At 44.6% G+C, this 70,783-nt stretch overlaps 3 protein-coding genes across 6 annotated transcripts in view; 2 read left to right on the top strand and 1 right to left on the bottom strand.

The window, feature by feature from the left end:
• Window positions 1–16,484: 16,484 nt before the first annotated feature.
• Window positions 16,485–64,153, top strand: DET1 (DET1 partner of COP1 E3 ubiquitin ligase). Of its 4 annotated transcripts, none has more exons than XM_081964831.1 (5): window positions 16,485–16,643; window positions 18,996–20,189; window positions 23,857–24,047; window positions 26,450–26,641; window positions 64,099–64,153. In XM_081964831.1, the coding sequence occupies exons 2-5, from the start codon at window positions 19,107–19,109 to the stop codon at window positions 64,136–64,138; spliced, it is 1,506 nt and encodes a 501-aa protein (XP_081820957.1). In that variant the 5' UTR covers window positions 16,485–16,643; window positions 18,996–19,106; the 3' UTR covers window positions 64,139–64,153. The 4 variants fall into 4 exon arrangements, with proteins under 4 accessions (XP_081820957.1, XP_081820958.1, XP_081820959.1 ...); XM_081964832.1 differs by lacking the exon at window positions 64,099–64,153 and adding an exon at window positions 43,353–43,474; XM_081964833.1 differs by lacking the exon at window positions 64,099–64,153 and adding an exon at window positions 35,296–36,725.
• MRPS11 (mitochondrial ribosomal protein S11) lies at window positions 52,752–65,443 on the bottom strand. The gene is made up of 6 exons (XM_081964845.1): window positions 65,294–65,443; window positions 64,144–64,251; window positions 61,777–61,875; window positions 59,489–59,618; window positions 55,545–55,610; window positions 52,752–53,089 (listed from the first exon to the last, which is right to left on the bottom strand). The coding sequence occupies exons 1-6, from the start codon at window positions 65,344–65,346 to the stop codon at window positions 52,982–52,984; spliced, it is 564 nt and encodes a 187-aa protein (XP_081820971.1). The 5' UTR covers window positions 65,347–65,443; the 3' UTR covers window positions 52,752–52,981.
• A 1,779-nt stretch (window positions 65,444–67,222) lies between these two features.
• MRPL46 (mitochondrial ribosomal protein L46) overlaps window positions 67,223–70,783 on the top strand; it is a 5,835-nt gene continuing 2,274 nt past the window's right edge. The window contains exons 1-2 of the mRNA XM_081965171.1: window positions 67,223–67,498; window positions 70,059–70,239. Coding sequence (XP_081821297.1) covers window positions 67,304–67,498; window positions 70,059–70,239 — 376 coding nt within the window. The 5' untranslated portion in view covers window positions 67,223–67,303. The remainder of the gene's footprint in view (window positions 67,499–70,058; window positions 70,240–70,783) is intronic.

Below are 70,783 nucleotides of genomic sequence, written 5' to 3'. Positions count from 1 at the left end.
TATACATTTTTATTTATTGCTCAGTTGTTTATGATTTGTGAGCCACCCAAATCTCACGACTGCAGGGGGCTTATATCTAAAAAGATATTTATACCTGCCTTTTCTTCAAGAGATCCAGATAGCTTCTATGGGGCTTTTCCGACATCTTAAGAATTAGGATGGACTGCAAGGGGATGACCGACAACAAGGTCATTCCAGTGAGTTTGCATATGAAAGTTGGACTTGGTTTTGAGACTTTAATTTCTACACCATGTTGGCTTTCAGTTCTTCTCCTCTACCGTCATCTACTGTCATAGTCCTTATTGCTTCACTCCACTTCTATTTTAGGCCTTCTGTTCTGTTTTGTGTTGTTACATGGAAGAGTTCTTTTGATGTGGGGCAATTTCTTATTTCCTAGAAGTTACAGAAAGAAACCAAGAGAGCAAAGCTCACCATTTCTGGTCCCAAGTGGAGACCATTCTGGACTGTTCCTCAACCCAATTGTTGTCAGAAAGAGTCAGATTAACAGAGTTGAAAGGAACCTTGTAGGTCCAACCCCCTTCCACTCAAGCAGGAGACCTGACACCATTTCTGACAGATGGCAGGCCAGTCTCTTCTTGAAAGCTTCCAGTGATGAAGTTCCCAATACTTCTGAAGGCAACTTCTGTTCCATGGGTTAATTGTTCTCACTGTCAGAAAATTTCCTCTTATTTCCAGGTTGAATCTCTCCTTGTTCAGTTTCCATCCATTATTCCTTGTCTAGCCTTATCTGGGGGGCTTTGGAAAATAGCTTGACTCCCTCCTCTCTATGACAGCTCCTCAAATATTGGAACCACGCCATCATGTCTCCCCTGGTCCTTCTCCATTTATGCCACCATTTGCCTCACCCCTTCCTCTCAGTTCCTCTGAGGCATCAGCAGAGGAAGTGGCTGCTTGAGCTTTATTTAATGGCGCCAAGCCTCACCGAATCCCAAGCCAAGCCAGAGAAGCAGAAAAGCCGCCCCTTCCTCACCAGGCAGAAAAGTTCAAAGGTGGGGCTAACAGATGTCCTCTATCAGCTCTGGAGCACCTGAGGCAGGAACGGTGCTGTTTGTTTAACAAGCGTCATCAGTAACTGATTATTGGCACGAGCAGAGAACATCTGTTCCATTTACAGAAATGGCTACGCAAACCCCTTTCTCTCACCTGACATCTTCCCTGGGTTTTATTGAATCTTTGGGCCCACACAATTACCTCTAATTTCATTGCTGGCCTTGTGTGAAGAAAAGCGCTTTCCCCCCGGAGCCTCAGCAAAGGCACAGAGGTTGATGGCCTCTTCTCTCTATCGCCATCGTCGTCCTTTTATTGGCTGCATAATGCCAACAAATGTATCTGTAACGACTCGATGCCATCCGTCTTCATGGCTGCCTTGGTTTGCCTTTGGGCACCTGGCTGACTAATCTGGAAGGAACCTGGAGATTTTCTGCTTCGAAAATTGTCGCTGTCTCGTTTTCCACAGATAGAGATACGCCGTCATGGCAAACAGGAACAACAAGTTAGAAAGGTCACAATCAGAATGGCCTGCTCTCCCTTTCTGACTGGTTGAATGGGGTTGCCTTATTTATTGGTTGCTGCAAATGCTACCCTAATGTTGCAATGAAATCTCCTTTGTTGGTTTTCTACTTGATTCTCAAGGGATTCGAGAATTTCTTCCAAACTTCTAGTGGCGATGTTCATAAGCTTCCTTTAGTGGCGAAGGGCATAGCCACCGTTACTGTTGACATTGTTACACATTTTTAGGTAAAGGTTCCCCTTGCACATATGTGCTAGTTGTTCCTGACTCCAGGGGGCGGTGATCATCTCCATTTCAAGGCCAAAGAGCCAGCGCTGTCTGAAGACATCTCCGTGGTTATGTGGCCAGCATGACTAAATGCCGAAGGCGCACGGAACGCTGTTACCTTCCCACCAAAGGTGGTTCCTATTTTTCTACTTGTATTTTTAGTTGCTTTCGAACTGCTACATTGGCAGAAGCTGGGACAAGTAATGGGAGCTCACTCTGTTAAGCGGCGCTAGGGATTCAAACTGCCATACTGCTGACTTTTTGACCGACAAGCTCAGTCTTAGCCACTGAGCCACCACGTCCCTACACATCTTTAAATCACCATAAAACCCGTATTAAAAAATAATGTGAGAACACCCCTCTTGATTCTTGCCGTTGGAAGGTATATAGAAGCCCCTGGAGAAAGGACTGTGTAATGAAAGGAGAGTTTAATCAAACACAACCTTTTTCACCTTTATAGTCTAAGTGCAAAGTCCCACACTTTACCCATTAAAAATCCTCTTCTCTCTTGCCTATGCTCTTTCAAATGAAATAATAGAGAAATTTCATTTGAATTGAAATGTTGCGCACACTTTCTCTTTCATCGAATTAAAGAGAATGAAAACAGATTAAATTCTTTTCAGAGAAATTGTAGACTTATCTGCCTTTCCCACTTGTACAGTGCAAATGAGATCATTTGGGAAAATAAATCTGAGAGCATATTGGTGCAATAGGTTAGGGACTGGACTAGAAACTGGGAGACCATGAATTCTAGCCCTCTCTCAGAGACAAAAGCTAGTTAGGTGACCTTGGGGCAGCAGTCTCTCCTCTCCTCTCTCTCCTCTCCTCATCGCCCCCTCCTCCTCCTCTCCTTCTCTCTCCTCTTCTCTCCTCTTCTCTCCTCCCCTGCTCCCCTCCTTCTTCTCTCTTTCTTTTCTCTCTCCTCTCCTCTCTTCTCTCTCCTCTCCTCCTCCCCTCTTCCTCCACCTCCCTCTCTTCTCCTCTCCTCTCCTCTCTTCTCTCCTCCTCCTCCCCTCCTCCTCCTTCTCTCTTTCTTTTCTCTCTTCTCTCTCCACTCCTCCCCTTCTCCCCTCCTCCTCCTTTCTCTCTCTCTCCCCCTGCTTCTCTCCCTCCCTTTCTCTCTCACACACATACAAACACACATCAAAAAATCTGCTGCTTTCAGGATTATCTGTTGCTGTGGCATAGAAATAAAATAAATAGAGACTGAAGCACTTTTACATTTTGGCCTACAACTGGCATTTCCTCACTGTATTTTAGAAACTTAATTTTGTTGCTGCCTCTTATTAGAATTTTCAATCTTTAGAATTCAGCAGATGATTTGAGTGGCTTGTGTCTGCGTGTCCACGCATGTGTGCAGGGAGTTGCATTCATCTATGTTTGCATTCATCCACCCACTCTCTGAAAATTGTAAGGAGTTTGCTTGTTTTCTTCTTCTTCTCCAATATTGGACGGATGGCTTGTTTTTAGTAAACAGAAAACAAAGTAGAATCAGCTAATGAGCGAGCAGGAAGGGAAAATAACATTTATATTCTCAATGTGCTTACATTTATTTGTTTGCTTATTCTGCTAATTATGGTAAGTATTTAAGGAATTTGTGAACACAACTCATTTGTCTTTGCTTTTTAAAAATGTCCCAGCTCCTTTCTTCCCATTTAAATAACCCAAAATACATATTTTAAGCCCATCAGGGATGCAATATACGTAGGTTATTTCTTCTACTTCTCTCTCCCACCCCCCACCCCCTGAAAAAAATACAGCTCACATTCGGTTGTTTTCCACTAAATCAGGAGGTGCTTTGAGAAAGAACCTGTGAGTCCAAATATAGTGTTTGAGGGTTGAGGTCTCCTATGCCTCTGTGTATGATAATTATAAAAGGAGGCCAAAGGAGGCCTCTCACATCTACAGAATTAAAGATAAAAATAATCATCTGAAGAACGCTAATGGATTTCTCCCCCCCTCCCGTCAAAGTCAATGCAATAACCATATGGGGGGGATAAACGATAGGAGCTGCAGTCCAGCCAAACTGAAAGGCACTAGGCATCACGCTAGAAAGCAAAAAACCATGAGTTCAAGTCCTGCCTTTGCCATGAAAGCCAATTGGGTGACTTTGGGCTAACCACCAGGAAGATGATGAGTTGTAGTCAGTGGTGGGATTCAAATAATTTAACAACTGGTTCTCTGTCCTAATGACCAGCTGGGTAGGCAGGGCTCGGTGGTCATGTGACTGAATGGGCATGGCCAACTCAACGTCACTCACGCCGATGGGCGCTTCGCCCTAGCTGTTACAACGTAAAAAGGGTTAAGCGGAGAGGCAGTTTCTGCAAGCAGGGCAATCAAGATGAGGCTAGAAACAGCACCAGAATGTTTCTTTCCTTCCTGCCTTCTTTACAGGATTAGCCCTGTAAAGTGGGAAAAAACAAAATGAGATTTCTTCCAACAACCGGTTCTCTGAACTGCTTAGAAAGTTAACAACCGGTTATCCCGAATAGGTGCGAACTGGCTGAATCCAACTTCTAGTCCTACCTTGGACATGAAAGACGGCTGGGTGACTTTGGGTCAGTCCTTCTCTCACAACGGGTGGTTGTTGTGTGGAAAATAGGAGGAGGAAAGGTGTGTTGCCTACATGTCCGCCAGCTTGAGCTATTTGTACAAATAATAAAAAATAAATAAAAAAAATGAATTTGGTTTCCCACTGTGGCCCACACGATGCCTTCAGAAAGCTCCCTCCCACACACACAAATGGTGACAGGGAAATGAAATCTCATCCTTGCTGTTTCCCTTGCTTAGCAACTGATTTTTCCGAAGTCTGCTTCTTATGGATATGATTCCATTAATACGGATAGGCAGAACCTCGGATCGAAATGGCTACTATTTTCTTTCCGAACTAGGGACCGGCGCTACGTGATGTGTTTTTCTTGCTAAATGGAGCAGACTGTCCAGTTCTACTCTAGTAGTCAATTAAAAGGGGCGGGGGTGGGAGTGGGGGGGAAATCAAATCCTAGTATTGTTCAGCAGCCATCTACCTCTCCGTCTTCCTTCCATCCACCTCCGTGTCTCTTGCGTGTCCTCCACTTCTGAAGTAGCTTCAAGTGCCTATGTATCTTGTGCTGGGAATGCATAACAAGGCACTCAGCTTTAGGGGGAAAGGGAACCGGCCAGTAGCCAACAAATGGATCTGAAGAGACGTCTAATATTTATCTTTTCAAAGGAGGGAAGCGGGGTTTGGAGACGAGGAACTGAAGTGAAAGATGGACAGTCTTTTTGCTCCAGAGCTCTTGACTCCTGTCTCCTTTTCTCTCAACCCCTCTATTACTGCCATCCCTTTCCGAACATAAGGCAAAGGGGGAGAAGATGGGTAGGGGGAGAGCTAAAAGCTCTGGTGCGTAATACTTGGATAAGCCATAGCCTGGGAAGTCCAGAGCTGCAGGCTAGAGTTGAAAAACAAATTACTAAGAAAACTCCATGGATATTGCAGGATCCAATGTTGGTCGGTCACCAAGATCTCAGGTTTTCTCTTCCAAGCTTTTGGACTCGTGCTGGTGCCCCTCTTCAGGGAACTGCTCTCTAGCGAAGGGATTGGATCCTGCAACCAGTGGTGGGATTCAAATAATTTAACAACTAGTGCTCTGCCCTAGTCACCAGCCCGGTAGGCATGGCTGGGTGGTCATGTGACTGGCGGGCATGGCCAACTCAACATCACTCACGTCGAGGGGCGCTTCTCCTCGCCTGGCCTCTTGTGACGTGGGGATCCTGCAATGGTCGTAAGTGTGAAAAACAGTCATGTCACTTTTTTTCAGTGCCATTGTAACTTTGAATGGTCACTAACGGAACTCTTGTAAGTCGAGGATTACCTGGACAAAAGTACAAAAAAGCTTCTTTGCTTGCAAAAAGCTGCCCTAAATACCAATCATTAGATTAGAAATACCTGCAACCCAGAGTTACAAATCAGGCAGGGCACCTCAAGGAATTAAAATGCAATCATTTCTTCCAACAACCGGTTCTCTGAACTGCTTAGAAAGTTAACAAATAGCGAATAGGTGTGAAGCGGTTGAATCCCACCACTGCCTGCAACCTTATGCTGGGACACGTATATTTGCCTTCATCCATCATGGATGTGTCCAAGCACTCCCCAGGAACAAAGCTTGATTCAAAGATCACGTTACTTTTGTCCCACTTTCAAACAACATCTCAAGTGTACAAACACATTTGGACATCGTTTTCTAAATTATGCTTCTCCAAGCACCTCTAAGTCAACTGCCATTCCACAAGAGCGATAGAGCAGTGGTGGGATTCAAATCATTTAACAACCAGTTCTCTGCTCTAATGACCAGCTTGGTAGGCGGGGCTCAGTGTTCATGTGACTGAGTGGGCGTGGCCAACTCAACCTCACTCAGGTCGATGGGCGCTTGACCTTAGCTGTTGCAATGGAAGAAGGGTTAACCGGAGAGGCAGTTTCTGTAAGCAGGGCAATCAAGATGAGGCTAGAAACAACACCAGAATGTTTCCTTCCTGCCTTCCTTACAGGATTAGCCCTGTAAAGTGGAAAAAACAAAACAAAAGGAGATTTCTTCCAACAACCGGTTCTCTCGAATAGGTGCGAACTGGCTGAATCCCACAACTGCAATAGAGGTCCTAAGCTGGAACTATGGAGAGCTGATTTCCTGTAGGGTTAGGGAAAAGATCTCTAGATGGAGGGTTCTAGAACTGAAAAGGCCTCACTCTCCAGAAATTATAACGAAAGCTTCCACCAATTAATATTCCTTGAATGTGCCATGCATCATTGAAAGGACATTGATGAATAATGTGACACCATGGAAAGTATTGAGTGGATCCCATCGTCTGAATGTCATATTCAAAAGATTGTTCCTTGATTGGGACCTAGAATGGAAGAAAATGGAGAAAGGGCCCATCAAAAAGTGTTCTGGCGGAACAAGGAATTGGCAATGTTCATTATGGATAGTGGTGAGGAGTAAGTGCTTTATCTGTACGTTACCGAACCGTGGGAAAACATCTACTGAGGTCATCCTTTGGAGCTATTCCTGAAGTAACTTCTCTCCCATTCTCTACTGCTTTTCTTATAGTGCTTGGGGACACCATAATTGATCTGCTTGTTTTATGATGAATATCCTATGAATTGGTACCCATCGTAACTTAATCCTGCTGGCTATGATAAGACAAGACTAACCTCTGCCTCTGGCTTAATATGTTCTGGTATGAATATTGGCAGCTTCGCTTCCCCTTCTCCTTCCTGGCCCTCTCCCCTCCCCTCTCCCTTCTCCTTCCCCTTCTCCTTCCTGTCCTGCTCCTCTCTCCTCTCCACTCCCTTCCCCTTCCTTTTCCCCTTCTGTTCCCCTTCCCTTCTCCTTCCTGGCCCCCTCCCCTCCCCTCACCCTTCTCCTTCCCCTTCTCCTTCCTGTCCCGCTCCTCTCTCCTCTCCACTCCCTTCCCCTTCCTTTTCCCCTTCCCTTCTCCTTCCCCTTCTCTTTCCTGTCCCTCTCCTCTCTCCTCTCCCCTCCCCTCCCTTCCCTTCCCTTGCTTCCCTGCCCCTCTTTCTTTTAGTATCATGCCTTTTTCAGCAGCATCCCTACAAGCAGGGACTTGGTCTTATTGATGTCTGTGGATCGCTGAGAATGAGAAATCAACAGATAACAAAATTGTGACTAAGTGTACCAGTGTGATTATTCCAAGCAATTTTTTCTACCAATGTTGTTTAATGGCATAGGGAGTTAAAATGGTTTCGCTGCAAGGGGGAGGGAACCAGATGTATCAAAGCAGAGAAGTTATCCTCAAGATTTCTCCAGACCGGATTTGCCCAGCCCTCATCCTGCAGGTGCATTGCACCACAATCCTCCCTGATTCCCACTGGGGAAATATTAGTTGTTGACAATGGGGATTGGAAGGCACATTGCTTTTTCTGAAAGAAGGACCAGAGATCAAGAAATACAATCTTCATTTTAAACACAAACAACAATGAACTGAAACCAGTTCTTGGAACTGTTCTTGGAAACAATTGAAGTCGGCTTCAACAATAGAAGCACAGCCCCCGAATTCGGCTCACCTGGGAACAATGCAAACAACCTGTGGGCTCGCCATGCAGGGTAGATATAACTGAGAGAGGAAATCTGCAAGGAAAGCAATGGATCGGGGGAGTTGCATTATCTGGTTGCCATGGGGGTTGGCACCGATACTCTTCTGTGGCACATTTATCCCCTGTGTTGCCCCGCAGCTCATTTGTTCCTTGCACCTGTTCTAACAGCAGCACTTATCTCTTTCTAATTCCCACACCGATGCTATTGACTTGAGGGATATTTGCCAACAGAAATGGACTAGCCAAACACAATTTAGGGGACTTGAGATTGTATGAATTGGAAGCCATTCAATTGCCAGTGTCCCACAAGGCTCAAATGCTGATGTTTGTTACTGAACCCACTGACACAAAGGCGTCTGTGCCAGGAAAATTGTACAGGGAACTTTTAGTAGATAGGTAAGTAGAATTGCGCAGCCTGTACATTGCGGTGTTTGAAATTGCTTGGACTTTTAAACTACCATTTAATCTATGCAGTACTTAGGCGCAAATGCAATTTAATATAGTGCATTTAGTTTTGGTTGCCACGATGTAAAAAAGATTGCAGAGAAGAACAACAAAGATGATTAGAGGACTGGAGGCTAAAACATACGATGAACGGTTGCAGGAACTGGGTATGTCTAGTTTAATGAAAAGAAGGACTAGGGGAGACATGATAGCAGTGTTCCAATATCTCAGGGGTTGCCACAAAGAAGAGGGAGTCAAACTATTCTCCAAAGCACCTGAGGGCAGGACAAGAAGCAATGGGAGAAAACTGGTCAAGGAGAAAAGCAACTTTGAACTAAGAAGAAATTTCCTGACAGTTAGAACAATTAATCAGTGGAACAACTTGCCTCCAGAAGTTGTAAATGCTCCAATACTGGAAGAAGAGATTGGAGATTTCCTAACAGAACAATCAATCATTGAAACAGCTTGCCTCCGGAAGTTGTGAATGCTCCAACACTGCAGGTTTTTAAGAAGATGTTGGATAACCATTTGTCTGAAGTGGTGTAGGGTTCCTGCCTAAGCAGAGGGTTGGACTAGAAGACATCCAAGGTCCCCTTCCAACTCTATTCTATTCTAATATCAGTCCGTAAAGTGAAGATAGTCATTGTGAATTTTTGCCCTGTGTGCGTGTGTGTGTGTGTGGAGGATTTAACCTCAGAGCTTCTGCTCTAGTGTGTTAGAGGCTGGGGGCAGAGGGGGCACCCCCCCTTTTAAAATACAATACAATACAATACAATACAATGCAATGCAATGCAATACAATACAATACAATACAATACAATACAATACAATACAATACAATACAATAGTAGAGTTGGAAGGGACCTTGGAGGTCTTCTAGTCCAACCCCCTGCCTAGGCAGGAAACCCTATACCGTTTCAGACAGATGGCTATCCAACATCTTCTTAAAGACTTCCATTGTTGGGGCATTCACAACTTCTGGAGGCAACTTCTGTTCCACTGATTAATTGTTCTAACTGTCAGGAAATTTCTCCTCAGTTCTAAATTGCTTCTCTCCTTGATTAGTTTCCACCCATTGCTTCTTGTCCTACCCTCAGGTGCCATGGAGAATAGTTTGACTCCCTCCTCTTTGTGGCAACCCCTGAGATATTGGAACACTGCTATCATGTCTCCCTTAGTCCTTCTTTCTCTTAAGCTAAACATACCCAGTTCCTGCAACTGTTCTCCATATGTTTTAGTCTCCAGTCCCCTAATCATCTTTGTTGCTCTCTGCACTCTTTCTAGAGTCTCCACATCTTTTGTACATCGTGGCGAAAGAGATCATCAAGCCCTACATCATGGGTGTTGAACACACTGCATTCATGTTGATGTCACATGACGTGTTGCGATGGTTTTTTGCCCTTTGCGGAGCTGGAGTGGGCGTGGCCTGTGCAGGTTGCATCTGGCCCATGTTTGATACCCTTGCCCTACGTAATTTAAGTTTGCTGCCAGCCTAGCTTTTTATTCCTTTCCGTTTACATTGAAAAAACACATTTCATCCGATTAATGGACATGGAACCGTAAACTAATGAAGCGGGCTAGAACTGTAAAATGTTCTACATGTAAAATACCTGAAAACAATACTGGCTATTAAGGAAGGCTAAGGGTGAACGCTAGCCAAATTGAATGCATTGCGCTTGCATTCATCAGAGAAAGCTTTACCTGCTCCGGTGAACGGCATTGTGCCATCATCACCACCAAGTCCCAGGCCATTTGACCAGGTGTTGTTTGACATGATGAGGTGGAATTAAGTTGGGTCTCCTATGCTTTAACTCTGTCCTTGAGTGGAGACCTTCTTTGCTTGCTGTGATTTAATAATAGAAAAATGGGAATGAAATGTGTCAACAGGCAGCTACGCTTTCTTGTATCCAAACAAAGAAGCCATTCGGCAAGCTATTGGGGGATGTTATTTCGTATATCGGTACCAGAAACTGTTCAAAGGGAAGTTTTCTAAACTAAGAAAGATCTAGGCTGACTCAGCGATGGGATTCAGCCGGTTCACACTGGTTTGGGTGAAGGAGTTGGAAGGACCCGCTGGCCTCGCCCACCCCATCCCCTCCCCTCCCAGGTGTCTCCACATGGCCCATTTTGGAGGCCAGATAACTGCAGGGGCTGTTCAGAGGGTCTGGGAGGGCAAAAATTGGGCCTGTTTCCGGCTTCCGGAGGGCCTCTGGAGCCCAAAGGAGGCCCTTCTCAAAGGCCCACTTTTCCCCATCCCCATGCCTCTGTGCGGGCCCTGCACTTACCTCGCATCCAAAATGGGCCACATGGTGACTCCTGGAAGAGGAGGGGAGGGATGGGAGGGGCCAGCCAGGAGTGGGATTTGGAGGTTCTCTGAACCAGTCATAATATGGTTATGTCCCGAACCCATAGCAGTCCACTTCTGGGTATCACCTTCCAAAACCTGCCTCCTGAAGCAATTGCTTTCATTTGGCCAATGAAAGGGTCGCTCTTGCATTTATATCTATTATCATCAATAGCTGATAGCCTCTGAATGATCTGATGGTTGCATCATTTTTGGTGTTTCTTCAAGGCCTGGATAAGATCCAGCTGGGATTTCTTTATTTATTTCCTCCTTTCTCTCTCCCCCCCCCCCTCCTATTCCTCTCTCTCCATATTTGCTGTTTGGCCTTTTTATTAAGGGGGTTAAGATCAGTTCAGATCTGATTGGATAAATTGATTCAATTCAGGTCAGCCATTGATTTGATTTGGAGTTCCAAACTGGATGGTTGAATTCAGCAGACCTTATTTGGATTTGATGGAGAACCTTTCTTCACACAAACAGAAGACATCAAACAGTCGGAGCCATCTGGATGCTACTAATTCGATCCAACAGTTTCATCGTCCAAATCGATCAATTCAGAAAGTCACGCGGGTTTGTAAATTATGTGGAATCAAAATCTTCACGTTGCCTTATTTTCTTCTGGCTGAGAAATCGTGTCTTAATCCAGTGGGATCTCTTTGCCTTCTTGATTCAAATGGCCATTTTTGTAGGATCCTGCATTGGCCTGGCTTATTGTGAGGGGGAATAATCAAATAAAAATCTCTCAAAAACCACGAGAATAACGATAAAAAGCATGCTGGGAGCTGCTTTGTCTTCCCTGCCCCCACCCCACTTGCTGAGAAAAAGAAAAGAAAGAGAAAATTTGCCCAGAATTTATGAGGATTGACCTTTTCCTCAATGCCCTCCACCCACCTAATCTGTTTAAATAAATATTCCATCCCCCACATCATAATGTGTTAGAGAGCTGTTTCTCTAATTTGTTAGAGTGTTTTTTCTCTGTGTCTCTGTCCCTCTCTGTCCCTCTCCCTATCTCTCTGTCTCCCGCTCTGTCTCTTTCTCTCTCTGTCTGTCTCTGTCTCACTCACTCTCTGTCTGTCTCTCTGTCTCTGTCTCTTTCTCTGTGTGTGTGCCTCTCTGTCTGTCTCTTTTTGTCTGTCTCTCTGTCTCCCACTCTCTCACTCTCTCTGTGTCTGTCTCTGTCTGTCTCTTTCTGTCTGTCTCTCTCTGTCTGTCTGTCTTTCTGTCTCTCTCTCTGTCTGTCTGTCTGTCTGTCTCTCTGTCTGTCTCTGTCTGTCTGTCTGTCTGTTTCCCTCTCTCTCACTCTCTCTGTGTCTGTCTCTGTCTCTTTCTGTCTGTCTGTCTCTCTCTCTCTTCTCCCTCCCCTCCACAACAAACTCTCTTGAAGAAGAAAAATGAGGGAGATGATATATTCAGGCTTTCCTATCTGGAAAAAAACAGGTGGAGACATGGATTTGCAGTTGGGCTATTTCCCCCCCACCCCCCAAATTGGACCCTTATGGTAGTTGGTTCTTTTTTTAAAAAAAAAATAATCTTCCACCCTCATCAACACATTCTGCCCTGGCAGAAGGTTGGAGGCCTGCTTTTAACCAAGGATCCTAATTCTGTAGTTTAGAGCAAGTTAGAATTAAACAAGTGAGGTCAACTGTGACTAGATGGGCTCATCTTGAAAAATTATTCCAATGTCCTTGGCTGAGCAGTACTTGAATAAAAGAGGAGAGAAAGGAATGAAGCAAAGCATCAGGCATCCATAAATAGTTCCTCATCTCCCTTCCTTCTACGGTACCCTGTTGCTACTCAACTATGTTGCTCTCCGTTCTTTTCTTTTCTTACACTGAGAAGTGTAAGTGTTTCTTTTCTTACACTGAGAGCACTGACACCACTGGATGACATCGCCAGGTCTCACTGCTTTAGCAGAGTAAGGAAGATACTCAGAGATGATTCACACTCTGGTCAGTGTCTCTTTGCACTTCTACCATCAGGCAGAAGACATCAAAGTATAGCCAGCCGAACAAACAGGTTTAAAAATAGTTGCTATCGTTGGGCTGTGAGACTTTTAAATACAACCACAATCACTCCATGCACACGCTAGTTTTTTTTCTTTTTCTTTCTTTCTTTTTTCATTTCTGTTATAATTCTGTTATAACCAGTGAGGTTAAAACCAATTTTGTTGTATTTAAGTACAATGACAATAAAGATTCTACTTATACTTATATGCACCAAAGACAAATTCCTTGTGTGTCTAATAACACTTGGCTGATAAAATAATTCTATTCTATTCTATTCTATTCTATTCTATTCTATTCTATTCTATTCTTTTATTTTCTCCCTCCTAGAACTTCATGGTGCATTAGATATTTCAATTAGCAATCCAGTTTGGTGTAGAAGCCATGACTTTGCACATGTGCAATTTTATGGCTTTTTCAGGTATAACAGAGACCCAGTTTAATGTAAGGGTGAAGGTGTCGGCCTAGAAATCAGGGGACTGTGAGTTCTAATCCCACTTTAGGCATGAAAGTCCAATCCACTTCAAAGATTATTGTTATGGGGGAAATAGGAGGAGGAGGGTATATTAGGTAAGTTTGCCACCTTGAGTTACTTATCAAGGAATAAAGGTGGGGTAAATAATTAATAAAAAGGAAAGAAAGAAGGAAAAAGGAAAGAAAGGAAAAAGGAAAGACAGAAAGAAAAAGAAAAAGAAAAAGAAAGGAAGGAAGGAAGGAAGGAAGGAAGAAAGAAAGAAAGAAAGAAAGAAAGAAAGAAAGAAAGAAAGAAAGAAAGAAAGAAAGAAGAAAATGTTCACTTCAGGATATTCCAAATCTAATTTCTTGACAAAGCTGCTTCCTTATTCGCCCTAGTTGATGGTAAGAGCACAATAAATCAATGACACATCAGAAACACACATCAGTAGCTCTCAAAAACTTTCTGATGAATGTTTTTGACCTGACAGTTTTATACACACATTTTCTATAAGGTTCTCAAAACTTTTATGTAGTTTTCATGTAATGTGTCCTTTTATGACAGATATATTTTGAACTATTTATATTCCTCAACACATGCCTACATCACAGGTATCACATCACAGCTTTTAGAAATGGGACTGAAGCAGTTGTTAAAAGCCCCCCACCCCACCCCAAAAAAGCATAGTCTAGATTATTTTAATTAGATGACAAGAAGGAACACCCAGCAGTAGAGGTAGAATTTTCTCTAATGTCCTATTTGCTTCCCTGGGCACAAAGAACCTATCTGTCAATGAACAGGTATTACACGTTCAAGATAAAAATTCAGAGAAACGAAAGGTGGCAATGGAACCAAAGAGCTATCAAACAATTGCAATCATATGTTTTTTATTGGGTATTAATTTCACCTTGCTTTTTTATTTTGGATAGAATCAGTGTTGCTCGAACTGTCAGAAGTATAAAATACTAAATTAAGATCAAACATATAACTCAAACAATACATAATTCCTAAAGTCTGGGAGAAGCGATTATGTTTTCTCTGCTACTACTCCTGAATTTTCTATGTCGGGGTGTCAAACTAGATTTCATTGAGGGCCGCATCAGGGTTTTGTTTAATCTCAGGGAGGCTGGGAGGGGGCATGGCCCGAGTAGATGTAGCTGGGGTTAGCGTGGCCAGGAGTGGCCAGCTCGATGTCACTCGTGTCCAGGGCACCTGTGGTGGCCATGTGCTAAGGCAAGATTTCCCTCAGAACCTCCCTCCCTCTCATTATAATCCTCTTTCCTTCCTTCCTTTTCTTCTTTTTTCTTCCCTCTTCATTCTCCTTTCTTCTTCCTTCCCCTCTTTCCTTATTTTTCTTCCTTGCTCGCTTGCCATCTTCACATTTCTTTTTTTTTGTCTTTCCTCTTTCCCTTTCTCCTTTCCTGACCCTTCTTGGATTCTCAAATGCAAAAGCGGAAACATTTCTCCTTTTGTTTTGTTTTTAGTTTGTTTTGCTAGCCCTCTGCCAGTGAAAACGGAGCTCAGGGTGGGAGAGAAATGATCTGCCCTCCCAAGTTCCATTTTTTTTTCTGGCAAAGACACTGCGGGCCAGTCCTTTGCTATTTCCAGGGTGGCCATGCAAGCCAGATCTAAGCACCCCGGGGCCTTGAATTTGACATCCCTGTTCTATATTGTTGGTGCCCATAGACAAGAAAGTTTTTTCTTTATGTGCTGTACTTCTGTCCACACTTATCTTCTTTAAAAACAGGCAGTTATGCACTTAATAATGAGCCATTTGTATGTTTGGATAAATATGGGTATAGAAAATCTTAAATCAAGTGTAAATAGGTCATCCATTGATCTTTTAAAACATTCATGCTTAGAGAATTAAATGACATGGATGAGCAGAATCTGAGAGAGCAAGCTGGATCTAAAAATTCCTAGTTTGGGCTACCTGTAATATAAACCCAGTTCAATTGTTTTGTTTCATAATATTTTAAAAAAATGGAAGATTTTGATTTAAGTCACTTGTGATCAATGTAAGAGAACCCTGGTGTTTTGCAATTGGATTCTAAGAGTCAATACCCAGCAGGGCTATTGATCCTGCTAACTTCACATGAAAACATATTATCCAAACACTGAGTCAAAACAAAATTTGATCTGTTTCATTGACAGATCAGAGAGCAAAGTGAGATTTAAAAAAAAAACGTTCGCCTTTCTTTTTCATGTATCTTCAAATACTTTGGGTGTTCAAGAGAATGGCTTCAACAAATCTGAATCATGACCCCAAAATTAATTTTGTGGACTTTGGGGTGGTGGTGGTGCCCAAAATAAATCATATGTTTTGAGATAAATCATATCTAGAAAAAAGAAGATATGAAAGCTAATAACATTGTGAGCAACACATGATAATCAGATGTATTGCTGTACTAAGTCTCATTCATCTTTAATACTTTCTTGGTGCATTAACTTGGGGTTTCCTAAAGAGGCTAATGTACTTTAGTGATAGTAGTTGAACTGCGTTCATAGTAATAAGGTCTTCAGTTTACATAAACAAAACATGAGACTAGAGTGTTAGACTGCACTGGTCACAACGGAAAAGGAGCCTGGATTACAAAAAGTAAAAAATATTTTCTGATCATTACACTGGGAGTCATATATCATAGTCTTCAAAAGCTTCAAAGTCCAAGTTGGCAATAGGCCTTGTGTAGTGTGGGTCCTATCTTTCCATCACAATCTGTTTACGTGTTGCCATTTTCAACCTTATGTCTCCACATTCAACATTTCTAGTCTGCATAGCAACTACTACTTGCTGCAGAGGTTGGCAGGTGTAACATGTAGAGGATACTAGGCTGCTGTGTATGTGTTCATGTATGTATGAGATGTGGTCGTGATGCATTAGGTTGTCATGGTATCCTGCTAGGTAGCAGCTGTGGTGGCAAGGCATCCAACTGATGAGAGTGGTTGGCATGGCAACCTCAAGGGGCCTGTCTTTATTCTGCCCATACTCAAAAGGTTGGAGTGGGGAAGGTCTTTCTTGGAGTGGTTATCCTAGGGACCACATCTGTTGGTTTGTCTATTGCCATAAAGCACATCATGAGGCCCATCTTCAGCCACTGAGCTGCCTTCTGGAGGAGAGGGCAGCTCCTTAGATACCAGGAGCGCTCTTCTAAGAACCGGGTTGCCATGGCGCCAATTTCAACGAAGATGCGGTTGCCATGACAGCGACGCAGAAGGCGAGATAGAGGGGACCCAAGGCGCGTCGCGCCCTCCAGACGCCAGAGGACGCTGCCCGGCGCATAAGCGTAGTAAGACATAACGCGCAGTAGTCACTCTAGTCTCCCCTCCTTTCCTCTATAGCCCTCGTGCGAATTTCGAGCTTCAGAGCGGGGCGGCCAGTCCAGCTGCGGCGGACTCGTTGGTGGGGTTAGCCCCGCCTCCTCTGGCGGAAAGATGGCGGCCGCCAGCGCCGTCGAGTGAGCTGTGGAGGTTCGCCCCATCAGGAGCGATTCGGAGCGGGAAGCATCGAGGTGGGGTCTCCCCTTGCCGCGTCCTCCCGGAGTACGCGTGGAAGCGCTGGCCCCGTGCGCGGGGAGGGGGAATCGCGCTCCTCCACGCCGTGGTTTTCTGTCGCCGAAGGGCTGCTGCTGCCGCCTCTTAGCCGTCCTTGGGAGGGAAAGGGGCTTCAGTCGCCTCCTTGGGCTCTCCCTTCAGAGCATAAACCGAGGGATGGGGAATGCCGATTGAAGCTGATCCCCCAAAGGCCAGCCTCTGGCGAGCCATACATTCCTTGCTTTCTTTATATATCAAAACTTCTTACAGGTGAAGGTTGTGCAATTTGATACTCTGGGAGGTGTGCAATTTAATCAAGATCATAAAACATTTAAAAAAAAACCCGAAAAATTTAGGATATTAAAAAAATTCAAAAATGTAAAACATAGAAATATGTGAGTAGAGTAGAATAGAAAAGAAATGCAGAATAGAATAGAATAAGGACTAGAATAGAATAGAATAGGATAAGGAATAGAATAGAATAAGAAAGAGAAAAGAATTCTTTATTGGCCAAGTGTGATTGGACACACAAGGAGTTTGTCTTTGGTGCATATGCTCTCGGTGTACATAAAAAGACAAGATACATTCGTCAAGAATCATAAGGTGCAACACTTAATGATAGTCATAGGATAGAAATAAGCAATCAGGAAACAATATCAATATAAATCGTATGGATACAAGCAACAAAATCACAGTCATACAGTCCTAAGTGAGAGGAGATGGGTGATAGGAATGATGAGAAGACTAACAGTAATAGTAATGCAGCCTTAGTTAATAGTTTGACAGATAATGGAAGGATGCCATGACCCCAAAGGACGTGTGGGAGGTATTTATATTTCTCTCAAGTGGGGGGAAATCCTCTTAATGGATTAGTTAGTTCCTTGTTAGTGGAACTGCCCACCTTGATAGGTAGCTACTTCTCTAAATGTCCTTCTTTCCACTTAGATGGGTTGATTACTTCTGCAGAAAAGAGGAGTGCTGGCTGATTATTATTCTGTTTCTATTATTAAATGTATTTGTTATTGGGATATCTGCCGCCTTCAGTTACTTGCAACAATAATAAAGGCAGGATACAAATTATAATGCATGCATTTATTTGCTGCCCATCCTGCAGTTCGTGATGACTCTGAGCAGCTTACAATGTGAAATAATGTTAGGAGAGGAATGTAGACCTTTGAATACAATAAATTCAAGAATGCCTTTAATTTATCAGACTTATATCCTGCCTTGCTTCCAGGAGGTTAAAGCATCATACGTAATGCTCCCTTCTCAGTTTTCCCTGCAACAATTGCCCTGTGAGTAAAGTTGTGCTAAGAAAGAATAACTGACCCAAAGTCACCCAATGACTTTTCTATGTCTGAGGGTGGACTTGAACTGCATTGTCTTGCTCATTGGCTTTATTACCTACTTGCCTAAGAAATTCCCTTAGGCCAGATCAGCTCCATATGGTCTGTCCTGACTTGAAACAGTTTCAGGCAGGGTTTTTTGTCCCCCTGTATCTAGATATTTGAAATGTTCCAAATATAAAATATGCATTCCACCACATTGTGATTGTTTCACGTGTGCTTAAGAAAGAAAGGGGGGAAAGAAATGAACAAGAAACAAAGTAATAATATTCAACTTAAAAATCATCTGATTTGTACTGCATTCTACCCCCAATTCGTTAATCCTAGAAAGAATGGCTGAACTTGGATTCCAATATGTATTCAGATTCTATTCAGTCCAATCTACCTCACTTAGTTGCAAAGAAAAAACAAATAGCATCCTTGAAGGAAAGATGGAGATTCATGCTATTGCAGAGGGATTGCTACTATCTAAAAACCCTCAAATTCTTATTTGTATCAGATTTGATCATATTTCATAAAAGATTGAGCTAGATGTTTGAGCTGCTCTTTCTAATATTCTGGCCTGCTTTGATTACATCATCAAGGGGAATGGAATAACCCCAAAAGAGGGATGGGCTTCCTCTCAGTTTTTAGTCATTAGCTCTTCTGAGCAGTTTCTAATTTACATTCAATATTAGCTGGTTTCATTTGGGAAACAAATTCCTAAATTGCATTCCTTTATTTATAAGTATGATATTTTAGCACAGTTCTTGTGATAGTAATCCTGGAGAACGATATAGAAATTTGGAGAATCTTGTGGCAGCTTAAAAAGTAGTAGTTTTTTTTTTGTATCTGTGCGTGTGTGTGGAGCAGAAACCAGACGCTGAATTCATACTGTCATCACAGATTTGAATTGCTCTCTTTTTTTATAAGTACACACATGTGTTTCATCTTAACTAGATGTGGGTTTAAGACTGATGTCTCTTTCTTTCCTTTTTTCTCCAGTTTTATTACCACTGGCACTAGATGTCCCATTATTTGACAACATGATTGGCCGCCCTGTGGCTCTCTCAGAGCCCAGTATTCCTGGGACGTTTTCTGTTTGAAGAAATTAGGATGGAACATGACAACCCAACCATCAAACCTCGTCGGATCCAGAACCAGAATGTAATCTATCGTTTAGAACGCCGAAGGATCACCTCTGGCAAAATCGGGACACACTGGCACCAAGTCCGCATATTTCATCAAAACATTTTCCCCAATTTTACCGTGGTCAACGTTGAGAAGCCGCCCTGCTTTTTACGGAAATTTTCCCCCGATGGAAGATACTTCATTGCTTTCTCCTCAGATCAGACTTCCTTGGAGATTTATGAATACCAGGGATGCCAAGCGGCAGAGGATCTACTCCAGGGTTATGACGGAGAGATCTTGGCTAACGGCAACGACCAGAGGTCCATCAACATCCGTGGGCGTCTCTTTGAACGTTTCTTCGTCCTTCTTCATATTACCAACGTGGCCTCCAACGGTGAGCACTTGAACCGCGAGTGTAGCTTGTTTACAGACGATTGTCGATATGTCATTGTTGGCTCTGCTGCCTATCTGCCTGAGGAGCCCCATCCTCCCTTTTTTGAGGTTTACCGCAACAGTGAATCGGTGACTCCTAATCCCAGGTCTCCTTTGGAAGATTATTCTTTGCACATTATAGACCTGCACACGGGTAGATTGTGTGACACCCGGACATTCAAATGTGACAAGGTCATTTTATCCCACAACCAAGGACTCTACCTATATAAGAATATCTTGGCTATTCTCTCTGTGCAGCAGCAAACTATTCATGTCTTTCAGGTCACTGCTGAAGGCACCTTCATTGACGTACGAACTATAGGGCGCTTTTGCTACGAGGATGACCTGCTCATGCTCTCTGCCGTCTATCCAGAGGTCCAGAGGGATTCACAGACTGGGATGGCCAACCCATACAAAGAGCCGTTCATCAATTCTCTGAAACACAGGCTGTTGGTCTATTTGTGGCGAAGGGCAGAGCAAGATGGAAGCGCTATGGCTAAAAGGAGATTCTTCCAATATTTTGACCAGCTGAGGCAGCTTCGCATGTGGAAGATGCAGCTGTTGGATGAGAATCACCTCTTCATTAAATACACAAGCGAGGATGTAGTCACTTTACGAGTGACGGATCCTTCACAGGTAGGAATATAAGTAATTTCATGGTATTGGGGTTTTGTATGGTTGTATTGTGAGGGTTAAGCTCAGTGGCTAAGACGCTGAGCTTGTCGATCAGAAAGGTCGGCAGTTCTGCAGTTCAAATCCCTAGCGCCGCGTAATGGAGTGAGCTCCCGTTACTCGTCCCAGCCTCTGCCAACCTAGCCATTTGAAAGCATGTAAAAATGCAAGTAGAAAAAATAGGAGCCACTTTTGGTGGGAAAGTAACAGCGTTCCGTGCACCTTCAGCGTTGAGTCATGCCGGCCACATGACCATGGAGATGTATTTGGACAGTGCTGGTTCTTCGGCTTTGAAATGGAGATGAGCACTGCCCCCTAGAGTCAGGAACGACTAGCACAGGGAACTTTTACCTTTACCTAAGAGAAAACAACAACAACAACCCTTGAGTCTAATGTAGTTTGGATTCCTGAAATTCTGCTTTGGTTATTTAGCTTCACTTTTTACACCTTTTAGATGGAGCAAGAGATGTAATTTTCCAGGAGATCTTCTTACCATTTCTATGTGTGCTCCTGGGACCAAAGCAAAGTGTGTTCCCTCTGAAGGACTTAATGCAATTGAGTCCTCTAAAGAAAGAAAACCTGGGCTGATTGATAGGACAGATTTCCTGAGGGCTCCATAAGATGATTGCAAAAATGTGCAGGAAAAAAAACTCTGAAAATCAAATGGAGGGTGGGGAGGGAGGGAAATGACTGGATAAATTAACCCCAGTTTTAAAGAAACAATGGAGGAACATAACCCGAGTAAATGCTGGTAAGGATGTAGGTTAATAGGAGAAAGGTATTTGTAGACCAAGAAAGGGTGGTCTTAAAAGGAAAAAAAGAAGCTTGAATAATCAGAGAAATGGGCTTACGTAGTATGACAGTATGTCTGATTGCCCTCTTCAGTGAAAAGCTGTTCAGTTTTTTGAGTAGTGTGTGTGTAGTACTGTAGTGTGTTTTCAGTAGTGTGTAGGAGAAGGAGTGGCAGGAGTGGCAGAACTTGGGGCGGTAGTGTGTAGGAGAAGGAGTGGCAGAACTTGGGGCGGAGTTAAAAGAGGGATCAGCCGAGAATCCCTACGTAGCCACAAGTGGTCTAACTCCCTTTGAATTTCCTTGATCTTTGTCTAACTCCAGATGCCAACTTTTACTTGAGAAGATTCCTGTGCATAGGCACGAGTAGCAATATATCACTTTAATTGGACCATCACGTGCCGACCCAATCTTTCACTCCTGATGGGTTGCTTCTTAGTTCTTCAGAATTCTCCTTCCTTTGGGGGTGTAAGATGGGCTCAAAAGACCGTGACTTGCAGCTGATACTTCTCAAAGCATTGGCCTTTTCTTGATGGAGGCTTTTAAAAAGTGTGAGGTTTCCCAGATGTTGTGTGTCTTAGGTGCAGTGTTGTTTTGGTTGCTCATGGCAGCTCAGTGGAAGGCCTAAGCCCGTGATGGAGAACCTCTTTGTTGTTGGGTGCCAAAAATGCGAGTGCGAGCATGCGATAGCGCATGCGCATGCCGGCACCCATAATGCAAAGCCTCCCCGGCCACCCGGAGGCACTCCGGAAGCAGGAAACGGATCATTTTTGAACTTCTGGTAGGCCCATTGGGCCCATTTTTTGCCTTCCCTAGGCTCCGGGGGCTTTCCTGAAGCTTGGGGATGGCAAAAATGGCCTATCTCGGCCCTCCAGAAGGCCGAAAATCAGCTAGCCAGCACGCGCGTGCACGGTTCATGTCCCGGCAGATATGGCTCCACATGCCACCTGTGGCACGCGTGCTATAGGTTCGCCATCACGGGCCTAAGCACACCTCTCGTGATTGGAAGCGGGTGGAACAGGGTTGCCCCCATATTTCAAGCAGCGATGATTGACAGAGATACACGACAGCATCCCTTCTGACTATTCTGACAGCCACATTAGACTTCTAGGGTTTCCCTGCTTTTCTTGGCCCCACGTCTATTTTTGGCCAAAAAAAAGAGATTTTAGCTGAGATGCATGGAGAGATTTAATACGGGTAGCTCTCGACATGCAACAGCTTGTTTAGTGACCATTTGAAGTCGTAAAGTGACTTTATGGCCCATTTTTCACGTTCCTGACCATTGCAGCATCCCCCTGGTCACAGGATCAAGATGCCGGCAACTGGTTCATATTGATGACAATTGCGGTACCCAGGCAGAGGTGGCATTCAGCCGGTTCTGACCGGTTCTGGCGAATCGATAGCGGAAATTTTAAGCAGTTTGGAGAACCGGCAAATACCACCTCTGGCTGGCCCCTCCCAGCTGATTGGTCTATTGCTGCCTGCCAGCTGATCGGCTGGGTCTTCTTTTCTTGCCCTGCACAGGAGAACGGAGCTGGAAAGCAGGTTAGTGGGATGGGGAGGGAATGGGGATTTTGCAGTATCCTTCCCCTGCCACACCCACCAAACCACACCCACAGAACCAATAGTAAAAAATTTTGAATCCCACCACTGATCCTGGGGGCCAGAATATCACCTTTTGTGACTTTCTGAGTAGCAAAGTCAATGGGGATTCCCTTAACGACCATGTTACTAACTTAACAGCTAGTGATTCACTTAACAACGGTGGCAAGAAAGGTCATAATGTGGGGCAAAATTCACTTCACAAATACCTCACTTAGCAACAGAAATTTTGTGCTCGTTTGGAGATAAGTCAAGGACTCTATACGACTTAACTCGTATAGAAATTCCTTCATTGCCAGGGATCAACTGAGCAGGCTTAATTTTTCTTGTGATTTGATAAGCAGGTGTCTAACGTTCACGATAATAAAAACAACTATAACTTGCTTTTTTTTTTTAAGGGAAAAAAAAAGATCCTCAAGATTCAGTGCTGTAAAAACTTAAATTACAACCCTCTGGAAAGATGCAAAATATGATCAAGTTTTTGGATTCACCTGCAATCTATTTCCTAAGGGGAAAATTCTTTACTGCTACTTAGGAGACTCGGTTAAAATCAAAACAGACTTTTTCAACGTTCTTAGATAAGAATACCAGTAATTCAAAATAAATAGTTAATGGCACTCATCTTTTCTTTTCTAAATCAGCAGGCGATCCTAAACTGTTTACAGGCAGCAACAGAGCACAATACCATCTAAAAGACTCGATCTCGGCATGTTAGAAATATTAAGACAGCCAAAGGAAATTACTGCCCCCCCCCCCCCAACGCCTTCCTAAATAAGTCCTACAACTCTCACCTTTCTGCATATACCGAAGGAATAATAAGCTGCCAGCTCACAACTGACTGGGGGGAAAAAAATAAAGGAAAAAAAAAAACCATTTCCCAGCAGGAACTAAAATTAAATCTGCTTCTCTGAGAAGAGAAGCAAAATCACCCTTGGCAGAGAAAGCAGAAGTGGAATGTTGTGTCCATTTCGAAATAAACAAAGCAAAAGAAGGCATTGGAGGAATTTCACCTAGCTTCGTAAACGATTTGACAGCGGTTAATAGCCCAGTCAAATCGGCTCTCCTTTCAGATGATGGAAAAGGCAAGGCATGCGTGACAATAGACAGGATCCTTCCACAAAACGAGCTGTTTCCTTTTTGGTTTGCTGTGCGGTCGGCGGGAGTTGGCTTGCTCACCTGAAGCCGCTGCCTCGTGTCTTACCCAACCGGCAATCAATTTCTCCCTTCTTCCTTCTTCCAGCCTTCCTTTTTCGTGGTGTACAACATGGTGACTACCGAGGTAATTGCCGTCTTTGAAAACACATCGGACGAGCTGCTGGAACTCTTTGAGAATTTCTGCGACCTCTTCCGCAACGCCACCCTCCACAGCGAGGCCGTTCAGTTCCCTTGCTCGGCCTCCAGCAACAATTTCGCCAGGCAGATCCAGCGCCGGTGAGCCTCATGCCTTCTGTTAAAACACACACACACACACACACACACACACACACACACACACACACACACACACATGGGGTCAGACAAAAGCAGGAAGGTCGAAAGGACTAAAGCTGAATGTCAGCGTTTCAAATATCATCCAAAATTAAATCAGAGTCCAAGGCAGAGCTTTCCTCAAAATTCCAATGTATTAAGAGAGACACGTTGGCACCTCTGTGGAAAACCCGAGTCTGAAAGCTTCCTAGGTTTTCCACCCAGTTGAAAGTTCATGATCTTGCCCCCACACCCACAAGTCCACCCCATGGTTCAATCTTCCACTGTCATGCTGGCAGCTTCCACCCATCCACTTCCGGTCAGGTGCAGAGGTGCAGACACAAAGAATGACCTTGGGCTTCTAGAAAGGAATGTTTTTATTTTGACAACAACACATTCAACTCCTTACTATTCCCCCTCCCAATTACCCCACTAATGAAACGGCATAGAAAAATAATAGAGAGTGTGACAGGCCAAAGATCCAGCAAGGAATATGGCTGCAGGCCTGACACTGAAAACGTCAGGTTCAGCTGCCCAAATGAATTGGAAATGTTCTCATGTCTTCCAGTAAATATGTGTGAAGGGTGGCGCAGGCTTTTGGGTTCTCTACACGGAGAACTACAATGGAGATAGATACACGAGGAGAGAGATGCACGAGAAGAGAAAGATGCACCCTCACATGGCCTCCCTTATATATACAGCTTCTTAAAGTGGCAGTAACCCTCCTGACTCATCCTCATGTCGTCATCTGGGTTTACAGCCTTACAGCAGCTGGTCAGCGATGAAATCCTCATTACGCTGACAAAGAGATTGAATGAACAATGACTTTTTAATAGCGCAAGGTGATTTGGTTGTCTCTAAATTATTAATTCATGTTTTCTCGAAGAAAAAGATATTTCGCACTTCAAACGAGTTATGTTTTTTTAACCCTTGGTTTTCTTTGGCTCAGCATCTGGTTTAGCGCTTTCTCATTATTTTTTCTGCTAGAGTTCCAACTGTCGGTACTTCTTGTTTTTATCCTTCCACATAATCATCCATTGAGTGAAGGCTGTTCTATAAAAATGGTTAAGGACCATAAGTTGTACTAAAGGAATTAATGGGAGTAATTTTTTGGATGGGGTGGGGTGTTTTTTTGGGAGGGGTCATCGCTGATTTTCTTACAGAGAAGCCCCTAATGAGCTTCTAAGGAATCTCTGTTAGATTTATTTTTTTTGTTGGAAAGGCAATCTAAAAATGATTATGCTGCTCAATGTCTCTTCGAGTGCAGGTGATTCACTACTTGAGAACCATTTCACTGGTGATCTGTCTTCATAGCAACGTAGCTGCTTCATTTGTGTCTTAATTGCTCTGGAGGAGCTTAACTACACGTTCTACATGTTCCCCTTTCTTACGTTTTAATCTCAAAACAAGCACATGAAATAGACAAGTTTGAATTTCCGTAGCTTCGTGGGATTTGAACCTGATCTCTGACTCTCTGAATGATGCCATCATTTCCTCTAACTCAGGGGTGTTAAACTCAAGGCCTGCAGGCCGATCCACGGGGTGCTTAGAACTGGCTCACGGGCCCGCCCTGGAAACAGCAAAGGCGGCTCTCCTGAGCACCATTTTCGCTGGCAGAGGGTTGCAGGAAACCGTCGGAGCCAAAAACGGAGCTCGGAAGCCCGTTTTCACTGGCAGAGTGCTCAGGCGCAACAACACAAGTGACATTGAGCTGGTCACGCCAGTGGTGGGATTCAAATTTTTTTACTACTGCTTCTGTGGCCCGCGGCGTGGCTTGGTGGGCCTGGCAAGGGAAGGATACTGTAAAACCTCCATTCCCTCTCCACTCCAGGGGAAGGATATTGCAAAATCCCCATTTCCTCCCCATCAGCTGGGACTCGGGAGGCAGAGAATAGATGGGGGCGAGGCCAGCCAGAGGTGGTATTTACCGGTTCTCCAAACTACTCAGAATTTCCACAACTGGCTCTCCAGAACTGGTCAGAACCTGCTGAATAACCAACCCTCACTACGCCTCCCCCCTCCTGCCCCCCCCCCCCCCCGAGGTCAAACACAACCTTGATGCGGTCCCCAATGAAACCGAGTTTGACACCCCTGCTCTTAACCTTATTCAGTGACTACAGCTTCAAGGTCTTAGGCAGAAGTTCTTCAAATTCCCTGCCCCCCTCCCCCAACATATTTTTCTCAAAAGAGATATCAAAGATTGGCCACAGCTGAACTCCAGTCCTTATGTGAACTCGGGATCCTTGTTTGTCTGATTTTTCCAAAGCTAACCTATAGTAGTGCCGAGTGGGTGGAAGGCAGGAGAGGTTTTTTTTTTTTTAATGTCATTTCTTTCAGCTTGATAGCCTTCACCTTCTCTGCTTCAGTTTCAAGGACACCATTGTCAACGCAAAGTACGGGGGACACACAGAGGCTGTGCGTCGGCTCCTGGGTCAACTTCCAATCAGCGCGCAATCATACAGTGGCAGCCCTTACCTTGACCTCTCCCTCTTCAGCTATGATGACAAGTGGGTTTCGGTCATGGAACGCCCCAAAACGTGTGGCGACCACCCAATCAGGTATGCACCACCGTGCCTTCATTTCCACGATTACATTAGAAAGGACAAGCCGTTGGATGTAGTTTGCTTCCCAGTTGGCCAGGAAACAGGTAATCATAAGGTTTATGTTATGTCTCATTCATTCTGGGCAATTAATAGGGTCCTTGGTTTGATCCACCACAGGCTAACAAGTAGTCCTCAACTTACCACCACTATGGGAGGGGTATGTTGTTAAATGAGAAAGGTGTTTAATAGCAATAGCGCTTAGGATTATATTCCGCTTCACAGTGCTTTTACAGCTTTCTCTTAAGCAGTTTACAGAGTCAATCTGTTGCCCCCAATAACCAACTTCAGAAAGATGGAAGGCTGAGTCAACCTTGAGCCAGTCAGGATCGAACTGCTGGCAATCAGCACAATTAGCCTGTAGTACTACCTTCTAACAGGAAGGAAGGAATGGCACTTAGAGTTATATACTGCTTCAAAGTGCTTTACAGCTTTCTCTAAGCAGTTTACAGAGTCAGCCTATTACCCTCAACAATCTGGGTCCTCATTTTACCCACCTCGGAAAGATGAAAGGCTGAGTCAACCTTGAGCCAGTCAGGATCAAACTGCTGGCAATCAGCACAATTAGCCTGCAGTACTACCTTCTAACAGGAAGGAAGGAATTGCACTTAGAGTTATATACCGCTTCACAGTGCTTTACAGCTTTTTCTAAGCAGTTTACAGAGTCAGCATATTTGCCCCCAATAACCTGGGTCCTCATTTTACCTACCTCACAAAGATGGAAGGCTGAGTCAACCTTGAGCCGGGTGAGATTCGAACTGCCAAATTGCAGGCAGGCAGCAGGCGTAGTCTGCAATGCTGCCCTCTAACCACTGCCCTCAAGTGAGTTTTGCCCCATTTTATGACTTTTCTTGCCGCATTGGTTAAGTGAACGACTGCAGTTGTTAAGTTAGCAACCCGGTTGTGAAGTGAACCTGGCTTCCTCCTCGACTTCGCCTTATCAGAAGGTTGCAAAAATTGATCCCGTCAGCCCCGCGGGCCGTCATAAATATGAACCAGTTGGCGAGCATCCGAATGTAAATCACGGAAGCATGGACATGATGCAGCAGTCCAAAGTGTGGAAAATGGTGATAGGTCATTCCCCCCTCCCACCCTCCAGTGCCATTGTAATTTCAAACAGTCACTAAACTAACTGTTGTAAGTCGAGGGCTACCTGTATTCTTACGTTTAATTTAGTGTGATTTTATTCAGCTCTTCGGCAAACCCCCCCCCCCCAAAAAAAAAGGCCACCAGACCTGTTTGAGAGTGTAAGATCTAAACATTGTCCCAGAATGAAAGCTGAATGAGGCCGGAAAAGGAAAACAGAAAGCAGAGAATGGGATTGAGATTGGTTCCTGGAGCCGGATGAGGTAACTGATAAGCTAGGTGATAGGGGAGACATGGATAGAAGCTCAAATTGCTTTTCCTTTTGCAAAGGATGCTTTTCCAGAAATCAATACTCCCCACCTGTAATAGTGATTTCCCCCCCCCCCCCGGAGACTAATGATGATGTAGTTATATAAAACTCATCCCATTCATCGTTATTTTGAGTTTAAAATTCTCCCTCTTTATGCGTTATACGTCCATGCCACCATTGCTTTCCCTTGTAGCAATAGCAGCAGCATTTAGACTTATATACCACTTTACAGTGCTTTTAACCGGCCCTCTCTAAGCCGTTTACAGAGTCAGCCTCTTGCCCCCAACAATCTGGCTCCTCATTTGACCCACCACGAAAGGCTGAGTCAACCTTGAGCCTGGTGAGATTCAAACTGCCAAATTGCAGGCAGCCGGCAGTCAGCAGAAGTAGCCTGCAGTACTGCACTCTAACCACTGCACCATCGTGGCTCATGTAGCTTTTGGTGAGCTCCTGAGTAATTGTTCATCCACGCTGCCTTCCAGCCACACTCTCGATAACCTATGAATGACCTCCCTTTTCAATTTCACATTGCTGCTTGTTTTCCTCATGGATGTCCTTGACGCTTTGGAAAGGTCCGAACCCCAAAAGCTTATAGGTGATTGTGTGGCTGACTAACAAGGAAAAAAAACCTAGCAGTTCTGTAGATGTTCTCAGCAACGGGCTTTGGCAGTTATGAAAGCTAATAGCCCAGGTGTGCTGCTACGGTTTGAAAAGGCTGGAGAGAAATCCGAGCTTGTGGAGGCTTTTGTTTCCAGTGTCTGCTTAGCAAGCAGACCAGTTCCAAGAACTGAGGGGGATGAGCCTGGGCTTGGTTTCTCAGGAGCATCTGGAGCAGGGGTGTCAAACTCAAGGCCCGGGGGCCAGATCTGGCCCACAGGGTGGTTAGATCTGGCCCGCGGAGCCACCCTGGAAGCAGCGAAAGGCCGACCCACGGTGCCTCTGCCGCTGGCGGTCCTCCGGGGCTCCGTTTTTGCTGGCAGAGGGTTGCAAGAAGCCATCACAGCCGAAAACGGAGCTCGGGAGCCCATTTTTGTTGGCAGAACCGTCGGGCCGCCGCAGGCGCCCCCGACACGAGTGACGTCAAGCTGGCCACGCCCCCCCACAGCCCCACCCGAGGTCAAATACAAGCCTGATGTGGCCCTCAATGAAATCGAGTTTGACACCCCCCCCCCTCCTGATCTCGAGCAGGGATCTCCAACCTTGGCAACTTTACGGCTTGTGGTCTTCAACTCCCAGCATTCCTCAGCCAGTATGGCTGAATGGGGAATGCTGGGAGTTGGAGTCCCCAAATGTGCCAAGGTTGAAAGACCCCTGATCTAGAAGGCAGAGAGCCTTCCCTTCTGACCTTCTTTTCAACAACCGCAGTTGTTGTTTTTCCTACCCGTTTGAAGTTTATTCCCCATCTTCCCAGTTCCCAGTTCTGTCTGCTGCTCAAAAACTACTCCAATGCCAGTTCCCGCCCTCATGCCTTGTAGCACCCAGCTGATGGGCTGTTTTGGAGGTCTCCTTTGAACGTTTCCTTATTGGCATGCCTGAGTTCCAGCATAGTCCTCCATCCCCGAGAATTATGGAGCCTCTGCCTTCACGCCATGCTCGGCTTACTTTTGAGTTCTTCTTCCCTTTTTACCACCATGCGCCAAGCTGCTAAAACAGCACATTTCATGTTGGGTTGGATAGAAGATGATGGGTCTTTTGCCACCTGCTCCCCACCCACTTTAGGGACGTGGTGGCTCAGTGACTAAAAAACTGAGCTTGTCGATCAGAAAGGTCAGCAGTTCAGAGGTTTGAATCCCTAGCACCGCGTAAGGGAGTGAGCTCCCGTTACTCGTCCCAGCTTCTGCCAACCTAGCAGTTCGAAAGCACGTAAAAATGCAAGTAGAAAAAAATAGGAGCCACTTTTGGTGGGAAAGTAACAGTGTTCCGTGCACCTTCAGCGTTGAATCATGCCGGCCACATGACCACGGAGATGTATTTGGACAGTGCTGGTTCTTCGGCTTTGAAATGGAGATGAGCACTGCCCCCTAGAGTCAGGAACGACTAGCACAGGGAACTTTTACCTTTACCTAAGAGAAAACAACAACAACAACCCTTGGGAAGATAACAGCGTTCTGTGCGCCTTTGGTGTTTAGTCATGCCGGCCACATGACCACGGAGACGTCTTTGGACAGCGCTGGCTCTTCGGCTTTGAAACGGAAATGAGCATTCCCCCCCAGAGCCCAAAATGACTAGAACATATGTGTGAGGGGAACCTTTACCTTTACCCCACCCACCTTAACCCGAAGCCAGGAGACTGTTTAGCTGTTGTCTAGCTCGGGCCAATAGATGAGCCAGGAAGCCTTCTGTTGACAGGTGAAGGCCAAGGCTTAAGCAGACTGAAAAATGTCACCATAAGCCTTTGGGGGAGGAGCGTTTTTAGAAGCCCACCAGCGTGGTAGGTAAGCTTTTCCATCGCTGTAACAATTGGCCCCCGGAGAGAAGTGCTCTCCATTACTGTTCTTATTGGCGTGCATCTTGCATTTCGGGATCTTAATTTCTCCGCTGCGTTCGAAGGCAGTGCAAATGGCCTCTGATTGCAGAGCACTTTTCAAAAAATAGATGTTAAAAAAAACAACACACAAAAAAAACCCCCCAAACCCGAGACAGAGCCTATCTTGCAGATTACAGGGCACTTTTCTTGAGTATGGCAAATTGCTCTGATTTAGAATGGCAAAGGCAGAAACTCACAGAATGAAGTTTGCTCCCCTTCCTGTGTGTCCCCCCCCTCTCCCTTCCTCGCCCCCCCCCCCGCCCGGTCCCCTCACAGCCTTTTTTCGCTTACCAAGCTCCACTTCCCGAAGAGAAGGAAACCGTTTAGAATGTCAAGCTAACCAGATTGTTGCTCTTTTCCCTTGGTGTGTTTGTGTGCGTGTGTTTTGTCTCTTAATTGTCAGGCCAGCCGGGGGGGGGGGGGGGCCTTTTAGGAGCAAGATAATCGATAGTGGCTATTTTAGAAAGAATGCGACGAATGCAACAGGCCACATAATGAAACCTGGAGGGTGTTCTATTTAATCCCCCAGAGAGCATCCTCTTCCCCACTCTGTCTGCATGCAGCTCGGATGGTGTGTATGTGTGGAGGGAAGGGGGGAGGTGTGGAATCTGCACATCAAGGGTTCGAGCACAGAGGAGGATGCGGTGAAAATGCTCCCCTGCAAAAAGGAAGGGAGAAGCAGCCACCAAATCAGGGTCAGTCTGTCTCTTTTATCTCAGCTGTATTTTTAAAAAACTCAATTCCTCATGGCGTCCTTCTCATCCCGACGATGATTCCGTCTCCTGCAAGGGTCTAACTGAATATCTGCTGTCGTAATCCCAAGGTTTGACAGCTTCCCAGCACAGGCCTGATTTGTGCAGGACTGAGCTAGAGAGTAGATAGTTACGCTACGCTTGACTTTTCATTTTTCCCTTAGCCCAACATTGCTCGCCATCCTTTTTACTGAAGGAAGGAAGTTCTAAATATGCTGCCTGGAGCTGCTACGGGAAAGGCAGGGTCTGAGCCATGATTGATAATATAATGCACTTCAATCCCATCACTTAGCTCGTTTGGTAAAAGGCAAACTTTGCTTTTATTGAAACCTTTTTAAGTAGGGAAGTTCTAATGTTTCCTTCCCCTGTTTTTTTGTCAGCACTTTGGTCAAAATAGCATGATGTCTTTCTTTGCTTACTGAATTCATGAGATTGATGTTTATTTAGTTCTATGTGCCCAAAGACTAGCCACCCAGCATTTCTCTCTTTCTCTCTCTCTCTTTCTCCCCCTCCCTCTCTCCCCCTTTCTTTGTCTCTGTCTCCTTATCCTCCCTTTTCTCTCTCTCTCTGTATCCTCTCTTTCTCCCTCCTTCCCTCTCTGTCTGTCTGTCTGTCTGTCTGTGTCTCTCCTTCCCTCCCTCCTTCTTTCTCTCCCTCCCTCCCCCTCCCTCCCTTCTTCCCTCTCTTTCTCTGTGTTTCTCTCTCTCCCTCCCTCCTCTTTTCTCTCCCTCCATTCCTCCGCCTCTTTCTCACTCACTCCTTCCCTCTCTTTCTCTGTCTGTGTTTCTCTCCCTCCCTCCCTTCTCTTTTGCCTCCCTCCCTCTCTTTCTCTCCCTGTCTGTGTCTTTCTCTCTCCCTCCCTCCCTCCCTCCCTCCCTCTTTCTCTCTCTGTTTGTCTCCCTACCCCCTACCCCTCTCTCTTCTCCCATTCACAGATTTTATGCCCGAGATTCTGGTCTGCTGAAGTTTGAAATCCAAGCAGGACTTCTGGGTCGACCCATCAATCATACCGTCCGGCGCCTGGTGGCATTTACCTTCCACCCTTTTGAACCCTTTGCTATCTCCGTGCAGCGGACTAACGCGGAATACGTTGTAAACTTCCACATGAGGCACAGCTGCACGTAGTGTTTTGCTCTGCTGAGGACACTGAATAGAGACATCAGGGGGGGTGGGGGGTTGTTCGTTCACCGATACCCCGAAGCCAAAGTCAGGCTGAAAGAAACCAAAACACTAAAGCCTCTTTGGAGCGATTCTGTTTTAATCCTGCGGTGTTTGCGTCTCCCAGGAATGCTGGTGCTGATGGATCCATAACCGTCTCGAATTTCCTTTTTTCTCAGGTGTAAGCCGTTCTTCTGTCATTCAGCACAAACCAAACAGATTATTTTTTTAAAGTTCTTTGCTCTGATACTTGACTTACTACTACGTCTACTAGGAGTACTGCTGTATAGTGGGCAGGAGTAGGGTGGGGGCTTCATCTGAATAAGCAACAGGAAACCCATTTGTAGCAAGCCATTTCTTAATTTCCTCTCTCTCTCTCCTATCACTACTGTATTCCAAGAAGGTTGGTTGGTTCCTTAGTGGGAGATAGCAATAGCAATAGCAAAAGTGAATAAATAAAATAAAACGAAACGCAAGAATTTCAAAAAAAATTTACACCTGGGAGGACATTTTTATATGCTCAGAATGGTAGGCTTTTGTCTGACCTGGAAGTTCAGGAAAATACAAGTAACACGGAGAATAAAAGTAACACGAAGAACGAGTGTGGTTTGCTCTTTGGTGCCCTTTCTTTCTCTTGCTGTTGTGGCCCGCCAGTGGCCAGCAGAGCTGGCAGCAGATTCGGACAGTGAGGAGGTTGGGAGGGAACATGGGCCAATCCTGGAGGCCGGGGAAGCCTCTGATGAGGGCTCTGTGTCGGAGGCAGAGAGGGGGCCAGGACCATATGCCAGTCATCAGCTGCCTTCAGAGTCAGACATCAGTGAGGCAGAGGAACAGCTGGAGCCTGTTCCCAGTGTGCGCATGCGCAGAGCTGCCAGACAAAGGGAACAGCTAAGGAACAGGGGTCGACTTGGGAATAAGGCCAGAGGTGGACGATGAATGGCCCCTCCCAGAGGAAATAAAAGAGGAGCGGAAGGGGAGTGGAGTTTGCAGGAGGCAATTGGTTTGCTTAATTGGTTCTTGACTCTCCGAGACTCCTTGCCAAGTTTTGCAGATATCGTCCTGGCAGCTCTCCAAGCCAGATAAGGTCTGTGACTGTAAATCCTCCCTTGAAAGACTTTGCTGGATGTGAATGAGCAGAATTCACAGTCAATTAATAAAAGGATTTTTTTGCCGGGACAAGGTTTTTGCTTCATGCTCTTGGGAAACCTTGGTCACAACACTTGCTACATTTGAAAGGAAACAGCAAAGCTGAATGGACGTGTAAAGAGGACCTTGGTAGCTTTTGGCTGTTAGGAGAACTAGAAAAGTTCCCACGAGATCGTCTGAAGAGGATCGACTCCAACATTTCTTCACTGATATTAACCTTCCGGATTTGAAATTGCCTTGTGAGTTGAGTCACCTGGTAAGACAAGTCAAAACAGGTGACTGGTTGAATGCACCTGGACCTACGTGCTAAGCTTACTCACAGGTTGTTGTAAAGATACAGATTCTTTTGCCTTCATCATCACTCCTAAGGACCACCCAAATATGTTTATATTAACTTCTTAGCAATGTTACGCAAGTAATTTGTTAGTCCCTGCTTCTAGAACCGGAGTGTCAAACTCGATTTATATTTAGGGCCCCACATCAAGGTAGGGGACCCGGTGGCTCAGTTGCTGAGCTTGTCGATCAGAAAGGTCGGCAGTTCGAATCCCTAGCACTGCGTAACAGAGTGAGCTCCCGTTACTTATCCCAGCTTCTGCCAAGCTAGCAGTTCGAAAGCATGTGAAAATGCAAGTAGAAAAAATAGGAACCATCTTTGTTGGGAAGGTAACAGCTTTCCGTGAGCCTTTGGCGTTTAGTCATGCCGGCCACATGACCACGGAGACGTCTTCGGACCGCGCTGGCTCTTTGGCTTTGAAATGGAGATGAGCACCACCCCCTAGAGTCAGGAGGAACGACTAGGAAAAATGTGCGAGGGGAACCTTTACCTTTGAGGTTGTCTTTCTCCTTGGGGGGACTGGGATGAGTATGGCCAAGGTGGACATGGCCAGCTTGACATCACTCGTGTCAGGGGCACCTGTGGTGTCCCGAGCACTCTGCCAGCGAAAATGGGCTCCAAGCTGTGTTTCGATTGCGGTGGCTTCCTGTAATCATCTGCCAGTGAAAACAGAGTTGAGGAGGGGGCTGCACGCAGTGCTGCCAAGCTCCGTTTTTGCTGGCATAGGTACTGCAGGCCGGTCCTTTGCTGTTTCCAGAGCAGTCCCATGGGCCAGATCTAAGCACTCCCTGGGCTGGATTCGGCCCCGGGGCCTTGAGTTCGACACCCCTGCTCTAGGATCTCTCCCCCCCCCCTTCAATTTCAAGCTCTGAGAAGAGCCCTGGAATTTCCTGGTGATCTCCAATTTAAGCCCTAATTAGTTGTTGATCTTGATTGGCTTTTTTCAATATCAGCCATGGTTGGTGAGGGGGCTACTTCCCGATGATCACGTTCGGTTAAATAAGACATAATTGCGTTTATTTAATTCAACGCAAAAGGCAGCAGTTAAGAAAAGAAGCAGCAGCACTAAACGGAATTCAATATAAACACATTTGGGTTTGCAAATTGGACGAGATTGTCGTTTGCTGAGCAGTGGTCGAAACCAAGTCAGCTGTATACCAACCTATCTGTCACTGTTTTACAAAAGACAATGACAATTTATGTGAGATGTAAATGGGAAATTTAATGAGACAAATGATAGCTTAGATGTGTTTACCTTCATCGGTTGACTCCATGTTATTTATTGTTTTGTTTTTACAGTTGATCGGAGCTGAAAAGACTCAAAGCAGTTAGGTAGAATGCTATGTTTCTAAGGAGCCCAACCAACTGCTTTTGGAAAGAGATGAGATCAACAAAATCAGCTGTTCCAGACTGGTGCTTATTGTCCCCTAAATACATAGATGTTTTAGGACAGGGGTCAGCAACCTCAGGGACCACTAAATTCATCATTTCAAATCCCGCGGACCACTAATATGATCTGCCTAATGACCGGCTGGGTGGGCGTGTCTAGGTGGTCATGTGACTGGGTGGGCGTGGCCAACTTGGTGTCACTCACATCAAGGGACACCTCGCCAGCCTCTACTCGCCTATCCCCTCTCAGCCACTCTTCGCCTGCCCACCTGGGCTCCTTAGGACCCCAACAGGAAGCCGTTGTTGGAGCTAAGCAGCCACCATGAGAAAGAGTTGGCAAAGCAGCCGAGGAGGAGGCTCAGCAGAAGCACCTCACTGAGGACTACGAGCATAGGCTTTTCTAGAAGAGGGAAGACCTGCAGGAGTGCAAAGGCAGGTTCCAGGCCATGATGCAGTCCCACTAGAACAAGGCCCTCCAGCTCTTTGCTTCCAGCGGTGCTTCCCTCCAGCCTTCGCCCAAAGCTTTGGGAGGCTGAAGCAGATCCTAAGTTGGAATTTCTGCCCCCCTCCGACCCACACAAAAAGACTCCGAAGGGGGAGACTCTGCAGCAACCCAAACATTCATTGCATGTGTCTGTCCCAGGGGCCGTAATTTGAGGATCCCCAATTTAGTACAATATAAAAAATGCAAATAATTTTTCTGCAGACCACCAAAATTCTCTTACAGACCACCAGTTGGTGACTTCTGTTCTAGGAGATTTCTCTTTAAAACATCCTTGAATTGGCTTTGATTTTAGAGTGGTATTGTTAAGAAGGAGTTGCTTATATCTTCCCTTGACATGCTGGTTTCCTGATCAAAACTAGCTTCCAACTATTTGATCACACCTTCCAGCATCAAAGTTTGTCACAAAAGAATTGTAGGGGAGGGTGTCCCTTGAAGTCTGCTTTTTTTGAAGGGGGACCTTCATTAAGTTTGTAGGCACAATGAATTGATACCACTAGAGTAGAATGTTTGTAGCTCATGGTTGAATTGTGGGGTCCTTGGTGCTCTCTGAGCTTGGTGGTTTCCTTGCAGACATTTTGTTATCCAACTCGGTAACATCATCCGTGCACTGAGGACAATGGCTTCCTACAACGTGCCGAACTACAAATTACTCTAATCTCTTTTAGCCTTAGTCTAGTGAACTGGTCGCTCTTGTCAGCTGAAGGCTTACAACTTTGTAGAAAACTGAGCAGCCCTTTTCTACCACTCTCATTCCGCACTGCCTTCCTGTGATTAAAGATATAGCTTTCCAAGTCAGGTAGCCATCTCCAATTGGCCGCAATCACATTTATCGACAATGAAATTCTGAGGTTTATCTGTTGTGTCTGTTGATCTCGAATTTGCAAGCAGCAGAGATCGGGAAGAGGAACCCCAACTGTTACTACATCAAAGCAGTAAATGCAGTTCGGGAACGGTCTTCCATTTTGCTCGTAGGGCCGGTTTATGCCCTCTGAAGGCTCCGGAGGATGAAAAACGACCCAACGGACAAACCGGAAGTCACTTCCGGTTTGCTCATAGGTCTGTTTTTAGTCCTCCAGAGACTTCAGGGAATCCTCCTGAAGGTCCCTGAAGGCTCCGGAGGACTAAAAACGGCCCTACGAGCAAACCAGAAGTGACTCCAGTTTGCTCATAGGGTCGTTTTTCATCCTCCGGAGCCTTCAGGGAAGCCTCTGGAAGGCCCCTGAAGGCTCCGGAGGACTAAAAACGGCCCTACGAGCAAAGTGACAGAGAAAGATTAGACACCAGGTCTTTCAGCTGGTAATAAGGGACATTCTTGCTGGCCCCTGTTAGTAACCATCCATTTAAATCTCTAGTTGACGTTTCAAATGCCAACCACGTTTGAAGTGGACTGAGCTGGCACACGTTAAAGAAGGTCCGGACTGAGTCAAGGCGACTCGTGACACCCCAAAGCCGTCAAGACTGACTCAAAGATCAATTAAAGAAGCGGCGAAGCTGGCAGGGGCCTACCTGAACAATAGTTGTGTTGCCCGTTGAGTGGCTCTTAAGTGTTCCCTGAATGTTTTGAAAGATGGCAACTCAGAAAGTAGCATCCAGGGTTCCTTTTTTAGAAAGGGCACTGGGAGAGGATGAAGGAAGACTGGAGGTTTCTTCACTCATGCCGATGCTGGCATGGAGCTCTTGACAACTGCAGTATCCATGGCAACTGGGAGAAAATGCCCTGCCAGATCTGATGTCCAGGCTGCAGAAGTGAGGAGTTGGTGATGTTGGTAACGGTAAAGCAAAAACAAAACAGCACAGAGCCACGGTTACTTGTTTATTTTCTTTGCTTGCGAAAAGACATGTTTATTGTACACATCATCACAGCGTTCACCAAAAATGCTAAATTTAGTGGTTGGTTGAATTTGTTTCTTGGCTTTTCCCATTATATTCAACCATAAACTAACCAAGAAGAAAAGGACTATTGATGGTCAGCTGCCATAACTTCTACCGTGTATAAACTTCTTCGGAGACTCCCCGACCCTCTCTGCCATATGCCAAATAAAGTAAAAATAGACTAACATCTAGGTGGTTAAGAACATTAAGAAAACTAAGATCATGACATCCGCCCTTCTCAATTCCTGGCAAATAGATGGGGAAGAAATGGAGGTGGTGACAGATTTTATTTTCCTGGGCTCCAAGATCACCGCAGATGGGGACTACAGCCAAGAAATTAAAAGACATTGCTCCTGGGGAGGAAAGCTATGGCAAATCTAGACAGCATACTAAAAAGCAGAGACATCACCCTGCCAGCAAAAGTGTGTATAGTCAAGGCGATGGTTTTCCAATTTGCAATGGATGGCTATGAAAGTTGGACCATAAGAAAAGCTGAGCGCCGAAGAATTGAGGCCTTTGAACTCTGGTGCTGGAGAAGATTCCTGCGAGTCCCTTGGACTGCAAGGCCACCAAACCGGTCAGTCCTAGAGGAGATCAACCCTGACTGCTCTTTAGAAGGCCAGATCTTGAAGAAGAAACTCGAGTACTTTGGCCACCTAATTAGAAGAGCCTGGAGAAGAGCCTCATGCTGGGAAAGATTGAGGGCAAAAGAAGAAGGGGACAGCAGAGAAGGAGGTGGCTGGATAGAGTCACCGAAGTAGTAGGCATGAGCTTAAATGGACTCCGGAGGATGGTAGAGGACAGGAAGGCCTGGAGGAATGTTGTCCATGGGGTCGTGATGGGTTGGACACAACTTCGCAGCTAACAACAACAAACCACGTAGATTAGGTCCACCAAACAGACCCAGAAACCTAACCAGATTTAGCATCCTTGGAAACAGCATCCAGGAGTAGCCAGTCCTATCACCACAATTGAGCCCAACATTTAGGTTGCTAAGTGAGTAATTTGTTAAGTGAGTTTTGCTGCATTTTACGACTTTTCTGGCCACATTTGTTGATTGAATCTGCAACCACCATAAATGTGAGTCAGTTGTGAAGCATCCAAATGTAAAGCATGTAAAGCATGGTCGTAAGTGTGAAAAATGGACGTAAGTCACTTTGTTCGTTGCCATTGTAACTTCAAAGCGAACTGTTGTAAGTTGAGAACTATCTGTACTCTACTCGACTTGGTTAAGCGAGTTGTTGGACATGACTAGCGAAACCTAGCACTGCACGAATTATATTCTGTACATTCTGAACTTTAAAACCATAGACATTATCCAACTACAGATACAGGTCTAATGATCTTCAACAACCCTTATTTGTTACAATTCATGAAAAGTGGCTTATCACAGCAAAGGTTTCATTTGGACAGGGCTGTTCTCTAGTCTCATACTGTTCTGACGCAGCCTTAGCAGAAGCAAGAAACAGACTCCCTGTCACGAAAAATCCCTCTTCATTTACCTCTTGTGAATTAATTGCAATCACCCACAGAAAAAGTCCAGGCAAGAGTCCTTCAAGGAGTTAACTGCAGTAACAGACCTTATCAGTTCCTTGCGATAATCCGAAAGGCTGCAAATTAAGTTCTGGAAAGCAGACTTTGATGCACAAAACACAATGAGCGAAATCTTCAGAAATACAAACTCCTACGACAACCACTGTCCTTTCCTTCTATTTATTCCCCAGACAGGGAGGGGCCATTCAGCGTCGACATGTGCTTTGCTTCCTGAGTTGACTCCTTGTCCTCCGTTGCTCACCTCTCCTAACTGCTCTGCGCATACATGCATCTGGAAAAGGCCCCAGCTGTTCTTCTTCCTCACTCATCTCAGCCTCCAAAGGCAGCTGCCTCTCCAGTGGCTGGGAAATGTGAGGACAGCCCTGGCTCTATCTCTGTGTCTGACGCTGAGCATCGATCAGAGCCTTCCCCAGACTCCAGAACTGGCCCAGGTTCCTCCCCGGCCTCCCCATCATCTGAGTCTGCTGCCAGCTCAACTGGCAGCTGGCGGGCCACAACACGTACCATGCTTGAACAGTTCAGTAAAACCTCTTAACTGAAAGGCAAACTTTGTGTTTGATGGCGGGATTGTGACAAAGCATGGCAATCTACTCCAAGTAAAAGCCAAAAGTTGATCTGTTCCCTTATTTAATTCCAAAGGGGAATTAGTTGTAGTTTTGAAATTAAGGATCACATTTAATTCCTTTTTTTCTTGTTTTATTTATATAACACTCAATTTTCATAAAACAGTGCGTATTCTGAGTACAATTATATTCAGATCATCATATTTATACATCTTCATTATATTTAATCATCACCATCATAATAATAACATTATAATACACTAACTTTTATACTTAATGTTTAACATCATCTTCTTTAACGACTCTCCTCTATACCATCACCCCCCCTTTATATCTCCTCCTTTCTAACTTCTGTTTCTATTATCTAGCCATTGATAAAATGTGTTCCATATCAAAAAAATATTCAGTTTCTTTTTTATCCTTAATAGCAAGTGTTAATCTATCCATTTATGCACAATCTAATATTTTTTTTAAAACTACATTCTTCTCAGATGGAATCTCATCACTTTTCCATTGTTGCACAAATACATTTCTAGTTGCCCTTAATATATGCAAAATCAAATATGCAGTCTTTTTATCATAGGGCCAACAAAAATATCTCTGGTTTCAGGTCTATATGTAGTTTTATCATTTTTTTTCCAGCCTGGTGTGTATTTTTGTCCAATATTTCCTTGCTCTTGGGCACGTCCACCACATGGGGATCACATTTAATTCTTGCATGATAAGCAAAGACTCACCTCCAAACACTTGGTGAGGCCAGAGCAAATTGATTTTAAATTTAAATTAAACTAAACCAAATAAGGCTAATAGGTTTATTTCTCACGGATCCAGTAGCTTTCCTCTTTTATCACATAAAAAAATACAATCTAGTGACAACTTTTGAAGAGATTCCAAGAGCTGGAGCTATCTATAATTAAGAGCTGAGCCTATCCAGCCTTGGGATTTCAGATCGTGCATCACATTGAATTAATTAACTCGCAAGATCTCCAGGCAAGAACAATTAGATCAACAAAGAATTGATTTCTTGGTTCTGAGGTGTAACTTTATGGAGCTCCCCACCCCTAAACCCTCTGGCAAATTTAAGAGATGGGTTTTGCTCCCAATTATGCTTGGCAAATAGGAAGCTCATTGAGGATGTGGTAGATGGCAAAACGTACAAAATTCCCGCGATCCAAGTTAATTGGAAAACATTTAAATGAGGAAAGTCTTTAAGAACAGCTTGGGAGGTTGGTGGGATCAGGTGCTTCATCAAAAAAAAAGATGGAAGAGGGGCTTATCTGTACCTTTGGACACAATGATTTATTTTCCAGGGAGAGATGGCCAACATCTGCCTACCTCTTATCCTTGTTCCAAGTTATCCAAAGTAGGGGTATGTTTTGTGATACATATCTTGGGAGATGAGGCAGAGGCTTCATTTGTTTTCACAGTGAAAAAAATAACACAGCTTGGCTCTAAGGCTCACCTTATAAGTTAATATTTTTTGCTTCTTTTAATCCCCACCAAATTTTGCCTGAAATTGGAGAGCTGACAAACCTGTAAACAGATACTCCTGGACTTAACTACAGTTAATTTAGTGATGGTTCAAAGTTACATTGGCACTTAAAAAAACTGGAGTAGAGTAGAGTAGAGTAGAGTAGAGTAGAGTAGAGTAGAGTAGAGTAGAGTAGAGTTCTTTATTGGCCAAGTGTGATTGGACACACAAGGAATTTTTCTTTGATGTATATGCTATCAGTGTACATAAAAATACCAAGATACATTCGTCAAGAATCATAAGGTACAACACTTAATGATAGTCATAGGGTACAAATAAGCAATCAGGAAACAATATCAATATAAATCATAAGGATACAAGCAACAACTTTACAGTCCTGCAGTCATAAGTGGGAGGAGATGACTGATAGGAACAATGAGAAGACTAAGAGTAATAGTAATGCAGCCTTAGTGAATAGTTTGACAGTGGTGAGGGAATTATTTATTTAGCAGAGTGATGGCATTCAGGAAAAATTGTTCTTGTGTCTAGTAGTCTTGGTGTGCAGTACTCTATAGCATCGTTTTGAGGGTGGGAGTTGAAACAATTTATGTCCAGGATGTGAGGGGTCTGTAAATATTTTCACGGCCCTCTTTTTGACTTGAGCAGTGTACAGGTCCTTAATGGAAGGTAGGTTTGCAGTAATTGTTTTTTCTGCAGTTCTGATTATCCTCTGAAGTCTGTGTCTGTCTTGTTGGGTTGCAGAACCAAACCAGACAGTTATGGAGGTGCAGATGACAGACTCAACAATTCCTCTGTAGAACTGAATCAGCATCTCCTTGGGCAGTTTGAGCTTCCTGAGTTGGGGCAGAAAGAACATTCTTTGTTGTGCTTTTTTGATGATGTTTTTGATGTTAGGTGTCCATTTTAGGTCTTGAGATAGAACCTAAAAATTTGAAGGTCTCTACTGTTGATACTGTGTTGTTGAGTATTATAAGAGGTGGTAGTATGGGAGGGTTACTCCTAAAGACTACCACCATTTCTACGGTTTTGAGTATGTTCAGTTCCAGATTGTTCTAGTCGCACAACGAGGCTAGTTGTTCAACCTCCCATCTGCATGTGGTATCATTGTTGCCTCGAATGAGACCAATCACTGTTGTATCATCTGCAAACTTCAGTAGTTTAACAGATGGATTGTTTGAGATGCAGTCATTGGTATAGAGAGAGAAGTGAAGTGGAGAGAGCCCACAGCCCTGGGGGGTTCCTGTGCTAATTGTACAGGTACCTGATGTGATTTTGCCTAGCTTTGCCTGCTGTTTCCTGTCTGTTAGGAAGCTTGTGATCCACTTGCAAATGTGTTCAGATACCACTAGCTGATTTAGTTTAGTTAGAAGAATGTCCGGTAAGATGGTATTGAATGCTGAACTCACCGTTTTTCACATGATCATCGCAGCATCCCCATGGTTATATGATCAAAATTCAAATGCTTGGCAACTGACTCATATTTACAACGGTTGCAGTGTCTTGAGGTTATGTGATCCCTTTTTGAGACCTTCTGACAAGCGCAATCAATGGGAAAGCCAGAGTCTCTTTCCAACAACGTTACTAACTTTTAACAAGTGCAGTGATTCACTTAACAACTCTGGTGAGAAAGGCCGAAAAATGGGGCAAAACTTTACTTAACCAATGTCTGACTTAGCCACGGATATTTCGGGCTCAATTTTGATCCTAAGTTGAGGACGATCTGCATTTTTATTTATTTTACTTTTATCTTACCTTTGTTATTTTTATGAATAACTCAAGGCAGTGGGCCTACCGAGTAGTGCTTACTCCTCCTATTGTCCCAACATAGCATTCCTCAACTCAACTCGCAGCGATCCCTGTGAGTTGAGTTGAGTTGAGTTGAGCTGAATGGAAGTTCTACAAAGAGCGCCAAAATAGCCATTTCTGACAAACTGCCCAGGAAAGTTGGTGACTGCAATCATATTTTTTTCTCTTTATCCAGAGATCTGCCACTACAGGGCCAGCCATGAACTTAGAGCTAAGCCGTTGAACATTCGAGCAAACAAAACACTGGTGTTTGCCAGGTTGCACTTCACAAGTAAAGTTGAATCCTTTTAAGCTGCGAGGTCTCTTGATTTAAGCCCAGGCCTGGAACAGCAACGGGCTGGGTTACTAAACGTTGTTGTATTTTTCCACTCTCCTGTTTTCCAACCGCATTCTGATCAGCAAACGTTAGCAGGTGGCGATATGTGTAATCCTTCGTGCGACGCTTGACTGATTGTGTTTGCAGGACATGGTAACTACGGTTTACTGAACTAATTCAATTGCTCGGGTCCGTAGAGCACCCTGAGTCACAAACTAGCCGATCCCATTTTAGACTTGCACGTTGTGAGAATATGGCTACGAGGCTGGTTAGTTCAGGGAAACGACACGGCTGTTCAACGTGCCGGAAGAAAGAGTCAGCAACCTCTCAAACTGAAGGAAAAGAATATGGAAGTTACATTTGCAAGCTGGTGTTGAAGAGCATATTGCGCATCTTTAAGACTTTGCCCCCCAATTCTCTCTTTTTTTTGTTTTCACTCTTGGGGTAGGCCCAGAGACACCATTCTGCTGATGATCAATTGCTGGTGGGAAAAAGAAACTGGGAAACATCCTGCCTTCAGGTTCCTTTTGTAGACGTTTTGGAGGTATCTGAATCGGATGGAGTAGGGAAAAGGAGGCAGCCTGAACTGCCAGATTGCAGGCAGCTGGCAGTCAGCAGAAGTAGCCCGGTCCTGCTTCACGGGGCTAGATTTGGGCAAGAGGCTCCTGTTGCTGCAGTTTTTCGCCAGCGTACAGGATTTAGGCAGTCAGGAAATTCAGTGTAAAGAAAAAGTTGAACCCAACCTGCATCAACCAGTGTATTATAGATCCTAAGAATGCAGGAGGCCCATAGCAACGTTAGTTCTGGGGAGGAAGGGAGGGGGTTGCTCTCCCCTTCGAGGTTTTTGAGAATTAAAGAAGTGCTGTGGTCCATTACTAGGGGACTGGAGACTAAAACATATGAAGAACGGTTGCAGGAACTGGGTATGTTTAGCTTAAGAGAAAGAAGGACTAGGGGAGACATGATAGCAGTCTTCCAATATCTCAGGGGTTGCCACAAAGAAGAGGGAGTCAAACTATTCTCCAAAGCACCTGAGGGTAGAACAAGAAGTAATGGGTGGAAACTAATCAAGGAGAGAAGCATCTTAGAACTGAGGAGAAATTTCCTGACAGTGAGAACAATGAATCAGTGGAACAGCTTGCCTCCAGAAGTTGTGAATGCCCCAACACTGGAAGTCTTTAAGAAGATGTTGGATAGCTATTTGTCTGAAACAGTATAGGGTTTCCTGCCTAGGCAGGGGGTTGGACTAGAAGACCTCCAAGGTCCCTTCCAACTCTACTATTGTATTGTATTAAACTCTTTCACCATATTCAGAATTCTTGGTTGCTATTAGGCAGTTTAATAATAATAATAATAATAAATTTGGATTTATTAGCCGCTCCCTTTCCAAGTAGGACTCGGGGCGGCGTACAATGGAGCATAAACATAAAAGATATATAACAACACAAAAATGTACATACATACACAACACACATACATACACGGAGGAGGAAACAAATTACATCATTAGACAGTTAAAAATCAGCTTTAAAATACCCCAATTGTAAAAACCCAATATACAGTTAAAATTAATATTAAGGACAATTTAAAAAACAGTTAGGAGGAATGAGAAAATTACGATTGCGATTGAGCCAGGCCAGATAATTGAAAGAGGTGGGTCTTCAGCTGTACACGGAAGGAGCGGAGATCGGAAGTAATCCTGATGTCAGTTTGATAACAAAAGCTCCCAGAGTGCCAATTAAACCTTGTGTGTCTCTCAGGGAGTGGAGAAGGATCGAAAAGAACGAACAAGGGGTGGGGTCTTGAGTTTCTTTGCCCTCCTAAATTTTACTTAAGGAATGCGGAGATGCTAAGGGCTACAGCTCTACCGCCTTTGGGGAAATAGTTGCAGGGGATTAAGAAAACAATCGACAAGAGCTGCAAGAGGCTGAAGGGTATTGTTAATTTTATCAAGTACGTATTTTTTGGACTATAAGATGCACCGGTATATAAGATGCACCAAGATTTCAAAGAGGTAAGTAAGAAAAAAAGTTTTTGTCCTTCCTGGCCCCCAGGAGCACTTGCAAAAAAAAAATGGGCAGTTTTTCACAAAAACTCAGACTTTTTTGCCTTCCCCAGCTCCCAGAAGCATTCCGCAGGCTTCAGCAGGGCTGGGGGAAGGCAAAAATGCCACCGTTTTTTGCAAAAAATGACCCATTTTTCAACCATGTTTTGCAAAAACGGGGGCATTTTTGCCTTCCCCCAGCCCTGCTGAAGCCTGCAGAATGCTTCTGGGGGCTGGAGAAGGCAAAAAAAGGCTGAGTTTTTGTGAAAAACTGCCCATATTTTTTTTTTGCAAAAATGGGATGCGGGGGTGGGGCTTTGGGAGGCCAAAAATGGCTGCATTTGGTGTATAAGATGCACCAACATTTCCACGCTCTTTTGTTGGGGGGGGGGGAGGAGGTGCATCTTATACTCCAAGAAATACGGTATATTATGCAGTCGGTGCTGCCCGGTAGCTTGCAATCTTAAACAGGGAGTGTCCAATGTTGGCAGCTTTAAGAGCTGTGGATTTCAACTCCCAGAATCCCCCAGTCCTTAAGTCTTAAAATTGCCAAGGTTGATCTAAAACAGCGGTCACCAACTGGTGGTACGTGAGAAAATTTTGGTGGGCCGCAGAAAAATTATTTGCATTTTTTTTTATATTGCACTAAATCAGGGGTCCTCAAATTACGGCTCCTGGGATTAATATGCGCAATGAACGTTTGTGTTGCTGCAGAGAGTCCCTCTCCTTCAGGGTCTTTTTGTGTGTGTCGAAGGGGGACAGAAATGCCAACTTGGGGTCTCCTTCGGCCTCCTAGTGCGGGGATTTGGGCGACAGCTGGAGGGAAGTGTCACTGGTGGCCAAGGAGGACCTTGTTCCAAGAGGGACTGCATCATGGCCTGGAACTGGCTGACCATCTCAGCCCGCTGAGCCTCCAAGCAACGATACCTGGCCTTACACTCCCTCAGGTCTTCCTTCTGCTTGGAAAGCCTATATTTGTGAGGTGCTTCTGCTGAGCCTCTTCCTCCGTCAGATCCAATTTGAATTGATCCAGCTGTTTTGCCAACTCTTTCTCATGGTGGCTGCTTAGCTCCAACAACTGCTTCCTGTTGGGGCCCTAAGGAGCTTGAAAATATTTTAGGATGCTGGGAAAGATGGAGGGCAAAAGAAGAAGGGGACGACAGAGAATGAGGTGGCTGGATGGAGTCACTGAAGCAGTCAACGCGAGCTTAAATGGACTCCAGAGGATGGTAAAGGACTGGAAGGCCTGCGGGAACGTTGTCCATGGGTCGGACATGAGTTTGCAACTAACAACAATTTGAGACTAGGATTGCTATACATATTTGGTACTTCTGGTTCTGGAGATCAATATCAATGTTTTCTGGTTCTTCAGGAGATCATCCCTGCACTAAGCTAGGTTAAGCAATCAAGAAAATTTGCCTTCCAGCGCAAAGTGGAATCCCTCCCTAAAACCCTGGCCCCACATATTTTGCATTATTTTTCAAATTCCTGAGATCCTTCCTCCTACCCCAGATCAACTTTTTTTAAAAAAAACTCTTGTGCTAAGCATGATTTGATCAGCCATGATTTATTGAAAAAACTACCGCCTTTCCATAGCTTGGCCAAGCAAAGCTATGCTTATCAACCACATTATGGACTTAAATATGACCATTCAGCCTGTCTATGTTAGCCTTTGCTTTGCACAAATGTTAAGGAAAGTTGCTGGAACTCTCCTTTGTCCTTCATTAGCCACACATTCAGGATTTATGCTGCTTTGAAGCGTGCGTATGCGTGTGTGTGTTGTTTAGACTGATGGGAGTTTGTTTACTAATCCTTCTAAAGGTTATGCTGAACTGCAGGATTGAGCAAAGTTGTCAAGATGTTCCCTTTCCATGACTTAATGGGCAACTGGCAAAATAAAAGCTACTGCTTCCAGGCTAGGTGGATTTCAAGTGCAAAACAAACATATTTCCAGAAAAACACAGGAATCAGACTGTGCCAGTGTGATGGTGGGGGAACAGAAGGGAAGAGAAGGGGAATCACACTCCTCAAGGTAGCAAGTCAGGCTTTCCTAGACTTAATTTTATGGCCGTGTAGATTTTATTAGAACGGGATGGATTTGAAACAGGAGACCTGGTGAAGGTGGGCCGCTTGGAAATAGGAGATATGAATAAATAAATAAAACATTCCGTCTCTAGGACAAGCACCTCTTAAAACTTTGAAATCTCACTAGGGAGAGAACTAAAGATCTCAACAGTGGAGTTGAGTAATAGTAAGGTAAGGGTAAAGGTTCCCCTTGCACATATGTGTTAGTCGTTCCCAGCTCTAGGGGGCAGTGCTCATCTCTATTTCAAAGCCAAAGAGACAGCGCTGTCTGAAGATGTCTCCGTGGTCATGTGGCCGGCGTGACTAAACACCAAAGGCGTATGGAATGCTGATACCTTCCCACCAAAGGTGGTTCCTACTTTTCTACTTGCATTTTTACGTGCTTTCGAACGGCTAGGTTGGCAGAAGCTAGGACACGTAACGGGAGCTCACTCCGTTACGTGGCACTAGGGATTCAAACCGCCGAACTGCCGACCTTTCTGATCAACAAGCTCTGCGTCCCACAAGTAATAAGTGGCAGGTGTTTTCTAATCTTGGCATCTTGAAGATGTGTGCTCTTCAATTCCCAGAATCCCCCAGGCAGCAATAAGAAGCACCTCACTGAGGACTACGAGCATAGGCTTTCCAAGCAGAAGGAAGACCTGTGGGAGTGTAAGGCCAGGTATCGGCAACTGGAGGCTCAGTGGGCTGAGATGGTCAGCCAGTTCCGGGCCATGATGCAGTCCCACTGGAAAAAGGCCCTCTGGCTCTTTACCACCAGCGATGCTTCTCTCCAGCCTTCACCCAAAGCCCCGCACCAGGAGGCTGAAGCAGACCCCAAGTCGGAATTTCTGCCCCGCTCTGACCTGCACAAAAAGACCCCAAAGGGGCGAGACTCTCTGCAGCAACACAAACGCTCATTGCATGTCTCCATCCTAGGGGCAGTAGTTTGAGGACCCCTGATTTAGTGCAATATAAAAAATGCAAATAATTTTTCTGCGAACCACCGAAAAATTTCCATGTACCACCAGTGGTCCAAGGACCATCATTTGGTGACCACTGCCCTAGGCAACCGGGCCGATGGCCGCTGTTCCACAAAATAAAGGGAGAAGCTGCCATTGTTTTGGTATCGGCACTTAGCAGGAAAAATTTTTGCAGCGGAAAGAGGGGTGGAGGGAAAAAAAAGCCTACATCCAATCAAGATGATTAATCTCGCGCGCTTTAAAAAAAATAATAAACCCGGCCAATTAAAAACTGAAGGGTGTGATACCTACGACAATTTAACTCCACTGCAAAATTATTCCCCGTTTCCGTTATTGTTAAGAGGTAAATGGAACTCTAACCAGCCTTCCCACACACTGTGCATTTCAAATTGTTAGCGGAATAATCATCGTAATTGTGTGCGTACGTGCAAGGGTACGTTCTCGCCTCTAGCTGGCCGTCTCCCCACCGTGCAGGAGGGTATTTTCGTAAGCAGCCTCTGTAGACCACGTCCCTTTGTGCCATTCCTAGGCCCGGTTTGTGCTCCGAGAAAAACATTTCTCCAAATCTCACCTTGGGAGGGGAGGGAGGGGAATGGTTCGAATTCTAAAACATTGGAGGCAAAAGGTGAATTTTTTGGGGGGTGGGGGGTGGGAAAAGGAAGCAAATCCCCTCTTTATGACATAACAAAGCCAGGAAGGAGTTAAAAAAAAGAGTAAATGTCTGGTTACTATGGTGCCCTTTTAAAGAAGAGCAGAATTGATTACAACATTAGAAACCAGAGGAGCCCCCCCCCACCCTCCGCCCCTCCCAAAAGGGGAATAATGGAATCAAAAGGGAGGGAGGCAGGCAGGCAAATATAACACCCTCTTTTAGTTCTGACATCTGGACCAAAGGGAACAACGTACGCCCCATTAGTGCTCGTGACGAAGAACAAAGCATGCTTGCTAAAAACTTCCAAGCATCTCGTTCTTGGTTCCAAAAACAAGGGCTGGCTTAATTTGCCCAATCTTCTCAGCAGCCAGGTTTGACATCACGGTAGACCTTGGCGGGGTGGGGAAGAACACTGGAGCTCCAGTCTGCCTATGTCTGGCTTGCTGTCCCAGGTTGCAGCGAATTTGCAGCGGACATTTGGGGGGGGGGGGAATGTTCCAATGCAACCAAGATGATGGGGGTGGGGGGGGCTGGAGGCTAAAACGTATGAAGAACGGTTGCAGGAACTGGGCATGGCTAGTCTAGTGAAGAGAAGGACTAGGGGAGACAGGATAGCAGTCCTCCAATATTTGAGGGGCTGCCACAGAGAGGAGGGAGTCAAGCTATTTTCCAAAGCACCCGAAGGCCAGACAAGGAATAATGGATGGAAACTGACCAAGGATTCAACGTAGAAACAAGGAGGAACTTTCTGACAGTGAGAACAATCAACCAATGGAACAGAAGTTGCCTTTGGAAGTTGTAGTTCATCCCTGGTGGCTTTCAAGAAGAGGCTGGACTGCCATCTGTCAGAAATGGTGTACTGTCCCCTCCTTGGGCAGAGGGTTGGACTAGATGACCTACAAAGTCCCTTCCGACTCTTGTTTAACCTGTTATCTGCTCTTTGTTGGGTTTGCAGGAGAAAAACAAGCTTAGCACTCTTCTGAAGCAGCGGAGTTACTATCTTGGATCAGTTTCTCCAAGGGAATCCCAGCCCGTACACATCACTTCTCTGGTTTGTCGAACTTGTGGCTTATTGGATGAGCTGCAGTTGGTTGGGCTCATGTTCTCTGCCCTTGTGGTACATAAATCAGCTTACGACTTTTGAGTTGCGAGTTGAACTATCACTACTTTTCTAAAACGGCAGCAGGCAAGAGATCATTCTTGGCAACCGTGATGCCGACCCTTGCCAGATTTCCACTGAGGCACTGGGGATCCCAGGTGTAGGTAGTGTGAACCTAGACTAAAAGAATCCTGCTTTCTTTCAAGTCAACTCAGAGATGCTTCCACAGAATAATCCCCGATATGTCTCCGTCATCAGCCATCTGTGGTTTCACCAACGATGGTTAAAAAACAACAACCCTGTGTCTGGAACACACCACACAGGCATGAAAACAGCCTTCTTATGATTCTAAGAAACCGCCTGAATAAATTGGCTAGAACAGGGGTGTCCAAACTTGGGAACTTTTAAGACTTGTGGACTTCAACTCCCAGAATTTCTGGGAGTTGAAGTCCACAAGTCTTAAAGTTCCCAAGTTTGGACACCCCTGGGCTACAACAATGCTTACCAACCTTTTTCCTGAATTACCCCAAACCGCGAATCAGAAACTCTTATTGAAATTCAAGGCCCGGTCATCAAGTCCCTTCTTTTAGAGCTGTCGTAATTTCAGTCACTGAACAAATGGTTGTAAAGCGAGAATGGCACGTATTATAAAAATGTGATCATCAAATGATCTTGATGGTGCAAATCAATCAAGGACTATCAGTTAATTCTATGGATTTTCATCTTAATGGAATTGCAGGAGATTCGGGAGTAAATTTTTAGTACAGGTGACAATCTTTAAATGTCCCTCCTTTGATTGGGTAATGGGGTTCGTTTGTTTACTCAAATAAAAAAAAAGTCCTTTTGCCCAATTTTGAATAATTTACTGAGATTTGGGAAGTACTTTTTTCTTTGAGTAAAAGTTATTATTATTATTAAATGAACCCATTACCCAATCAAAACAGGGACATTTAAAGATTGTCCCCTGTACTAAAATTTATTCCCAAACCTCCTGCAAACCCTTTTAAGATGAAAATTCATGGAATGACTGATGGTCCTGGGTTGATTTACACCGTCAAGATCATTCGGTGATAACATTTTTATAATACACGCAATTCTGGCATTACGATCACTTGTTCAGTGACTGTTTGAAATTACAACAGTCCTAAAAGAAGGAGCTTCATGACTGGTTCTTGAATTTCAATAAGACTTTCTGATTAGTGGTTTGGGTAATTCGGGGAAAAAGGATGGTAAGCATTGTTCTAAAGTCCAGAATGCAAGATATTCACTAATGTTGGCTTACTCACAACTATTTTTCATACTTCCTACTGAGCTGTTCTGGAGTCCCTCTTTTTCCTAACTGACTACCATGTTTCCCCAAAAATAGGACAGGGTCTTATTTTCTTTTGAAACCCCCCCACCCGAAATAAGCGCCTGGCCTTATTTTCAGGGAGGTCTTATTACTTTTGGGTAATAAGGTGCAGGAGGCGGCGAGCATGGTCACCTCATGGCTGCTGCTGCGTTGCAATATTTTCGGGGAGGGCTTACCATATTTTTCAGAGTATAAGAGGCACCTTTCCCCCCTCAAAAAATAGAGTCAAAATCTAGGTGCCTCTTATACACTGAATACAGCATTTTTGGCCTCCTGAAACCCCGCCCCCTTTGCAAAAATGGCCATGCATAGTCTTTAGGAGGCTTCCAGAGTGCTCTTGGGGGCTGGGGAGGGCAAAAATGAGCGAAAAATGGGGTATCTTTTGCTCATTTTTGCCCCTTAAGCCCCCAGGAGCACTTTATAAGCCTCCTAAAGGCTATACATGCCCTTTTTTGACAGAAACGGGCCTGTTTTCATGAAAAACGGGTCATTTTTTGCTCGTTTTTGCCCCCCCCCCAGCCCTCAGGAGCATTCTACAAGCCTCCTAAAGGCTATGCATGCCCTTTTTATTTTGACAAAAACAGAGCCAATTTTTGCGAAAAGCGGGCTGATTTGAGGTCTACAGAGTGCAGAAACTTAAAAAAAAAATGCCTCTTCAAAATCTTGGTGCGTCTTATTCTCAGGTCCATCTTATACTCTGAAAAATACGGTATTTTAGCACGTGCTGGAAAGCCCGATCGGGCTTATTACCCAGGGAGGTCTTATTTTCGGGGGAAACGGTAGTAGAAAACGTCTAGTAGAGATGGGATCTCTGCACTTGCTGATGAGCAATAAAATAACTCCCCCCCCCCGCCCCCCTGTGGCAAGTGGATCTGTGAACTCTACATAAGAGATAGGGAGTTGGATCCCAAATGGCACAGTGGGGAATTCTGTAGATGGTGGGAGTTTCCAGCTGACCCGTTTTGCAACTGGAAAAAAGACCTGCTCCTCGCAAACCAGCCTGGATCAGGTTGTAAAGGATGATTAAAAACGATTCTGTCCGTAACATTAGAAGCAGAAAGCAGCCCCAAGCAAAAATGTTTAATTCCAAGGGTCCCTCTGAGACGGAGGCAAGTTTTTTTTTTTTAATATTCACACTTTATAAACATAAGTCTCTGGGTTGCCTTCCCAATCCCCCAAGCCTGTCCCTGCTCTGAAAGTTGCAGGGAGAAAAATATCTGCCTGAAGATGGCTGCATAAACCATTGGAGATCCAGGCACAGCCTCTTCTCTTTCTCCCTCCTGGCTCCACTCCTCTCACAGCCTTCGTGCTTTCCGAGGACGGCATCCGTTGTGCGGCACTGGCGTGTTGTCTGTGATGGAGATCACCTCCAGCCCTCCTAAGGTTAAGCCTTGGATGGCTGCCTGAAAGGGAAACGAGAGATATCGACACGGGGCTCATGGAATGCTAAGTCACGGTCTTGTTGAAGCACAATTTCTAGGATAAACCATAAGTACTTGAGTTTGGATAACCTGCAAAGCCCTAAATCTTGCTTGGCCAGGTACGAAATTAGCCTAGCTTCGCCGTCTCTATGACAGCTTTGTGAAATGTGAGAAGCTACTTCAAGATTTTCAAACAAGGTTTTTAGAACTTTTGCTGCAGTTCCATAGAGTTTCAGCATCTCCCGTTTGATGCCCTAGATATGCAGCATCTTACTTTTTGCACATCTCTATCCCCCACCCCACCCCTCCCGTGCAACATTTTAGAAATCAAAGGAGGCGGCCTTATATTTAGGAAACAATTGGGGAATCTAGTTTAGAATCTTGTCTGCTTCAGATTCAAAAAGCTGCTAGTGCTGGAGGTACACCTGCTACAGCTAGGTAAAGGTAAAGGTTCCTCTTGCACATATGTGCTAGTCGTTCCTGACTCTAGAGGATGGTGCTCATCTCCGTTTCAAAGCCGAAGAGCCGGCGCTGTCTGAAGACATCTCCGTGGTCATGTGGCCGGTATGACTAAATGCTGAAGGCGTACAGAACGCTGTTATCTTCCCACCAAAGGTGGTGGTTCCTATTTTTCTACTTGCATTTTTTACATGCTTTCGAACTGCTAGGTTGGCAGAAGCTGGGACAAGTAACGGGAGCTCACTCCGTTACGCGGTGGCTAGGGATTCAAACTGCCGAACTGCCGACCTTTCTGATCGACAAGCTCAGCGTCTTAGCCACTGAGCCACCGTGACCCTAATGCTACAGCTAGGGTGTGTCAAATTTTTCCACTTTTAATTTCCAAACATTAGAGGTGCTCAAAAGTTGTGACATACCTTGTGGACTGTTCAAAGATATTTTGCTTACTTTAATATAATTTAGAATTCTTTATTGGCTAAGTGTGAACACCGGGAATTTGTCTTTGATGCATAAGCTCTCAGTGTACATACAAAATACACTCATCATGAATCATAAGATACAACGCTTAATGATAGTCGTAGGATACTAAATAAGCAATCAAAATTATACTAGGAAACTAAATAAAACAATATAAATCATAAAGATACATGCAACAAGGTTATAGTCATAAGTAGGAGGAGGTAAGTAACAGGAAGGATGAAAAGAATAATAGTTGTGCAGTCTTAGTAAATAGTTTGACAGTGTTGTGAGAATTAGTTGTTTAGCAGAATGATGGCATGGGGGGAAAACTTGCTGACTGCTGGCTGACTGCAATTTGGCAGGTTGACTCATCCTCCCATCCTTCCAAGGTGGGTAAAATGAGGACCCACTAGGCTGACTCTGTAAACCGCTTAGAGAGGGCTGGTAAAGCACTATGAAGCAGTACGTAAGTCTTAAATGCCAATTTGTCTTACATTAAAGAGAGCTTCTGGGATTACGTTGCAACTGCGGAGAGAAATTGTGCAAAGTGGGAGGAAAAAAGATGTAGCTTTTCACCATCACAGCCAAGGTGCTGCCAAGCCGGATTATCTCCAGCAGCCCTCTCCAACCTGGACAGTCCCATGGATGAGTTGGAAGTTTGGTTTCCGGTGCCCCTGCCAGCATGAGGAATGCCACGTTGTTGAGAAATTATTGGGCTTCCATTCAAACACAGCTGGAGGACAGCAGATGGGGAAGGCTGTTTGAAACCGAGAATAAGCTTCCAGGGCATGCAATCAGTTTACTTGCATGATACAGCTGTGGTCTGCTAGTGGCCAGCAAAGCTGGAAGCAGAGTCGGACAGTGGGGAGGTTGGGGAGGAATCTGGGCCAGTCCTGGAGTCTGGGGAAGGCTCTGATGAGGGCTCTGTGTTGGAGGCAGAGAGGGGGCCAGAGCCGTCTGGCAGTGATCAGGTGCCTACAGAGCTAGACAGCAGTAAGGCAGACAAACAGCTGGAGCCTGTTCCCAGTGTGTGCATGCGCAGAGATGCCAGACAAAGGGAACAGCTAAAGAATAGGGGTTGACTTGGGAGTAAGGCCACAGGTGGACGATGAACGGCCCCTCCCAGAGGAAATAAAAGAGGAGCGAAAGGGGAGTGGAGTTTGCAGGAGACAATTAGTTCGCTTAATTGGTTCGTGACTCTCCGAGACTCCTTGCCAAGTTTTGCAGATATTGGCCTGTCAGCTCTCCAAGCCAGATAAGGTCTGTGACTGTAAATCCTCCCTCGAAAGACTTTGCTGGATGTGAATGAGCAGAATTCACAGTCAATTAATAAAAGGGTTTTTTTGTCGGGACAAGGGGTCTGCTTCATGCTCTTGGGAAGCCTAGTTCAGAACGGATACCCCAATGCCATTTAAGCGACGCCACTCCATCGCTGTGGCTCTTGATAAATGCAGGAGTTCAGGCAATAAAGGCTCCCTCTCACCCGAAGAATGACTACAAAGAAACGGGAAGCGCTTACCAGCCGCCCAGGTCCCAGGCCTTTCACCACAACCCGTACGTGGTGCACGCCCTTCTTAGCTGCTTTCTGGACAGGGAAAGAGAAGAAAGAAACATGTCATGTAATGAACCAGAGTATAATGACCGCGATTCCAACCTTCAACCTCGATCCTATTTGCCCTTTCTTCTGAACAGGAGCTTCTACTCAGTGGGAGAAAGACCGCTATTTTCTTCGGAACAAAAGGCATTTATTGATTTTACGGCGCTTTCTTTGTTGAGAGCTGCTCAGAGTCAGGCGGCATCGGCGTTTGATAAACTATCTGCTCACGGCAATGTAAAATCGCAGCTGCCACTTCTTTAGCTGGTATTGGCCTCCGTGGGCATAAAGACTTTTTATGGGGGGGTACAGCACCCAGTGTGCCAATAACCACTGAGACCCCCTGGAGCCTGTTTACGCCATAATCCCACTTGGATTTTCAGATCTTGATACTCCGTGATCTGTTTATCCTCATCAGCACCACGATCAGCAAATGTGGATTTCACATTTTGTTACCACCAGTTTGCCACACACGTCCCTTCCATGCATGTGCCCGGCCTTCCATGCATGCACTTTGCTCACATGTACACCTTCCATGCATGTGTCCTAAATACATGGCATAGAGCTGGGGTGGGGGAGGCAGGGGTGGGTTATAGGCGGTATACCTCGGTACGGGCATACCGGTGCCTGGTGGGAGCAGCAGGTACCATTCCGGTACAGTGCTGTGGAGGGCCCACCTGCCTGCCAACTCTCCTTACCGGTATTTGACCCTATCAGGCCATTTGCGCATGCATGCGCATCACCACCCTGCCACACTCCGCCGAGCAGCTGGGGCGTCGCATGGCGGTGATGCACATGTATGCGCAGCGCACATGTGGTGACGCCCAGCCCTGTTGCAGTGTACCGGTTGCGACAGGATCCGGAACCACCTATCCGTGATTTCTGCTACCGGTTCGGGTGACCAGTCTGAACCTGCTGAATACCACCTCCGACCATAATCCTGGCTTAAATGGAACTGCTCATTTTTTCCCCAGTAGAACAACTTGTTGAACAGGAACACGGGGGGTTGAGGGGGGGGGGAGGCAACCGTGATGGAAGGCGCTTTGCAGAAATCTAGGATCTCTTCCCTGTATAAATAGAAAGGCTGGGATCTTTTTCTGATTTGCGGCGGAGCAAAAATCACACATTTTCAGCAGCCCCTCCCACAAACTAGGTTGGCCATTCACTTCCAGATTTCCAGTCAAAGTAGCCACTGATTATCTTGGCTGAAATGCTGGGTGCTGAAGTCCTGCATGTCCAGACATTTGGTGGTATTTGCTGTGAATTACCATCGTTTTTCCAGACCTGAAACCGTATACAAGTTAAAAGTACTTACGAAAGTCATTTACATTCAACCCACCAGGGAAGAAATGGCTTGCTTGCAGTACAAAAGAATCTTGCTACATTTAGAATGGGGAAAATTAAAATGCTCAGCTGGAAACCTTCCATATCTGCTATGCCATAGCTCTTTTAAAATGTTTCCTACATCCAAAATGATTAATGGGAATTTCCAGTGGAGCCTGACAGTGGTTACAGTAAGTCTATTGGGCGAAGGCTGCCATCTAGCGGCTTTTTAAAAACCCTCCATCTGGGCCCAAGGAGTTCTTGATTTACTATATTTTCTCCTCCCTGACACCTTATAAAATCAGGTAAAGGTTCCCCTCGGACATATGTGCTAGCTATTCCTGACTCTAGGGCGCGGTGCTCATCTTTGTTTCAAAGCCAAAGAGCCAGCACTGTCCGAAGACGTCTCCATGGTCATATGGCTGACAAACCCCGAAGGCGCATGGAATGCTGTGTTATGGTGGGGGAACAGAAGGGAAGAGAAGGGGAATCACACTCCTCATAGTAGCAAGTCAGGCTTTCCTAGACTTAATTTTATGGCCGAGTAGATTTTATTATAACGGGATTTGAAACAGGAGACCTGGTGAAGATGGGCAGGTTGGAAATAGGAGATGTAAATAAATAAGTAAAACATTCCTTCTCTAGGACAAGCACCTCTTAAAACTTTGAAATCTCACTGGGGAGAGAACTAAAGATTTCAACAGTGGAGTTGAGTAATAGTAAGGTAAGGGTAAAGGTTCCCCTTGCACATATGTGTTAGTTGTTCCTGGCTCTAGGGGGCAGTGCTCATCTCTATTTCAAAGCCAAAGAGTCAGCGCTGTCTGAAGACATCTCCATGGTCACGTGGACTACAAACACCAAAGGCGACTGGAACGCTGTTACCTTCCCACCAAAGGTGGTCCCTATTTTTCTACTTGCATTTTCACGTGCTTTCAAACTGCTAGGTTGGCAGAAGCTGGGACACGTAACGGGAGCTCACTCCGTTATGTGGCGCTAGGGATTCCAACCACCGACCTTTCTGATTGTATTCAATCAAAATTGTATTTTATAAATACTGTTGTTTTCAATTGATCTGACTGCACAGGTTAGTCCTCGATTAATGAATGCTTCATTTCCGTGATCGTTCAAACTTAACCACAGTGCTGGGGAAAAAAACAACTTTACAACTAATGACTGCCATAATAGCCAGTGTGCATTGTCCTGAGTGTGATCTGTTTTTTTCCTCTCCCCCCCGCCCCTTGCAGAGAGACGGGAGAGAAAGGGATTGCAAGAGACTAAACATACACACAATGGAGAATTCACCTGGCTGTTTGCATGGGGGCTGGTGCGACTGGTGCATTCCCAAGGGCAGGGGAGTGGTTAACAGACTTAAGAAAAGCAGAACTGACCAGTTTTGTCAATTTTGAGCAGGAAAGCAGTTGTTTCAATGGAATTGGAATTCCCTGTCCCAACTGTGGTCCTTAAACAAAGACTAACTTTGTTTATAAACACACTACCCATACATCTGGAATCCCTTTGGAGGGAATTCTGGCTAAGGGGTATATGTTGACCTAGCCATTAGGTGGGTAGCCATTGGGTAGGTAGCTCATCCACACTGCTCAGCAATGTCGATGAGCCAGACTGGCGTATTTGACTTCTCCTCCAAAAGTACAGTTGTAATCCTTTCTTCACCCATTCACCTGACCTGGAAGAAGTTAATGCTGCTCATTGGTTTCTTTGCAAATGGATTTCCCACTCCTCGGTACAGATTAAAAGATGGAGCAAAACTAGGATCAGTAAAGTTCTGTCCTTTTACGGCATAAAACCAAAAACTACGCAAATACTTCTAGAGTTACCGTATTTTTCGGAGTATAAGACACACCTCCCCCCCCCCCCCCAAAAAAAAGAGAGTGTGGAAATGTTGGTGCATCTTATACACCGAATACAGCCATTTTTGGCCTCACGAAATCCTGACCCCTCATCCCATTTTTGCAAAAAAAGGGCCTTCCCCCAGCCCTGCTGAAGCCTGCAGAGTACTTCTGGGAGCTGGGGGAAGGCCCTTTTTTTGCAAAAATGGGATGCGGGGTCAGGATTTCGTGAGGCCAAAAATGGCAAAACTTGTCCGCAAAAATGAGGGCATTTTTGCCTTCCCCCAGCCCTGCTGAAGCCTGCAGCATGCTCCTGGGGGCCGGGGAGGACAAAATCTTTTTTTTTTCTTACTTACCTCTTCGAAATCTTGGTGCGTCTTATACAACGGTGCGTCTTATCGTCCGAAAAATACGGTAACCTATAAAACCAATCAGTCCCTGATCTTGGCCTCTGTTCATTTATAATCATTCTTTGTGATCGTTCTCTGATCATCTTATCTATGTGTAAGCAATTGGATTTTGGAACTCCCACCACAATGACTCCTCAAATAGCAAGAAAATATTAGGGGTTGTAACACTAAGGATTCCTTTGTTAAGAGTTGCTGATTTAAGAACCTTGATTCCAGCCAGTTCTGGTCAGCCAGAGGAGTCTTTGCTCATTTCAACTTAAGAAAAGTTAGTTCCAAGAACAGGACTTACGTTTCCTGCTGCAATGCCAGTTGTCTGTGCTGCAAGAGCGGTCGATTTCTTCGCGTTCTTGAACCCCATGTAGCCACAGGTTAGCAGGACCAGGGGTACTTTCTCAGCTGTGAAAACCTGGATGTGAGTGCTGCAGGTGTGGTGGGATGACAGGAACAACATTTTGTTAGAAACCCATATGCTGTGCTATTTTTGGATTCCCTGCAAATCTGTCTGGAAAAAAAAAACGGCTAGTAGTTTAACTACTAGCATTCTCGTTCTCCCACAGGGAGATAGCAAGCAGGTGAACGAGGATGCAAAAAATAAATAGAATCGCTGCCAGTTTTGAGACACACGGCTCGTCCCAAAATGGACTAAAAAAAAAAAGGATAATTCTTCCCAACTGGCTGCCCTCCAAATCTGCTCAGACTGCAATTTTTAGCAGGTCCAGTCCGTATGTTTGCTGAGCTCTGGTTCCAATGTCTTTGGTAGGTACCAGGATGGGAACAGTCTGTTTGTAGACATTTAACCATTTGGAAGGATGCAATTAATCCTCAAAGTTGTGCGGGGAGATGAATGTGTGGCCGCCGAGACTCTTTCTCTGTCACTTTCAGATGTTTTCCTTGACAATTATTACTGAAAATTACTCAAATTAGTGCTTGCCATTCTAAGGAAATGACACGAAGATTGTAGCATTATGTCAGTCTTACCAGGTAGAGCAGAGAGAAAACACGATCGGATCAGTTGCACTTTACTGCAAAGTTAATTCGTGCATTAATGTATCTGACAAGTCTGAAAGTACACATCTCCTGCTGTCTCCTTTACAGCCCAGGAAAGTAGGGAGGGGTTTTCCAAGCTTCTCACCCTGTCCACTATCCAGCTGCAGAATATATACCGCTTTGCAGTGCTTTACAGACCTCTCTAAGCGGTTTACAGAATCAGCCTATTTGCCCCCAACAATCTGGGTCCTCGTTTTACCCACCTTGGAAGGGTGGAAGGCTGAGTCAACCTTGAGCCTGGTGAGATCTGAACTGCCAAATTGCAGGCAACCGGCAGTCAGCAGACGTAGCCTGCAGTACTGCACTCTAACCACTGCGCCACCGTGGCTCATATCAGACCATTCCCTAGGCAGTATCTCTTCATCCTCTCTGCCAAGGTCTTTCCGTGCAAGTTCTACAAGAGCTTTAACCTAGGTTACAAAACAGCCCCACCCAAGAAACAAATAAAAATCCTGCCCCGTTTCAACTGCAGTCTTGCTCTGCCCAAACTCCCAAAGCAACTTTAATGATCAGCTTTTTCACTGAAAGTTTCTTTACTCTAATAAGCCTCTTGATATTTGGGTTGTCTTTAGCCAACCTGACACGAGAATCAATTATCATCATCATCATCATCATCATCATCATTCACACGCAATTACTTGTATGCACTGTGAATTATGTGAGAATTTAGACTAGGCAAAGGCAGAAGAATTGGAGACTACGCTGCTCTGTTGGAAGGGAAACAAGTAGGAGTGCCTGCAAGATGTCTGTCTGTCTGTCTGTCTGTCATCTATCTATCTATCTATCTATCATCTATCTATCAATCTATCATCTATCAATCTATCATCTATCTATCATCTATCTATCTATCTATCTATCTATCTATCTATCTATCTATCTATCTATCTATCATCTATCTATCTATCTATCTATCTATCTATCTATCTATCTATCTATCATCTATCTATCTATCATCTATCTGTCTGTCTGTCTGTCTGTCTGTCTGTCTACCTACCTACCTATCATCTATCTATCATTATCTGTTTCCAAAATTTATTAGCTGCCTATCGAACTATAAGGCAACTTTGGGTGGCATTATGAAGCATCACTATATAACATTATATACAGCACTTCACTATAAATATGGCTTGCATTTTGCTGATTTCTTAGCTCTTGAAACTTAGGTTATTAAAGACCTGTGCCCTTGAATCACCACCCACAAAAACCTATAGCATTAGATAATTAAGAGCCGTGGGGGCAGTGTGGTTAGAATGCAATATTGCAGGCTAATTCTGCCTACTGCCAGCTGTTTGATCCTGACTTGCTCAAAGTTGAGTCACCTCCTTCTGAGATGGGTAAAATGAGGACCCAGATTGTCAGGGCAATACGGTGATATTGTAAACTGCCTGAAGAATGATGTAAAGCTCTATGGGGCAGTATTTATTTATTTCTTAGATTTTTAGACCGCCCCTCTCCCAAAAAGGGACTCGTATATAAATCTTCTAAGTGTTATTGCTAACTGTTCTGCCCGAAGAACCTCCAATCGCTTACTTATTGTAGGTAGCTTTGATATGAACTATTGGGATTTCTTCAAACTTCTTTCCATCCCACCGCAAGGAGCTTTCTTCTCCCACCACTGGAGGGAAATAGCTGAAAATAAAAAGAGAGAAGATAGACGCACCAGCCAGTTCAACAGCTTAGGCCAGGGGTGTCCAAACTTGGGAACTTTAAGACTTGTGGACTTCAACTCCCAGAATTCCCCAGCCAGCCATGCTGGCTGGGGAATTCTGGGAGTTGAAGTCCACAAGTCTTAAAGTTCCCAAGTTTGGACACCCCTGGCTTAGGCAGTCCCCCACCACCTCCCCATTCCATTATTCAAGAGGTGTAAGGATTATTTCATCAGATTATCAATGGGCACATTCGTTCAAAGATGAGTGGTGTGGTGGCCTAGAGGTAGAGCTCTTGCCTCACAACTGGAAGGCTGTGAGTTCGATCCTAGGTAAAGACAGATATTTCTCTCTCTGGGCACCATGAGAATATATCTGGTGAATATAACTCTGCATTGACGACAGGAAGGGCATCCGGCCAGGAAACACTCAGGTCCATTCAGTTTCCCAAACTCCATCCCGCAAGGGATTATGGGCTCATTAAAAGATGATTATATTTGTTCAAAGATACCCACACAATAGGATGGTACCGATATTCAATTTCCCCCTCTATAATCTGCATTTCACCTCACTGGAACACACTAAGCCATTATTCATAAACTCAAAGCCAGTCAGTTTCACACAATACAGTATGCCAACATCAAATAAAGAGCATTATAAGGTAATGGTTCCCCTTGCACATATGTGCTAGTCGTTCCTGACTCTAGGGGGCGATGCTCATTTCCGTTTCAAAGCCAAAGAGCCTGCGGTATCCGAAGACGTCTTTGTGGTCATGTGGCCGGCATGACTAAATGCCGAAGGCGCATGGAATGCTGTTCCCTTCCCACCAAAGGTGGTTCCTATTTTTCTACTTGCATTTTCACGTGCTTTCGAACTGCTAGGTTGGCAGAAGCTGGGACACGTAACGGGGGCTCACTCCGTTACGCAGCGCTAGGGATTCAAACTGCCCACCTTTCAGATCGACAAGCTCAGCGTTTTTGCCACTGAGCCACTGCATCCCAACAAAGAGCAGCGCAATATATGCTCAGTTTATATAACGACATCTAAAGCCAACTAGACATAATCTCATTCTGGCACAAAGTGTTCAAGAGGAAGAGAGTGATTTTTTTAATTTAAAAAAATAGAATTGAAGGGCCTCTTCCCTCTCCTGAAATTTGACTGACAGCCTTTTGATGCAGCTCTCTTCCAAACTCAAATCATTAAAAATATGAATCAATAAGCCCTTGAGGCTTTTAGAAACACGGTGAAAATCTGGCTGTTCCATTAAGCTGATGGTTTGGGTTGTTTTGGCTGCCTCTTGGGTCACGCAATCGGGCTTTTCATTTGATGCTCTTCGCGTTTTTACTTGTGATGTTTGGAACATGCTCTAGAAGTTGCTTTTAAATATCTTGTAGCGTTTTAGTCCCAATTAAAAGTTGAGAGTTTATATTGATCAGCCTAAAAGCTCTGAAAATAAAGAAACAGCTGATCGCTATAGGGGCAAAAATCATAATTCTATGATGGCAAAAATCACACATTATTATTCAACGGTGGCAAAAATCGTAAGTAAATTTCAGAAAAATCCAATGTTTTCAAAACTTGAAAAACCAAAATAATATGAATTACAATTCTACGATGGCAAATCATAAATTATAATTCTATGATGGCAAAAATAAGTAAATTTCAGAAAAATCCAATGTTTTCAAAACTTGAAAAACCAAATACTATGAGTTCTGTTTCTGCATTGGCAAAATTCCTTGAAGCAACCTAACTTTTACACCTTCACAAACTCTCCAATGCTTGATGTAATCCCGTGCAAACATGGCTATTTTTTTTTCTGCTTGTTTCTTTCCTGGACATTTTTGATAGTTTAAAAAAAAAATCTTGTAAATACGCAAGAAAACAATGAGACAAACTAATATCTTGCTAAAGGATTCCTTAGAATGCAACTTTTGACAAACGCGTACTGGTTTGAAATACTAAGGATGCTTTTTCTGGAGGCAACTGGACTTCCTTGTTTTTTTTTTCTTTTGAAGACGTTTCGCTTCTCACCCAAGAAGCTTCTTCAGCTCTGACAGGATGTTGGGAACTGGTTTTGAAGTGTTACATTTCACAATTTGTCTTTTTCCTGCTCCCCCATTCCAAAATACCGCTAGGTGGAATACCCTATTTACAAAATGCCCAATTCGCATTGCAATTATGCACACCATTTCCCCCCCCCCCCTAGAAATAAGCAGTTGCCTGCATCCCGGAAAGTGCAACGTTAACTCACCTGAAGCCCTTTGACTGTGTGGAATCTAGCTCTTTGTCTGTTGCTGAGTTCTCCTGTAATGTTTGAAATCTCTGGATGCCTGTCTGTATACTCCGAGAAAAAGTGATGCTGGAGCAGTCGCAGAGAAGGAAAAACAAGAGATCCAAATTTAAGAACAGCGTGTTGACGAACGAGTGCAGAATTCCTACGAACTGCCAAGGCTGGCCCACTGCTTCCAGCTGCTGAGAGGATAATTTTATAAGATTTGACCTTCCAGATGTGGGACTCCAGGGCACCCAAGCTACCTGGGCTGTGTTAATGGATGGCTGCTTACCTCCATGATTTCCTCTTTCAGCTAGAACTAACCTTCGTGCCCATTCAATCAAGGTTTGCCACAGTAAAAACACAAAAGTTAAAACTATTTCATTAAGCACAATTACAGCAATTCAACACAACGTTTTGTCAACCCATCCAATAAAACAAACCACAGGGAAAAGAATAAGAAACTGGCACATACATTGGTAACCTGTCAAATACCTTTTTCTAATGCTTAAAGCTTTTTTTTTGGGGGGGGGACCCTGGTTTTTTTCTTTTTCTTTCCCCTGGCTGATGCCTGGTGTGATTTCTCGATTTCTCTTCTTTTGGGGCAGCAAATGGGGATTCAAATCTCCATCCCCAACAGCCAGCTCTTGCAACTGGCCTGGGATTACAGAACCCATGATTCCCAGGAAGCATGGAGATTGCACTCAAGAGTAGCAGACTGTCAAAGGCTTCCTGGAGTTTTGCCCCCAAAAGCGGTCCTCGCCCCAGCGATAAAAAGGGTGGGATTAAGATCGTTTGCCCGGGGCGTGTGTGTGTGTGTGTGTGTGTGTGTGTGTCAGGATGATGGGAACTGTAGTTCTCTAACACCTTTGCAAACACTTGGGACAAACTCAAATGCATGCAATGCAGCAAATGCATCCAATGCACAGATCATGCACGTTGAATTGGTCTGGGAGCCTCCATCAATCTAAGATCACCGGTGCATGGAGGCTAAAGGGGGGGGGGGAGGCAGAAACGCAGCGGGAAGGCTGGACCTGTTGGGTTTCTGCCTTCCTCCGCTGCAAAGCGGGAACTCGACCTTTGCAGTCCTAGAAGGCGTGCCGACCTACCCCGCTTCTTCCCATCTTACCCCGAGCCGCCCCCCAAGAGCCCCCGCCGGGCGATCGCCAGCGCAGCCAGCATGGTTTTTTTTTCCGGGACTCCGAGGCTTCCAAGGGGGAAAGAGGGCGGAGTCTCCACCGCCGCCGATCAAATCTCGCGATGCGTGGCTGAGAGGGGAGGGAAAAAAAACATGGCGGCGCCCAGCCGGCGAGCCTTCAATGGCCGCCCCCTGGCTTGGCAGCGTCCGTACAGGCGCTTGGGGTCTAATTCCCTTCGCTTCCCTTGACGATTCAAGCGGGACGGAGGGGAAGTTTTGAACCAGATTTAGGGCCGCCGAGAAGCGTTGTACGATCTGGGGGTGGTGGTATAGTTGTGTTCCCGAGCATGAAATGTCTTTTATTCATCGCTATATATTATAAATATATAATGACGCAGAAACTCATCCTCTGCTAAACATCTGAGTTCATGGTCTGAATACAACTTTTTCTCTACCTCTATCTGAAAAGAAAACAAGTTGCCAAGCTGTAGAAGTTAGCTTGCTTGTACACACATCCTAGAATAATATTTACAAACCTGGATCAATCCAAAATCAGTCATTCACTTATAGTACAGCCTATCACGAGATCCTAGTTCAGTAAATCCCAATTAAATGAAGTATGGCGTAGCACTATAGGCTATTGGTCCATCTAGTTTGAGATTCCCCACAGCAATATTTCTCCTGCTTTCCTATTTTAAATCCCAAAGGTCACTCTTATCAAAGAGTTTAGATTAGATGGTCCTTTCTTCAGAGAAATATATGTTTACGGGCATTATTGTACTTCCCAGTTACGGATAATTTATAGAAAGTTTTAGGAACATAATTTTGATAATACTACTATAGCTTTGATCAGTGCTTCTTAAACCTCTCAGGACTTCTTTCCACTTTTAAAATATTATGGAGGAATAAAAGAGCTTCTGTTTGTATGGATCACACTTATCAACATTTACCATATTAAAAATTAAACTTGACACATTCACAGACTCCTGTAAAAGTAACAATATTAAACCCATTAGGTATCTACGGGTCCATGAACAAAATATTTTTCATGGAAGATTCCTGTATTTTTAGCAAGTACAAAACAATGAGAAGAGTGACATTGTTTCAAGTTTTTGAAAATATCTTCAACATCTGATAAATAATACACACACACACACACACACACACACACATTATCTGTGTCCCCAGCTGTCTGCAAGGAATATAAATCCTTCCATTTCCCCACTATCCAGTCAGAGCTGAAGAAGCTTCTTGGATGAGAAGCAAAGCATCTTTAAAAAAAAACAAAAAAACAAGGAGGTCCAGTGGCCTCCTGAAAAAGCATCTTTGGGACTTCAAACCAGTATGCATTTCTCAAAACTTGCATTCAAAGGAGCTGTTTAACAAGATATTAGTTTGTCTCATTGTTTTCTTGCATACTTGCAAGATTTTTTTTTTAACCATCCAAAATGTTGAGGAACAAAGTAAGCAGGAAAAAAAAATAGTCATGTTTGCATCAGTCATTACATCAAGCATGGGAAGGTTTGTGAAGTTGGGAGTTAGGTTGCTTTTTGCCAGTGCAGAAACGCAACTCATAATATTTGTTTTTTTTTTCAATTTTGGAAAACCTTGCTATTTTTCAGAAATTTACTCATGATTTTTGACATCGTAGAATTATAATTCATAATATTTTGGTTTTTCAAGTTTTGAAAACATTTAATTTTAATTTAAAAAAAAAACACTTTTGGGACCTTGAATAGTGTGTGTGTTTCCCCCTTGGAGGAGAGGTCTTCAAACTTGGCAACTTTAAGACTTGTGGACTTCAACTCCCAGAATTCTCCAGCCAGTCCACAAGTCTTAAAGTTGCCAAGTTTGGGGACCCCTGGAGGCTGTCTTAAAGCACACAAAAAGAGTCAGCCTGGTCCGAAGCCCCGCCTTTCAAAGGGTTACCGAAAGCGGAAGTTGCGTTTCTTGGCGGAAGCGGGCAGTCGCCGCGCGGCATTGTGGGCCTTTGGTGGTAAAATGGCTCCCCTCGGCCGGGCCCTGCTCTCCATCCGCACTTGGAGCCGTTTCTGCGCCGGCCGGAGGGCGCTTTCCGACGGTCCCGATGCCGTGTCGGGATGGAAGCTCTACGGGGCGCTTTGCCTGCAACGGAGACCGCTCCTCGCGCAGCCCCCGAGCCCGGAGGAGGAGGAAATGGCCGAGCTGACTCGGCAGGTGGGGCGCCGCAGGGGCTGGAGCTGCCCCGGGTGGGGAAGCAACGGCGAGGCTTTCTTGGAGTCGAGGCCTTCGGGGAGGAGGGGGCGGGGAAGACCCGCTTTGTTCGGGTAATTGGGCCCTCTGTGCCCTCCCAGAAGCCTTTGGGGAGTGGGGGAATCTCAGCTCTAGAAGGGAAGGGTGGAGCCCAGCGATGAGGCTTTGGTGGGGTCCTGCTGTGGCTCTCTGGACTCACCGGCCATCTGGTCCTTGCAGCCCCAAGCAAGGGTTCGGTATGGGGTCTCTTTTGGGTGCTTTCGAGGCAGGCTTGAGGCGCAGCGACTGTGGAGAAATCTGTGCAGCTTCAGATTAACAGAGTTGGAAGGGACCTTGGAGGTCATCTAGTCCAACCCCCTGCTCAGGCAGAAAACCCTAAACCAGATAACCTATAACAGATTTTAATAGATTAACAGAGTTGGAAGGGATCTTATAGGTCATCTAGTCCAACCCCCTGCTCAAGCATGAGACTCTACACCATTTCTGACAAATGGCAGTCCAGTCTTTTCTTGAAAGCCTCCCACAACTTCCAAAGATAACTTCTGTTCCATTGGTTGATTGTTCTCACTATCAGAAAGTTCCTCCTTATTTCTAGGTTGAATCTGTCCTTGCTCAGTTTCCATCCATTGTTCCTTCTCTGGCTTTCAGGTGCTTTGGAGAATAGCTTGACCCCCTCCTCTCTGTGGCAGCCCTTCAAATATTAGAAGACTGCTATCATGTCTCCCCTGGTCCTTTTCTTCACTAGACTAGCAATGCTCATTTGTCTTCGCGAGATTTCAAAAGGGGTTTGCCATTGCCGCCTTTTTAGGGCCGAGAGAAAGGGACTGGTTTAAACTTAGAATAACATTGTAACTTTGAATGTAGCTACAGCACGTATACATATATACCGCTTCACAGTGCTTTACAGCACTCTCTAAGTGGTTTACAGAGTCAGCGTCTTGCCTCCAACAATCTCAGTCCTCATTTTACTGACCTCGGAAGGATGAAAGGCTGAGTCAAACTTGAGCCTGGTGAGATTCGAACTACCAAATTGCAGGCAGCTGGCAGTCAGCAGAAGTAGCCTTGGAATAACTTTAGAATAAAAGTGAACTATTGTCACTTTGAAAGTACACTAATCGGCATATATTAAAAAGAAATTTCGTTGCATACAGCACTCAAAAGGTCACCACCTCCAATATACATTACATAAAACATGATATAATAAATAAGTACAAAGTTATGCATATACCCGCATATATGACACAGAGAAGCAACACAGTCTAGTTCGGATGTATACGTGTACATGGCGGGAAAAACAAATCTTGAAAGTTTACTAAATGGATGACACGGGAACAAAGCTGATACAGAATCAAGGTCAAGGTCACCCAGCTAGATCCAGGCCTAACTAAGGACTAGAACTCTGCTTCTAGTCTGATGTGTTAACTACTACACCAAACTGGATTTCAAAGGCTCGTTACATGTGGCGACACCCCAAAATCACCTTTGTGGGCAGGACTCCCCTTCATCCATCTGGAAGAAGCCCAAGAGTGTAGGATCCCCATATAGAGGTCAAGGAATTGGGCATCTTAGTAAGAGTGTTTCCTGGAGTATGGGGGTTGGAACAGATTTGGCTTTCATCAGTAATTATTTCATCATGAATGAAGGCAAATATACATGTCCCAGGGTAAAATTGCAAGATAATGATTGTTTTATCCTTGTTGATTGTCTTTTGATGTTTGGGGGAAGGAGTTGGGGGAGGCTGATCCCACAGAAGCCGATGTGGCTTAAAACCCAATTAGCTGTCACTCATTGCTCTAAAGTAGTGTTTCTGAAACTGTGGTTCAACAACCCCTGGGAGTCTGTGAAATCCAAATTATTTGTCAGATGTTGGAGACATTTTCAAAAATGTGAAGCAATGCCACTCTTCTCATTATTTTGTATTTGTTAAAAATATAGGAATCTTTCATGAAACTATTTTGTTCATGTACCGGTAGATACCTAATAGGTTTAATATTGTTATTTTTACAGGAGTCTGTGAATATGTCAAGTTTAATTTTTGACATGATAAATGTTGATAAGTGTGATCCATACAAACAGAAGCTCTTTTATTCCTCCATAATTTTTAAAAGTGGAAAAGTGAGAGCAAAAGGTTTAAGAAGCACTGAAATAAGCTACAGTAGTAGTATCAAAATTATGTTCCTAAAACTTTCTATAAATTATCCATAACTTGAAAGTACAATAATGCCCGTAAACATATATTTCTCTGAAGAAAGGACCTTCTAAACTCTTTGATACACCAGTGGGACTTAAAATACGAAAGCAGGAGAATTACTGCTGTGGGGAATCTAAGACTAGATGGACCAATGGCCTATATAGTGCTAAGCCATACTTCATTTAATTGGGATTTACTGAACTAGGATCTCATGACAGGCTGTAATATAAGTGAATGACTGATTTTGGATTGATCCAGGTTTGTAAATATTATTCTAGGATGTATGTGCAAGCAAGCTAGCTTCTACAGCTTGGCAACTTGTTTTCTTTTCAGATAGAGGTAGAGAAAAGCTTGTATTCAGACCATGAACTCAGATGTTTAGCAGAGGATGAGTTTCTGCGTCAAAGGAGTAAAGAAAAATACGATATTCCTGAGACGATTGTCCTGGTCCAAGATATCGAAGATGCCTGGGAACAGAAATTTCAGAAGTTCATACCTGCCCCACGGATAACAGGTTCAAATCCATGCTTTTTTTCCCTACTAACTTAGTTGGCTATACCTGAATTCTGATGAATTCTATTGAATTGGGAGAACATGCTTGAGAAGACCATTGAGAGAGAAGTCAGCATTTTTCAAGTCAGGTGGAGAAGATTACAAACTCTTTTCTTTAAAAAAAAATCATTTCAGAGTGCAGCGTTTCACATAAACTTACATTACAGAAAGGCAGATGCTGGTCACATGACTGCGGAAATGTCTTTGGACAGCGCTGGCTCAATGGTCTTGAAATGGAGATGAGCACTGTCCCCTATAGTCAGCAAACGACTAGCGGAGTAAAATCCGCATTGGGGCTCCTTATGTGGAAGATCACATGATTAATTCCACCCAAAGCCGATCAATTTCAAATGACCTTTGTTACACTAGATCAGTTAGCCACAAGCTAGCAACATTAAGGATGCTGAATATTAATAGGATGAAAAAAATGTGCATGTCAATTAACTGCAATGTGTGGTTTTAAACTTTACATCTTTAAATATTAAATATCTTCAGAAAAATCTCTT

Source organism: Natrix helvetica (assembly GCF_964273705.1).
Source record: "Natrix helvetica genome assembly, chromosome: 12".
Taxonomy (NCBI): Eukaryota; Metazoa; Chordata; class Lepidosauria; order Squamata; family Natricidae; genus Natrix; species Natrix helvetica.
This window is presented reverse-complemented; position numbering and strand designations above follow the sequence as displayed.

Excerpts from the sequence above, each read along its gene's own strand:
- DET1 (XM_081964830.1), top strand. The coding sequence starts at position 19,107 with ATGGAACATGACAACCCAACCATCAAACCTCGTCGGATCCAGAACCAG. Across the intron at positions 24,048-26,449 it reads GCCAGGCAGATCCAGCGCCG|TTTCAAGGACACCATTGTCA; the intron begins GTGAGCCTCATG and ends TCTCTGCTTCAG. Across the intron at positions 26,642-32,293 it reads TGTGGCGACCACCCAATCAG|ATTTTATGCCCGAGATTCTG; the intron begins GTATGCACCACC and ends TCCCATTCACAG.
- MRPS11 (XM_081964845.1), bottom strand. The coding sequence starts at position 65,346 with ATGCTGGCTGCGCTGGCGATCGCCCGGCGGGGGCTCTTGGGGGGCGGC. Across the intron at positions 61,876-64,143 it reads ACACAGTCAAAGGGCTTCAG|CTATTTCCCTCCAGTGGTGG; the intron begins GTGAGTTAACGT and ends TTTTATTTTCAG. Across the intron at positions 59,619-61,776 it reads ATCAAAGCTACCTACAATAA|CACTCACATCCAGGTTTTCA; the intron begins GTAAGCGATTGG and ends CCACACCTGCAG.